Below are 71,014 nucleotides of genomic sequence, written 5' to 3' on the forward strand. Positions count from 1 at the left end.
TTCGGTGTCTTCCCGCGAGGACCTTCCTATACTTGGCACGTGCTGTGTAATTATGAAATGGATGGTTTCCCTACAAGTTGAGAAGATATAGTGAAATTTGTGTGCATGCAAAGTAATTCAACAAGAAAAATTATTCTGACAAGGTCTTCCCCTAATATGCATATTGGGGCGAAAGAGGGTGTGCTTGAAAAGTTAAATATCTTATGGATTTAATTTGTCCAGGCTTCTACAAATTTGTGTTATGCCTAAGCAGTAATCGTCTAGCAACTGTCAAGAGTACACTGAACCAGACTCCACTTCTTCAGTTGTGTCAGTACTTGAACCTTCAAATTTAGTCCAAAAAGCAGCTTGAAGTTGTTTAACTGCCCACTGAAGCATCCAGCAGTGAAGCAATTGGAAAAGTACCAACAAATGAACATGCTTAATTATGACGCATGCCTCACTTAGCATGCTTAAATGTTCATAAGCATTCCAAGATTCTTTTTTCTATCTTCTAATTAAGAAATCACAGACCGTACTAAGCAATTCAGGCACATATACCAGGGCAGAATCCAAGATTAAGGCTCGAGGAATAATGGGTCAACTGGATAGGTCCGATGACCTCTGATGTAATATGCTCATTAAATAAAACTCACCGCCATGGCCTCTTTCTGATTTCAACATATAAGGATGTTCCCCAAATCACTTGCATGTTATCATTAGTTTCATGGAAGACATATCTATTGTTTTGCAAATACTGCACAGTCACAGAATAAACAAGACACATTGAATCAGGCACATACCTCGAAACCTTTCAGTATGCTGTTGAACTCTGACAAGTGCTCTTGCATTTCTTCAGGGCTATAACCATCTTTAATTCCAATAACTTCAGCAGGAAGAAGATAGAAGTACTCACGGTACAAGCACTCCCTCCTTACATCAAAACTCCTATAGTTCAATGCACACCATGCCATGATAAAAATTAAGTATAATGGAATGAATCCTCTATTCTCTATTATTTCTGTACAATAAACGACCCATTTACCTTTGCGCAGGCAAGATACTAAATACCCTCACATTGTCCGGCAAATTTGAGTTGATGATACTGGCAAGAGCAATACCATCAGGATCATCCTCCCATGCTCTATCAGGGATTTCCATTTTAAGGGAAATCATTGTAGCCAATGAGTGTACCTGAAATTAGTCCATTCTAAGCATGCATACAAGCCTTTGTTAAAGGGCGTACCCAGTGCAGGGAGCTCCCGCTCTGTGCGGGGTCTGGGGAAGGGTGTCAGTGGCAAGCCTTACCCTCGCCTGTGCAATGCGAGGAGACCGCGACTCGAACCCGGGACCTTCCGGTCACAGGCGGTAAGACTCTACCGCTTGCACCAGGCCCGCCCTTCCATACAAGCCTTTTTTTTCTAGAAAAAAATTAAATGCATTCTTCATAAAAACCAAGCGCTTAAATGGTTAAACCTACCCCTTTATCAGTTCGGCTACTCCTTTCCCACCCAACCTTTTGCAGTTTTCCATAATTACTCTCAAGAATTCCGCCTGACTTGAAGATGGCAGATTCCAAGACTGACTCAATGGCTGCAGAATGAGCTCAGAACAATTAATCTACATCTTATACTGTCAATGCATCATTCTGAATTTCTGATAATTAACAAAAGAACCAGGAGCAACTATAGTCTATAGTGCATCTGTGATTCAGTATCCATGTTATAGAAATGGCACTTGTGTCATCAGGGCCAGCCCTGAGCGCGGGCGAGCGGAGCGGCCACCCTGGGCCCCCGATCCCATGGGGCCCCATCCCAGGTATACCGTATATTACGTGGTTACTGCAGATAAGCACAACCTGACGATCCTCATGCGAGCTAGTATTTTGCGAACTCGATTGGTTACTGCAGATAAGCGCAACCATGCGCCTTATCCCTTGTGAGTTTTTTTTTAGTTGTGATGCAAACAGACACTAGCCCTTGTGATGCAAACGATTTAGAGACAGTAATAGTACTGGTTGTCTGGTGGGCCCTGAGCAACCATGCTAACTTGCTTTCTTCATCTTCTCCTATTAAACAAGACATGAAAGTCAGAGCACTTTGCTAGCTTCCTTCACCATCTTCTTGCCTCTTCAAAGCGCACATGATTATGCATGCACACATAGTAAAGCTTACCTGCTTCTTTTATTTTTTTAAAAAAATATTTTGTACAAAATCTCATCAAACAGAGAAAAGAAAAAGTGAGCATGAGTAGATGAATTAATACAATCACGGAGAGATCTATACATAAGTTTTTTTTATAAGAGTTATTCGTGATGGTTGACTGGTTGTTGTCGAGGAACTAGAGTATATACCATCATTAATGACTTCGCATCGAGAACGTCAGAATAAAATTTTAAGGTATTTTAATATATATGAATTGTTTTTTTTTCTGAAGCGTTTATCATTAACAATGTATATACATAAGTGCTTAGTTCATGTGTATATAAGAGGCCCCTAAATTTTGGTTTCGCCCTGGGCCCCTAAAAACTCAGGGCCGGCCCTGTGTGTCATGTGTGTGACCTTTCACAATCATTCTATAGGATTACAAAACATCGCGGTGAAAGTTCGAATCATTCAACAAGTGAACAAGCATTAGAGCCCCAATGCACAGAACCACTAGCAGCAACGCAATGCAACTAGCACGAAAAGAGTCATCTAGTTCTACCAGGCAGCAACAGTGCCAAAAAAAAACTACACTGAACACGCAAGCAAAATTAAATAGCTTTAAGCAAGCCCAAACAAGTTAATAATTCAGAACTTACTCGAATCCACGCCAAGCTCTCGCTGCTTTTGAAGCCCTGCCAAGCACATAGCAATAGCATTCAGTCAAAGCTCCATGACACCCATTTCCCTGGCGGAAATTAAAAAGTCGACGAGCAAAACCTCGGTAATCGGTGCCTACGTAGCCGATGCGGAGCACCACCCTCTTCTTGCGCGCAGACTCCCACCTCATCCCGCCGCCGCCGCCATCATTGTCGGATGTGTCCGGCGGAGGCAGTGACGGCGTTGGTTTGGGGCAGGCGGATGCGGAGGAGGAATAGCAGAGGGTTGTACGCAGGATGCTAGGGCCCGCGCGCCTGGCGAGGAATGCGGAGGATATAGACCTACGGAGAAGCCACGACGCCGACGCAGCGGCGGCGGCGGCCATCGTCGAGGGAGGCGATGCGAGGAGGTGTGGCCCACGTGGAAAGTTCGTTAATTGCAGTGGCAGATAAAACTGAACATCGCGACGGGCTTTATCTTATGGGCTTTCTAGAGTTGGGCTTGTAAGACTAAGACCCACGAAATGCTCTATTTGTGAAAGTCTGATTTTTCTTCCTAAACTCTAAAACCGAGACCACCTCCTGAACTTTTAAAACCGTTCGTTTTACCTCTCTGACTAGTTATAAGCGGTTTTCAAAGATAGTTTTATCTTTTTTTTATTTGTTTCGGTTGAATCTTTAAAAAATCATAGTAAATCATAAAAAAAACATAAAATAGAAAATCCAAATTTGTTGGACTCCACATGAGTAGGTATATACAGTGAATATATAATGTGGTCTGTTTTAGTACACATTTTTTTGTTGTAGTTTTAGATCTATTCTTTTCTATAATTAATTCATAGTTGTAGTTTTTATGGTTTAATTATGGTGAAATTTTTATGGTGAGCTAATTATTGTATGCTTGAACTGTAGTAAAAATTATATGAGCCACATGCCCATAAGCATAGTTGTTAAACTCGCGATGCCATGTTGCAGTTTTGCGATTTTACGATTTTTATTTGTTTATGATCTTACGATGTTGGTTTATCGGACTGATTCTATGGTTCTACAATCCTATTACTTGTGTTTCTACTATTTGCGATCCTACCACTGGAGTTCAGATCTAATTCAGGATCACAATTTTAATAACCTGACCACTGGAGTTCGGTTACCTCGGAATGGACACTTGGAATGATTCCTAGCCGGAACAATGGTCTAATTTGCATAACATTAATCAGCGGGAATAATTCCTGATCTCCTTCCGCACTGACCGAACAGGCCCTTAACCATCAGTTAGCTCCTCTCGAAGAAAGAAATATAAAATCTTGTGTCGGAGACTGGTCGAAGTTACAAGGTGATGACACGAGAAGGAATTCTTTGGATTGCTTGTTGTAGTCGTATCATGGAGACAATAACACAATCAAGTGATAGTAAATCGATACAGGTTTGGAGTACTGAGTATGAGTATGAGTATGAGTATGAGTATGAGGGCTTTGGTTATGTATGGTGCCGACGACGGCGACGCATACCTCCCGGCTCCCGCTCCGATCCATGCAACTATGCCAGCATGTGCAACGAGATTTTTTTTTTTAATTTTAACACTTTTTTATAACTAATTTTAAATTTAACATGGTAAGTTTTTTTTAAAAAAACTAACATTTTTGGCCGCGCCTATAGCCCTGGCGTGACCAAATGCCTGTGTCGCGCCATGCATGGTGGCGCGGCAGAGGTCTGACGTGGCGACGACCGGTTTCGGTGACCGTTAACGTGGCAGCTCTTGTCGCGCCACCGATCTTGACACGGCAATGCCGCGCCCTGTAACACCCCTGGTGTTATTCTTGCCTAATTGCACTTGCATTTCATATTCATGAGCATCATTCATCAATTCATGAGCATATGTCACTTGAAACATGGGAAAACATGGCCTTGAAACAAATATAACATTTGTATTGTTTTTCATCGTTTCAGTGCATTCTGTGCTTGATTCTTGCGTGACCAATGTGTGATATGGCTAAATATATTTCTAAACACCTTAGCTATGCTTAGAAAGTCATTAGGAACAATGTTCATGTTAACCATTTTGACAAATTAAGTTTTCAAATAGTGGTTGACTTGTTTTGACTCCTGGACTCTTTGGTTTGACTGTTTAAAAAGTATAACTTAGAGTCTATGCATGTCTGAGCAACCTAAAGCAAAGTTGTAGGGAATTAAATTCTAAGCAACTTTCATTTTTGGTACATTTTCAAAAGAGGTCATTTTCTTGCTCAAAATAATGTTTGAAAGATGGCATTTTAAAATTTTCTTAAAAATCAATTGAAAAATTCCATTTCAATTTTTCTGGGCCGCCGCCTCGCTTCTGGCCTGCCAGCCGAAGCCGGCCCAGCGAGCTCCCGCGCGCCGCGCGCCTCGCCTCGCTCGGCCCAGCCCAGCACCGCGCCAGCCCGGCCTGCCTCCGCGCGCCGCGCCTTCTTCTCCCGCGCGCCGTGCCCGTCGCCGCGCCACGTCCCGACCGCGTCAGGCGACGCCCGCCGCGTGTCCGCCACGCGCCCGGCTAGCTCTGACCACGCAGCGCGCTGGCGGGCTTGAAGAGGAGCGCGCCCTGCTGCCAGCCGCACGCGCTCTGCCTTCACTCCTGCCGCGCTGCCCTTCCCTCCGCCCTCGCCGCGAGCCCCGAGCTCCGCCCTCGCCACGCCCGAGCTCCGCCGGCGTCAAACTCCCTCACCACCGCGCCTTTCTCCAATTCCTCGTGCCCCGAGCTCCGCCTCGCCTTCCTCGAAGTCGTGCTCGAACTTGCTCCGCCTTCCGAGCACAGGTCGGGCCTCCCCGCGTCTCGCCGCCGACGGCCATGGCGCCGCTGTGCACGGCCGCCGTGGAATCCGTCTTCCTTCTCCCCTCCAGCCTCGCCTAGCTACCCTACCGAGCTCGCCTTCTCCTCGCGCGTCTCCTGCGCTCGCTCGCTGGCGCTGCCGTGGCCGGAGACGGCCGCCGGCCGCTGGCCGAGCCCCGCCGTCGCGCCAGCGCGCGCTCCGGCATGGCGCCTCGCCTCGGCTGGCCAGGCCGAGCCAGGCCGGGGGCTGACGCCCTGATGGGCCGTCTCCTCTCCCCCGCGCTCGGGCCGCGCAGGCCGGTGATGGCCATGGGCCAGCTGTTCCATTCGGGCCGGCCCAGCATTCTGAAATGAATTGATTTCCATTTATTATTTGTTATTTGAAAACAGAAATGGTTTGCAAAATATTTGGATACTCAAAGTTGCTCCAAATTTGTTGAAACAAATTTTTCTAGGTTCCTTATCACCAGATCTACTTGGGAAAAATTGTGCATGTCATTTTTGAGATACTTTTCTGTAGAACTTTATTTAATCATGAATATTGCTGATAACTTGAAAAATATGTAGAAAAATATATAGGCTTCAGAAAAATATGATTCCAAGTTTGTTAATCTTCTTGTGTCATGTACTCCTTAGGAAAAATCTGTTTCATGCATGTGCTGTGGAAAACTTTGGAGGTGTAGTTCAAGTGCCTTTAAGGGCTGATTTTTGTTATTTTTGATAGAGAGCAAACTTTGTATAAAACATGCATGTGGTAATTTTTGTACAGTCATTATATGCTATGAAGAACCTAGGAAAAATATTAATTCTGTTGTTTGACACTTTTCATAGTACAAAGTAATTTCATGCTCATTTTCATGCTATAGCTTGTCATTTTTGTGTAGGATGGTTTACTTATCCAAATGCCATGAAATTTTTATGGTAGTCTGTTTAGGGTAGTAGTATGCTACTGCAATTTTCTCAGATTTTTAGGAGCATCAGAAATATAGGTTGCTATTCAAACCTATTATTAACTAGGGTTTAAGCCAGTGTCGCTTTAAGTGTGATTAAGAAAGTCGTAAAGCTTTGGTGTATCTTTGAAGCATTTCATAAGATAGGTTAACTTAACATATTAGTAGTAGAAGAGAATGCAGTAGATGACATGTGCTTGTAGTATAGTTCTTAGATGATGTTGACTACCTTGCATTTCAACATATCCATTGCATTCATCTCCTTCGATGCACCGTTTGCATAATCACTTACACGCATCGCATCATACAGGATCGCAAACCGAGAACCCAGTCGTCATACCCGAGGAGCCCGAGGAGCAGCTCGAGGTGCAGCAGCAGGAAGTGCCAGAAGCCGACGAGGAGGACGTTGAGGAACTTCCGGAGTGCCCCGATCACCGTCCGAGCTCCTTCGAGAGAGGCAAGCCCCGGAGCATTTTTCTCCCGGTTTGCAATGATTTAATTAAATGCTTTACTTTAATTGATGCATTACGTTCAGGAGTTGTTTGCAACCGTTGCTGCATTATACCTTGTTTACCTTTGTTATACTATATCCTTGTTACCCTGGTATCCGCAGTCGAGTCAATGCTTAGCTGGCTTAGACCGGTAGAAGTCGGGTGATTTCCTGTCACCTGCGAGCTATAGGTGGTTACCTGGATCTGCTTGGATGACTATGAAGTCATGGTATAACTAAGTGTTAAATGAAGTTGAGACCGGACGGAGACTTGCAGAGTTCTGGACTGTAGTGTTTCCGTCTGTGTCGATTAAGGACCGACCGTTGTTGGGCCTCGAGTCATGTTGAACGCATGCCTTACATTTAGCTGGCCGGATAAAGTATCTTCCGACCGCGAAGCTGGGAGATTTTTCGGGCCGAGTAGATTGCCCGCAACGCACTGTACCGGAGCAGGTGTGGTAGGACACGGGGGCGGGATGATAAGACCAAAGTGCAGTCGGTCGGCCCCCGGGTACATGTGGTTCCTGGCAAACTCGAGATTCCTGGAAAGTTGACTCGGTGATCAATATCTCACTTTAGCGGGTGAGTGAGGTTTGTGTAAGGAATAAATCACCAGCTGGTTAGGAATCGATTCGAATCGCCATCGCTCCTGGATAGTGAGCACTTGACTTGAGTTACTTCATCGTAGTAAATGTTATGGAACACTTGGACAGTTATAGTGAATATGACAGTATGGAAGTTGCTTAATGATCATTGGTTATCATTATCTGCTTAATCACATGTTTACTCTAGTATAGGTGCGAATCTAGTGGACAGGTTAATAATAATTAACTTGGCAATAATGCTTTTAGAAAGGTTCTTGAAATGCTAAAAATGCTTCTTTTGCAAATGAGTCAGCTACCCCACTATAAAGCCCTTCATAATCCTTGGCGTCATTTATTTTCGGTTATGTCGGGTAAGTCTGGCTGAGTACCTTCTCGTACTCAGGGTTTTATTCCCACTTGTTGCAGATGGGCAGATGTACTATGGCTACTGTATCAACTGCCTGTATCCTGCGATGGGTGATGCTTAGGACCATGGGCATGGTCATTCCTTACGTCTCATCTGATGCTTTTGTTGGAGATGATCATTCGCTGGCACTATATTTGAACTCCGTGTGAGTGTGTGTGGTTTTAAACAAATGACTTCCGCTACTTTTTATTCGAACTTGTTTTGTAATAACTATGTTTAAACTCTGATGTATCTGTTATGCAAACTTTTATGTAATATGTGATTGGTGACCGCTAAACTTATTACGATCATGGCTGGGACATGAGTTGGTTTGAAATCCTTCGTGATTTCACGGACTACCGGGTTATACGGGCTTAAGTTTGCTAAAGCGTCTGCTCTGGCGGATGGTTTTTCTTACTTAATTTCGTATAATTGGTCGGTTCCGTCACAGCTGGTATCAGAGCATGGTTTAGCGTGTTACTGTTCACAAGTGTATTTAAAACAAAAAGGCATTGGAAAACGTGATTTTAAAACTATAAAGTGTGCCAGTGATCATATTCTTTATGCCCAGTTAAGGACTTTAGGTGGCTTAATTAAGTACTGACTGGGGTTCTTGCATCATATTTCTCTTTCGTCGCTCATACGGCGTGCTATTGTATGAGTGCCACTTGTTTGAGTGGTAATGAATGGATCAATTGCCTCTACGCCTCGGTAAGTGTGAGTTGTGAGAGCATGATCGGATACACCGCCGATCTAGGGTGAATGCTTATATGGTGCTGGAGTAATTACATGTTCTACGCATATTTTACCAAGGTATCTCATGTGAGGGTCTTCCGTCTGTGGAGGCGATGCCATCATTAGGATGATGATTCGGGTAGTTACTACCGTTGTACACGCATCGGGGGATTCGTGTAGAGCGTGTAGATAAAATTTTACTGCTTTTATGCATTCATTGGGAACTGGGCTGAAATGAATCTTCTGCAGGTACATAACAACGCTATCGTGTAGAACGTATTAGCTACGTAATTGAGAGATCGTTGTTATGCCACCGAATTCGTCGTTAGAAATTATTTATTTCCTAAGTTTGTGAGAACGTACGACACGAACATACATCATGTTACTTGTGCGTCTCATTCATCTCATGCATACCTCCCCTTATAAATTGATTATCTCATTTTGATAAAAGTGTATCACCAAAAATATGTTTCCCCGAAGTAATAAGAGAACTTTTGCTACAGATGGCCCGCACGAAGCAGACCGCCCGTAAGTCCACCGGAGGAAGAGCACCTCGACGTCTGTTGGCCCTGAGGGAGCACCGCACCATGGACACCTTCTTGAGCGAGTTTGGCATGCCAACTTTGCTTTGGAGAGTGCTCCATGATGTGGGGTACCCAGAGGGTCAAGAGCCGGTGTACTCTTGGAATGAGAGCCAGTTAGCAGATGATGGACTTGCAGTGGTGGAGATCACGGTTCCTGCTCTTGGTGATGCCCCAGATTGGGATGGTTGGCATTTGGAGTTTGAGGGTCGCACTCCAGCTGAGGGTGCAGAGGGAGCAGCCTTCCGTGTCATCAGGGACATTATGAGCAGATTTCCCAGTGAGCTTGCTGCAGCTCTAGCTAGTACTTTTCCTAGGGATGATCCTCGTGATGCCATTTGGGTTCAGCCTCAAGGAAGCGCATTGGTCAGAGGTCCAGCTGAGGGACAGGCTAGCGACAACTAGGCAATGAGTGCTATGTTCGCCGCCATCAGAGCGTATGAGGGTCTCGAGAGTACCTACTGGACTTTGACTGGCTTGCGTAGTGAGGATAAGCTCAAAGGGAAGAAGCAGAAGAAGAGACAGGCACGAGCCATAGCTAGCTTGCAGGAGCAGTTGGCTGATATGAACTTACAGCAAGATCAGGCGGTTGAGAGAGGTGATAAAGCTATGCAGCGAGTGCATACGTTGACTCAAGCCAACAACAATGCAGACCGCATGATTGGACAGTTGGTCCAGGAAAGGAATGAAGCCTGGAACGCAAGAAACCTTTTGTTGCAGAGAGTCGATGAGCTAGAGGAATACAACGGCAACCTGCACGAAGAGTTTCACGCGCTTTACAATGGGGTTGGCCCATATGCTCCACCGAACGCCGCTGGCATGGACATCGACGACGACAACCAGGATGAGCCTGTAGTTTCACCTGGAGGCGATGGTGACGTCTCCGATCCCGACGATGGCCACGAGGAGTAGGCTAGTTGCCTTGCGCTAGTAACTAGGTCTTGTCGCGATGACCTTTCTTTTGTTGGCATGTAATCTATCGTATGTTGCTTCGAACGTATGAGAATTTGCATGTGTTTGGAACTTGATTTTCGAATGCGATATCTGAACGCATAAAAAGTCCAGTGTATGTATGCTGGCAATGTGATTGTATGGACGCGATGTTTGCCGTTTAAGTAATCCGATTAAGTGCTGTTGTTTTAATTGGAATTGCGATTATTGTGCCTCTGTTTTATTGTATGAATTTATTCTCTCCAGTAAATTCAGTACGGCATAATTTTTCCTTCACTCGCAATTATTACAGCTCCACTCAATCATTACTTGTTGCTGAAATATGCAGATGACAAACACTCGCCGAACCACGTATGAAGCCGCTGAGCCCGGTGCTAACGGTTCAGGGACTGGTGGTGGTGGAGGAAATCATGGCAACAACAATGAGCCTCCCCATGAACCGCATTTGCCACCTCCTCCCCCGTTCACCACCGAGATGTTTCTCGCACAGCTGCTCGGGAGTCAGCGCAATGCGGAACAATCCCAGAAGAACATGGAAGATTTTCTGCGCACCATAGCCAACAACGTGCAACGTGGTAACAATCAAGGCGGTGGCATGGGAGTAAACCAGTACAGCAGCTTCAAAGATTTCATGGACACCAGGCCACCCGTATTCAAGGAAGCAACAGAGCCACTCGATGCTGAGGAATGGATCAACACGATGGAAGATAAATTCCGTGTGTTGAGGATGACTGAGGTGCTGAAAACGGAGTATGCTACACTTCAATTGCAAGGACCGGCGGGAATGTGGTGGAAGCACCATCGCACCACCTTCCCTCCAAATGCTCAGATTTCTTGGAGAGAGTTTGCTGAGGCCTTCCGTGGAGTCTATATTCCACCCGGGCTGACTGAAATGAAGTTGGGAGAGTTTCTGGCATTGAACCAGGGTACCAAAACCGTGACGCAATACCTGCATGCCTTCAACAACTTGTGTCGCTATGCTCCCGACATGGTTGACACAGATGCCAAAAGGATAGCCAGTTTTAAGAGGGGTCTCAATCCAAAAATGATGAAGCATGTTGGTACCAACAACCGCGTCAGATTCAACGACTTCATCAGTGACTGTCTGAAGCAGGAGAAGAATAACAATGCCAGCACCGCAGCCAAGACACGCAAGAGAGCCTTCGAAGGTGGGCCGTCTCAAGCTAGAGCACCTATGGGAGGTCGTCCTCCTTATCGCCCATCGGCACCTGGTGCTAGATTCAGGCTACCTCAGCCAAGAAGCCAGAATTTCCGTGGACCTCAAAAGCCGTACAAGATGGCAGTACAGCCCAACAAAGCAGCCGCAACTGCGGTACAAGGCAGTTCCAAGGGAGCTGTGGGATCTGTCGGGACAGTGAGAGGACCCTGCTATAACTGTGATCAACCCGGTCATTTCTCGAGGTTTTGTCCATACCCGCCCAAGAAGAAGCAGCAGACTTATAATGCTAGAGTGCACAGTACAACAGTGGATGAAATTCCAGAGGGAGAGCCCGTCACTGCTGGTAAGTTTACTGTCAATGAAAACCCTGTAGTTGTTCTATTTGATTCTGGATCATCGCATTCTTTTATGAGTCAAGCATTTGCACAGAAGCATGAACAACTATGCACAGAATTGGGTTATGGTTACCGTATAAGTTCAGCAGGGGCTGATGTTTTGACCAACCGGATGGTTCGAGGGGCAACCCTTGAATTAGGTAGCAGGAAGTTCCGAGTGAACTTGATAGTTATGCCTGGGTTAGTCTTGGATGTCATTATAGGGATGAATTGGATGAAGGATTGGGGAGCAGTCATAGATACTGGAGGTCGAGTACTTACCCTTAAGGATCCCCTGGGTGAGGGTACTTTCCAAGTACCATTGCCTCGAAGAACAGACCTTATAAGTGTTACATGCGCTACGGCAGTCATTCCTATTCATCAGATTCCGGTAGTGTGTGAATTCCCGGACGTATTCCCGGATGAGCTACCTGGTCTTTCGCCAGATAGAGAGATTGAGTTTGGAATTGAGTTAGTCCCCGGAACAGCTCCAATTTCAAGGAGGCCCTATCGGATGCCTCCCGACGAGTTAGCTGAGCTAAAGAAGCAATTAGAAGATTTATCGAAAAAGGGATTTATTCGGCCAAGCAAGTCTAAATGGGGATGTCCAGCTTTGTTTGTGAAGAAAAAGAAAGAGGGCACGTTGAGAATGTGCGTAGATTATAGGCCACTCAATGCTGTGACCGTCAAGAATAAATATCCTTTGCCACATATTGATGTTCTGTTTGACCAATTATCCAAGGCTAAGGTGTTCTCAAAAATAGATTTGAGATCCGGTTATCATCAGATTAAGATTAGGCCACAGGATATACCAAAAACTGCATTTTCCACCAGATATGGGTTGTATGAGTATCTTGTCATGTCTTTTGGCTTGACAAATGCTCCCGCATATTTTATGTTCTTGATGAATACGGTTTTCATGCCAGAATTGGATAAGTTTGTGGTAGTATTCATCGATGACATTCTGGTGTACTCCGAGAATGAGAAAGATCACGAAGAGCATCTGAGAACTGTCTTGACCAGACTTAGAGATCATCAATTGTATGCTAAGTTTAGCAAATGCGAATTCTGGTTGAAGGAAGTTCCTTTCCTTGGTCACATTCTGTCAGAGAATGGAGTTTCAGTCGATCCAAGTAAGGTGCAAGAAGTTATGAATTGGAAAGCACCGACCTCAGTTCCTGAGATTAGAAGTTTCTTAGGACTAGCGGGTTATTACCGTCGCTTTATACCAGATTTCTCAAAGATCGCCAAACCGATGACGAGTCTCCTACAGAAGGATCACAAGTTTGTGTGGACAGAGGAGTGTGAAGCAGCTTTCCACACTTTGCGGAAACTGTTGACCACTGCTCCTGTTCTAGCACAACCGGATATAGAGAAACCATTTGATGTGTTTTGCGACGCATCAAAGACTGGATTGGGTTGTGTTCTTATGCAAGAAAGGAGAGTCATAGCTTATGCATCACGTCAATTGAGAAAGCACGAGGTCAACTATCCAACACATGATCTGGAACTTGCTACAGTTGTGCACGCCCTAAAAATTTGGAGACATTATCTACTTGGTAATGTGTGCAATATTTTCACGGATCACAAGAGTCTTAAGTATATCTTTACCCAACCAGAGCTAAACATGAGACAGCGTAGATGGTTGGAATTGATCAAAGATTACAACTTGAATGTGCAATATCATCCTGGTAAAGCCAATGTAGTGGCAGATGCTTTGAGCAGAAAGTCACATTACTTGAATGTGCAGCCATTACTTGAAGATGGATTCGATCTAATGCATCCTGCTGTGTTACATAGTATTCAGATTAGTTGCTCGTTGGAGAGTAAGATAATAGAAGGCCAGAAAACTGACAAGGGAATATTCCACATCAAAGAGAAAATAAAAGAAAAGCCGTCTCAACACTTTAAAGTGGATGAACAGGGCGTGTTGTGGTTTGACAACCGTCTTGTGGTTCCCAAGGATCGAGAGCTTAGGAATAAACTCATGGATGAAGCTCACCTTTCTAAGCTATCTATCCATCCAGGAAGTAGTAAGATGTATCAAGAACTAAGATCTCGCTATTGGTGGACCAAAATGAAGAAAGAAATTACAGCATATGTTGCCAGATGTGACACATGTTGTCGAGTGAAAGCCATTCACATGAAACCTGCTGGTATGTTGCAACCCTTATCAGTCCCTAGTTGGAAGTGAGACGATATCAGTATGGATTTTATCACGGGTTTGCCCACTACTCAAAAAGGACATGATTCGATTTGGGTAATTGTGGACCGTTTTACCAAGACCGCTCATTTCTTGCCTGTCAAAACAGATTATCGACCACCTCAATATGCCGAGAAGTATATCGCAGAAATTGTGAGGTTGCATGGTATACCAAAGACCATAATATCTGATAGAGGCTCACAGTTCACGGCTCATTTTTGGGAACATTTACACAAAGGCTTAGGAACTAGTTTGATTCGCAGTACCGCTTATCATCCTCAGACAGATGGTCAGACTGAACGAGTAAATGCTGTTTTGGAGGATATGTTGAGAGCCTGTGTATTGTCTTCTAAGGGATCATGGGAGTCATGGTTACCGTTAGCTGAGTTTTCTTATAATAATAGCTATCAAGAAAGCATCAAGATGGCCCCATTCGAAGCTTTATATGGTAAAAAATGTAGAACACCATTGAATTGGATCGAGCCTGGTGATAGACGGTATTATGGCATTGACTTTGTAGAAGAAGCCGAGAAGAGAGTTCATATTATTCAGCAGAATATGAAAGCTGCCCAATCCCGTCAGAAAAGCTATGCGGACAAAAGAAGGAGACCCCTTGTGTTTGAAGTTGGAGACTATGTTTATCTGAAAGTCACACCAATGAAGAAGAAAAGGTTTGGAATCCGAAGAAAGCTTGCCGCAAGATTCGTAGGACCATACAAGATCTTGGAACAAAGAGGTCCGGTAGCCTACAAGTTAGAGTTACCTGAGACAATGAGTACCGTTTTCCCAGTTTTCCATGTATCACATCTCAAGAAATGTTTACGTGTTCCGGAGGAAAGAATAGAACCTCGAGGTATCCAACTCAAATCAGATTTGGTGTATCGTGAACAACCAGTCCGAGTGTTAGACACTAAGGAACGTGCTACTCGGAATAGTGTGGTGAAAACATACAAGATACAGTGGGATCATCATGATGAGGGAGATGCAACTTGGGAAACAGGAGAGTATCTACAAAAGGCTTATGAGGATTTTTATAACAAATGGTTCGTAACCCAAATCTCGGGACGAGATTTTTATAAGGGGGGAGGGCTGTAACACCCCTGATGTTATTCTTGCCTAATTGCACTTGCATTTCATATTCATGAGCATCATTCATCAATTCATGAGCATATGTCACTTGAAACATGGGAAAACATGGCCTTGAAACAAATATAACATTTGTATTGTTTTTCATCGTTTCAGTGCATTCTGTGCTTGATTCTTGCGTGACCAATGTGTGATATGGCTAAATATATTTCTAAACACCTTAGCTATGCTTAGAAAGTCATTAGGAACAATGTTCATGTTAACCATTTTGACAAATTAAGTTTTCAAATAGTGGTTGACTTGTTTTGACTCCTGGACTCTTTGGTTTGACTGTTTAAAAAGTATAACTTAGAGTCTATGCATGTCTGAGCAACCTAAAGCAAAGTTGTAGGGAATTAAATTCTAAGCAACTTTCATTTTTGGTACATTTTCAAAAGAGGTCATTTTCTTGCTCAAAATAATGTTTGAAAGATGGCATTTTAAAATTTTCTTAAAAATCAATTGAAAAATTCCATTTCAATTTTTCTGGGCCGCCGCCTCGCTTCTGGCCTGCCAGCCGAAGCCGGCCCAGCGAGCTCCCGCGCGCCGCGCGCCTCGCCTCGCTCGGCCCAGCCCAGCACCGCGCCAGCCCGGCCTGCCTCCGCGCGCCGCGCCTTCTTCTCCCGCGCGCCGTGCCCGTCGCCGCGCCACGTCCCGACCGTGTCAGGCGACGCCCGCCGCGTGTCCGCCACGCGCCCGGCTAGCTCTGACCACGCAGCGCGCTGGCGGGCTTGAAGAGGAGCGCGCCCTGCTGCCAGCCGCACGCGCTCTGCCTTCACTCCTGCCGCGCTGCCCTTCCCTCCGCCCTCGCCGCGAGCCCCGAGCTCCGCCCTCGCCACGCCCGAGCTCCGCCGACGTCAAACTCCCTCACCACCGCGCCTTTCTCCAATTCCTCGTGCCCCGAGCTCCGCCTCGCCTTCCTCGAAGTCGTGCTCGAACTTGCTCCGCCTTCCGAGCACAGGTCGGGCCTCCCCGCGTCTCGCCGCCGACGGCCATGGCGCCGCTGTGCACGGCCGCCGTGGAATCCGTCTTCCTTCTCCCCTCCAGCCTCGCCTAGCTACCCTACCGAGCTCGCCTTCTCCTCGCGCGTCTCCTGCGCTCGCTCGCTGGCGCTGCCGTGGCCGGAGACGGCCGCCGGCCGCTGGCCGAGCCCCGCCGTCGCGCCAGCGCGCGCTCCGGCATGGCGCCTCGCCTCGGCTGGCCAGGCCGAGCCAGCCCGGGGGCTGACGCCCTGATGGGCCGTCTCCTCTCCCCCGCGCTCGGGCCGCGCAGGCCGGTGATGGCCATGGGCCAGCTGTTCCATTCGGGCCGGCCCAGCATTCTGAAATGAATTGATTTCCATTTATTATTTGTTATTTGAAAACAGAAATGGTTTGCAAAATATTTGGATACTCAAAGTTGCTCCAAATTTGTTGAAACAAATTTTTCTAGGTTCCTTATCACCAGATCTACTTGGGAAAAATTGTGCATGTCATTTTTGAGATACTTTTCTGTAGAACTTTATTTAATCATGAATATTGCTGATAACTTGAAAAATATGTAGAAAAATATATAGGCTTCAGAAAAATATGATTCCAAGTTTGTTAATCTTCTTGTGTCATGTACTCCTTAGGAAAAATCTGTTTCATGCATGTGCTGTGGAAAACTTTGGAGGTGTAGTTCAAGTGCCTTTAAGGGCTGATTTTTGTTATTTTTGATAGAGAGCAAACTTTGTATAAAACATGCATGTGGTAATTTTTGTACAGTCATTATATGCTATGAAGAACCTAGGAAAAATATTAATTCTGTTGTTTAACACTTTTCATAGTACAAAGTAATTTCATGCTCATTTTCATGCTATAGCTTGTCATTTTTGTGTAGGATGGTTTACTTATCCAAATGCCATGAAATTTTTATGGTAGTCTGTTTAGGGTAGTAGTATGCTACTGCAATTTTCTCAGATTTTTAGGAGCATCAGAAATATAGGTTGCTATTCAAACCTATTATTAACTAGGGTTTAAGCCAGTGTCGCTTTAAGTGTGATTAAGAAAGTCGTAAAGCTTTGGTGTATCTTTGAAGCATTTCATAAGATAGGTTAACTTAACATATTAGTAGTAGAAGAGAATGCAGTAGATGACATGTGCTTGTAGTATAGTTCTTAGATGATGTTGACTACCTTGCATTTCAACATATCCATTGCATTCATCTCCTTCGATGCACCGTTTGCATAATCACTTACACGCATCGCATCATACAGGATCGCAAACCGAGAACCCAGTCGTCATACCCGAGGAGCCCGAGGAGCAGCTCGAGGTGCAGCAGCAGGAAGTGCCAGAAGCCGACGAGGAGGACGTTGAGGAACTTCCGGAGTGCCCCGATCACCGTCCGAGCTCCTTCGAGAGAGGCAAGCCCCGGAGCATTTTTCTCCCGGTTTGCAATGATTTAATTAAATGCTTTACTTTAATTGATGCATTACGTTCAGGAGTTGTTTGCAACCGTTGCTGCATTATACCTTGTTTACCTTTGTTATACTATATCCTTGTTACCCTGGTATCCGCAGTCGAGTCAATGCTTAGCTGGCTTAGACCGGTAGAAGTCGGGTGATTTCCTGTCACCTGCGAGCTATAGGTGGTTACCTGGATCTGCTTGGATGACTATGAAGTCATGGTATAACTAAGTGTTAAATGAAGTTGAGACCGGACGGAGACTTGCAGAGTTCTGGACTATAGTGTTTCCGTCTGTGTCGATTAAGGACCGACCGTTGTTGGGCCTCGAGTCATGTTGAACGCATGCCTTACATTTAGCTGGCCGGATAAAGTACCTTCCGACCGCGAAGCTGGGAGATTTTTCGGGCCGAGTAGATTGCCCGCAACGCACTGTACCGGAGCAGGTGTGGTAGGACACGGGGGCGGGATGATAAGACCAAAGTGCAGTCGGTCGGCCCCCGGGTACATGTGGTTCCTGGCAAACTCGAGATTCCTGGAAAGTTGACTCGGTGATCAATATCTCACTTTAGCGGGTGAGTGAGGTTTGTGTAAGGAATAAATCACCAGCTGGTTAGGAATCGATTCGAATCGCCATCGCTCCTGGATAGTGAGCACTTGACTTGAGTTACTTCATCGTAGTAAATGTTATGGAACACTTGGACAGTTATAGTGAATATGACAGTATGGAAGTTGCTTAATGATCATTGGTTATCATTATCTGCTTAATCACACGTTTACTCTAGTATAGGTGCGAATCTAGTGGACAGGTTAATAATAATTAACTTGGCAATAATGCTTTTAGAAAGGTTCTTGAAATGCTAAAAATGCTTCTTTTGCAAATGAGTCAGCTACCCCACTATAAAGCCCTTCATAATCCTTGGCGTCATTTATTTTCGGTTATGTCGGGTAAGTCTGGCTGAGTACCTTCTCGTACTCAGGGTTTTATTCCCACTTGTTGCAGATGGGCAGATGTACTATGGCTACTGTATCAACTGCCTGTATCCTGCGATGGGTGATGCTTAGGACCATGGGCATGGTCATTCCTTACGTCTCATCTGATGCTTTTGTTGGAGATGATCATTCGCTGGCACTATATTTGAACTCCGTGTGAGTGTGTGTGGTTTTAAACAAATGACTTCCGCTACTTTTTATTCGAACTTGTTTTGTAATAACTATGTTTAAACTCTGATGTATCTGTTATGCAAACTTTTATGTAATATGTGATTGGTGACCGCTAAACTTATTACGATCATGGCTGGGACATGAGTTGGTTTGAAATCCTTCGTGATTTCACGGACTACCGGGTTATACGGGCTTAAGTTTGCTAAAGCGTCTGCTCTAGCGGATGGTTTTTCTTACTTAATTTCGTATAATTGGTCGGTTCCGTCACACGCCCTGATCCATGGCGCGGCAGAGCCGAATAAATACCGTGTGGTCGGCCGCTCGCCCGCACGCACCCTGCCCGTCCGCCTGCCGCTAGCGCCCGCACTCGCCCATCCGCCGCCAGCGCCGCCAGCCACCGCGCAGCGCTCGGCGCCAGCGCCCGCCCGGCCACGCCGTGCCCGCGCCCGGCCACTCCCGCCGCGTAGCGCCCGCGCCAGCCACGCCACGAACGCTGGCACGTCAAGGCCGCCCACTCCTAAGGTACCTCCTCTCGATTTCATATATTTTTTTTTGTTTATTATTGATTTAGGATAATTAGTGATTTAGGATAGTTAGTAATTTATGATAGTTATGGTTGATTTCATATTTTTTTTATTATTATTGATTTAGGATAGTTAGGGTTGATTTCATATTTTTTTTATTATTGATTTAGGATAATTAGTGATTTTGGATAGTTAGGGTTTTATGATTGGTATTGATTTATGATAGTTAGTGATTTAGGAGAGTTAGGTTAGTGAATTTGTTTGTGATTTATGTAGGTTTGAGGTTGTGTGTTCTAGTATAGTTAGGATTTTGGGTTTAGAGATTGTTTATGTATTTATTATTTAGTTTATAGTTAGTTATTTAGTTAGGGATTTTGGGTATAGATACTAGTTTACTCTAAACCCAAAAGAGTTTAGGTATTTTAGGGATTGATTATGTATTTATTATCTAGTATAGTTAGGATTTTGGGTTTGGGGATTTATGATAGTTAGGTTAGTGATTTGTTTGTGAACTTACTAATGTTAATTTAAATTTTGTTAATTTGAATACTCTAACGCTTTGTTTATCAATTCGTAATAGGATGGCTTCTCCCACGCAGCACCCGTTGTATCCCATTCTTGAGGTGGAGTACGACGACTAGCACCGAGCACACATCTTGAGTAACAATGACGTAGAGGTGTCCTTGCCTCCTTTGAGGCCCCGCACACACACCAAGGCGCACCAGTGGGACAAGCGTTATGCACCGTATATACGGCGTGCCGGCTTCCTCGAGCTTGTCCGTATTGTCAACCATGGTCTTCCGCCCCTTGATCCAGCACTACTTACTACAGCTGTAGATAGGTGCGAGTGCATTCTTTGTATGTAAACTTTCTTCTAACAAATTTGAGGCAACTAACAGTCGTTCTATTATTATAACAGGTGGAGGCTTGAGACCCACACGTTCCACCTACCTAGTGGCGAGATGACTTTGACGTTGCAGGACGTGAAGGCTATTTTAGGCCTTCGGTTGGGAGGACTTTTAGTGGTAGGGATAGTTGACAACGATCACTGGAGGAGCTGGTAGCTTAGTTTACTAACCAATTAAACTAGGTTACGCTCTCTTTACTATCATACATGTGTCTTGTTCGATGTACACTATATCACAACCTAACTCAATTACGAATTTTCAGGTGCATTGGTATCATTGGAAGTCTCCGGAGCTCCAAGACTATCTTAGTCCTATCACTAGGGACGAGTCAGACAAGTATCGCTGCGACGTCCCTCTTTATTTTCTTACATGTGGTCGAGATTCACTTGCCCATCCAGGTCTGTAGACAGTTTGGGAGAATGACAGGCTGCCCACCACCGCTTTACTCCACCAAACAAGAGTTGCACGGGTGCGTTTTCGATTAATAGCAATGTTACAATCCAGAGGTGTGTGGTACAACTAACATCGTTTTGTTGCAGGTATGACCGCAGGAAGAGGTACAAGACCAAGGATTGGCGCGTGACACACAGCTCGCGCATCCATTTGTGGCAGAACAGGGTACGACATCCGATCCATGCGGGTCCTCCACACGACTAGCACACCTTCGACGAGTACCTGCGGTGGCTTCACAGGTCTACGAGGACACATATCAAACCCCCATACATTGACGTGGCGATTGACGAGGACTCGGAGGAAGATGTCATCGAAGATGTGTACGACGTTACCACTAGGGAGGACACACAGCTGGAGAGAGCCCCGCTTCAAAGATAAGTGGTAATATACTTGAATGGTACAATTTATTATCCTTTTGGTATTAAGTATGTGTACTAAAACTGTCCAACCGCATTTCTGTATCCAGGCGACACAATTGTCAAGGCTGTCCAACGAAGCAGCGTTCTAGCTTCACGAGTCTAGAAGTCAGGGGCCAGACATTCTCGTGGCTTTTGTCGAGGTAATATAAACTTGTTCGTCTCGAAAATGTTTCTTTAGTGTATATACGTTTGGGTAATGCACTAACTTTAACGTCTATTTATGCAGAAGGTGAAGAAGAGCTGTAGGAAGCTAGCTCAGAAGCTGAGCTGCATGGATACTCCTTATGAGGAACCACCACTCCCGGCACGGTCGGATGGCACGTCTTCAGTCTCTTTGAGGACACCAGCCGGCTCTTCTCAGCCGATGACTTCGACGCGGTCGGGTGCCACTTTTGCGGTGCGTACACCACCACATCATAGCGCTGGGAAGGACCTTGCAACCGAGGACGACGATGACGACGACCCCCCGGGCTTCCACAGACAGCACGACCAATGGGACGATTGGCCGCAGCATGAGATCGGCATGTCTCAGCTAGGTGGTGCCCCGCTGGGTACCCAAGGAGCTTCACAAGTACTATCAAAGATAGTTTATTTAAATACGTAGGCTACATAAACTAACGATCATAAAGAATTATAAATAATCGTGCGTCATATACTTGCAAGGTACGAGCCGTACGCACCGTCGACGCGACCATACCGACGTTGGCTACACTCCCAATGTGTTGCCAATAAATTCGAAGAGACAAAAACGTCCGAGGGATTCTTACACTCCTGTGTCTTAGTTTGTTAGGTCAAACGAATATTGGCGTCCGAAACTTGCGGAGTTATTTGGTTATGTTATGTCAAACTTATGTCAAAACAATGAAAATATTATGTGACAGCTTGTCAACTTGCGCACGGACTTTATTTATCTGTTTCATATTCGTTTCTTTGCGTCGCGGCAGCACTGTCGGCGAGATTAAGTACCAACTAGTTCGGGAACCGACAGTCCCGGTGTATCTCGACGTCGGTGGCAATTTTTCATAATCGATTAGTTAAATTGGTGGTTAACCGTATTATGAAAGACGGAAAACAAATCATTGGCTTATTAAATTCTCTATTCGGCCGTAAAAAAAATTCAACAAAAGACAGAAACAAATCTACTATTGATTTTACGTCAAGCAATACTTAGAATATCTCCCACTATCGGCGCGACACGTTAGGATTAAACCGTTCAGGTACCGCCGGTCGGGCGGCGGGCGCGGCGGCCAGGCGGGCTTGCTGCTCGGGCAGGCGGGACTGGACGCGGTATTTATTCGGCTCTGCCGCGCCACGGATCAGGGCGCGGCACTGTCGCGCCAAGGTCGGTGGTGCGGCAAGAGCTGCCACGTCAACGGTCACCGAAACCGGTCGTCGCCACGTCAAACCTCTGCCGCGCCACCATGCATGGTGCGACATAGGCATTTGGCCGCGCCAGGACAATAGACGCGGCCAAAAATGTTAATTTAAAAAAAATTACAGTGTTAGATTTAAAATTAGTTATCAAAAAGTGTTAAAATTAAAAAAAATCGTGCAACGAAGGGTGCAGCCAGGTGTACAAGGTCCCTACCGCATATGGAATTTTGCTTCTTTTTAAGCTGTCCAGCTAATTGATGATCGTCGTCGTTGTTAATACAAGCCATCATCAATACGTAGTACAGGCCTGGCATGGCCTGCAGGACAGAAAGAGACAGAAAATGACGGATTTGTATTGTATCATCACATATAACGTTAGCTATAGTAAATAATTACAGTGCACTAATCCTTATATATATCAGCCTGTTCGCTTGCTCGTAAACGATCGTAAATTTCCAGCCGGGAACAGTGTTTTTCTCTCACACCAAACCAGCCAGCAGTAAATAATCCACGATACGATACGGTCTCCCGAACAGGCTGTATATCCTTGAGATAAAAACTGTACGAGAACACTGCCAGGCTAATGCTATCATGCATGCATTATGTAGAAGGAATTGGTTTGTTTTGTTGTGTGTGTTCGCACATACATATCAGGCAGGCAGGCAGGCACAGGCGAGGCAGACGTGCATGTGGTTCCTACCGATTCAGCTGGATACGTGCGTTAACCGATCAACATCATGCGATAGGACCAGCCGGCTGATCCTCCTCAGCGAACACGGTTATCAACTAGGCGCTACAGTGTTTCTCTCTCACAAAATCAGCCAGTTTCAGTCAAGTTTTAGACCAGCGAACGGGACCAGTGGTCTGAAACTTGACTGAAACTGACTGATTATGTGAGAGAGAAACACTGTAGCGGCTAGTTAATGAACAGTGTTCGCTAAGGAGGATTAGCGGCTGGTCTACCAGACCAGCGAATGGGCCCATATTCAGCTGGATACCTGCGTTAACCGATCAACATCATGCGATAGTATGGAGTTTGGCCTGTACGTGCACGTTTTCTTCAGCAAACGTTAGGCCAGTTCCAATACTAGAAACTGCATGTAGTTTCTATACCTATTAATTTTTATAGACATTACATATATAAACCATGACCCCAGCGAATAATTTCTACGAACAATTTTCTGTCCAGTCATGTACATTCTTTCTCCGTTCTCTACTAATCACATCCTTATATCTTGGTTCTCGTGTAGACATGGTTTCTAACTTAGACCCATTTTCTATGATTTATACTCTCTTTTTAATAACTACCTTACCACATCAATAAAACATTTAGGTGACAGTATAATTAATATACATAGAAACTATGATGGTTTCTACAATAGGAGCGCCCTTATCTATGCTTAGCAGTAGCAGTAACAGAGATGCATTTATTCCGGAAGATCGCTCTGTCCTTCCATAATTAGTAGGATTTAGGAAGGCCTATCGTAACAGAGATGCGTCGCCGGCAGCCTGGCACACTCCTGATATGGCTGCATTCAGACCAGCTAGCAGACACGGCACCGTGACGGGGCCACTGGGATAGTTTCTGGTACGCGCGTTTGGAGTAGCAGTGGCCAGTGCTATATATGCGTGAAGTCGTGACTGATCGATGACCTGCGCCTCGATCAGTCAAAAGATAGATAGTTAGATACTGTCACAGTACCATGGCTGCTGCTTCAGTTTCCGTTCAGGCGATCGTCCTCCTGGCCGTGGCCGCTGTGGCGTCGGCGCAGCTGTCGGCGACGTTCTACGACTCGTCGTGCCCGAGGGCGCTGGGCACCATCAGGAGCGCCGTGACGGCAGCGGTCAGCAGGGACCCCCGGATGGGGGCCTCCCTGCTCAGACTTCACTTCCACGACTGCTTCGTCCAGGCAAGTCCTCGATCGTCGTCTCTGCCGCCGCTCATGCATACCGTGGCGTAACACCAACACCTCTAGCTAGCTCACGTACGTACTCCTGCATGCATTCCGTGGCGTGACAGCAGGGATGCGATGCGTCGGTGCTGCTGGCCGACACGGCCAACTTCACAGGGGAGCAGAGCTCGTTCCCCAACCGGGGCTCGCTCAGGGGCTTCGACGTCGTCGACAGCATCAAGGCGCAGGTCGAGGCCGTCTGCCCGCGGACCGTCTCCTGCGCCGACATCCTCGCCGTCGCCGCGCGCGACTCCGTCGCAACCGTAAGATCGATCCATCAAATAATGAAGGAAATGCGCATAGATTTCGATGTTGTCGACAGACAAGACAAGCAGCACTGACCGAGACCGGATGATGTTTATATATTCTGCTTCCTTTCGCTGCTTGCAGTTAGGAGGGCCGCCGTACACGGTGCTGTTGGGGAGGAGGGACTCCACCACGGCCAGCCTCTCGCAGGCCAACAGCGACCTCCCTCCTCCGGGCTCCAGCCTCGACAGCCTCATCAGCGGCTTCGCCAGGAAGGGGCTCACCACCACGGACATGGTCGCGCTCTCAGGTTCATGCAACTCGATTGCTTGTACACACACTACTGACAATACATGATCCGCCAATGCATGACAACTCATACGTACGTGGTCGTGCAGGAGCTCACACGGTCGGGCAGGCGCAGTGCGCCAACTTCCGGAGCCGGCTCTACGGCGAGTCCAACCTCAACCAGTCCGACGCGGCGGCGCTCCGGGCCAACTGCCCGCAGTCAGGCGGCAACGGCAACCTTGCGCCCATGGATCTGGAGACGCCCAACACGTTCGACGGCGCCTTCTTCCGCGGCCTGCTCTCGCAGCGCGGGGTGCTGCACTCCGACCAGCAGCTCTTCAGCGGCGGCTCCACCGACGCGCTGGTCCAGAGCTACGCGTCCAACGCGGCGCAGTTCAGAAATGACTTCGCCGCGGCCATGGTGCGCATGGGCAGCGTCGGCGTGCTCACCGGCTCGCAGGGCCAGATCAGGCTCAGTTGCTCCAGCGTGAACTGAGAGTCCGGCCTGCCTGGACACCCTGCGCGTGCACCCGCGGTTGAGAAACCTTTGGGCCAACGGCCCAGTGTTTTGTGTGGTCGTGTCGTGCTATGGTCGAATAAGATTGTTGGGTCATTTGTGTATTTTTTTAGAGGAAAATAAATTCATAATGTGAAACTGTGAAGGCAACCAACGCACATCTCGAGTGGAAACACAAGCGGCATTAAGGCCCGGGTGCGAAAAGCAAAATAGGGCCTACATTTTGGAAATACAAATAACCGAAAGCCAAACATGTTGGCTCCAACTCAAGAACATATATCATGGTGAGGGGAACAGAGAAGTTGCAATTTATTAATTGGAAGGATGATTGTTAGAGACGTATAGCAGCATTCCTTGGAGCAGCTTAATCACTCCTCATCAGTCAGATTTTGGTGGGGATCAGACAAAAATCACTTCTCCATTTACATCAACACTAATGTTCGATCGGTAGCTTGTTACATGTGATGGCTTCAGCGATGACCACAACAAGTTCACCATCGTGGGAGTAAGTTTCATCACCAGGAGGTCTGTTTGTGGCTACTATATGCAAGGAAAAATGTGCTCATCATGGGCACTCTCTGTGGAGATATTAACTCCAAGTCGTCGACCTTATTTGTCGATGAGTGTGGAGAGAAAATCAAACATTCAACTTGGTGGATCAAGATTTTGAAGGTGCTGAATTTGCAGGTTATATTATATATACCCAACGATTCAACCGTTGATGATTTTTATTGATTCAGATGTGATTTGATCCAGTTTCAAATCGTTGGATCTTATAGCACGTCCAAGGTTTTCAGGTTGGTCGGTAGATTCAGCATGCGTTGATGTTTGATTGTGCTCTTTTCAGCTGCAGCATCGAATGTATCAATCAAAACCCCTAGAGAAGACAACAGTGGAAGATCTTAGATAGAATATTATTTATTTTTATTTTAGTATTATTTATATAATTTGGGGTTTTATTGTGCCTAGTTTTAATCATTCCTCTTCTCTTCAAAAAAGAAGATGAGATGACCACCCTGCAGCAGAAAAAAGATTAATACTCCATCTTAAAATATAAGGAACATAATTTTCAAACAAAACAAGGAGCATGGCAAAATACCGTACTACCCCTCACTAATTAGGAGGAAGTGTGGTTATTGCTTTTCTAGTTTAAAAGGAATATTTACATGTTATTATTTCCTGCCATAAATTAGAGAGAAAATGTATGGCGTGCCTAGAAGGAAAGTGGTGTTCGGTCAATAAAAGCAGAGAAGGGGGAGGACATGAGGTCCTAAAATACTTTATATTTTGGTATAAATTTTGAACACCCGATTCCTTTTATTTTAGGACCAAGGCAGCAGGAGTTACAACTAGACTAGTTAGGCTTTCTTTTGCTTGGCTTAATAGCGGTACTGATGGTTGATTGTGGGCCCCTTAACTTCTGGAGGCCTGTTCGGTCACTCAACAAACACTTGCATTTGGTATTTATTTACTCTCTCCCCTGTCACAATACTAGTAACATGGTTTTCAAATTGTAAATATTAAGGACACTATTTTTTATTCGAATACTTCCATAACTATATCTATAAAAAAATATGAAAGTGCGCTTCAGGATGAATCAACCCATTATAATTTCTCTCTCGTTTTTTTCAAATCTACATATATACTTTTAACGTATCAGTACTTCAGTAGTCTTCCGAGCTTCAAAAGTTTGACAAAAGAAAAACTTGTCATTTTGCATACTCCCTCTATTTTTATATATTTGATATAGCACCACTGATTTTGTTCATCCGTTTGACTACTGGTCTTCTATATTACTGTAAATAGAAAATATATTAGGCAAGTTTTCTTATGTTATATCTAGTAGTAGTCATTTCATTTTACGTGCTAAGTAACTAAATAAATATTGTTAGGTCAAAATTTGAGCCAAAAGTCATACAAGTTTTAAAGTGGAAGGGGTACTTGTGACCAAATGGAGCACCATAGGTAGTCCTTGTGCCAAGTGGCAGATCCAGAGCTAGCTGCTAGGAAGGAATTTCTTTTTCTTCCTCATCCAACTTCACCTCTTCTTGTTTTCCTTCTTTGTCCTCCTTGTTTCTCTTTCTCCACATCTTCCTCCAATCGAGATCTCCACCACACCTATCCCACCTTCCACCCCACCCTGACAAATCTTCGCTAGTTGACATGAAAATGCATTTGAGGATGAATCCTCTTCCTAGTGGTTGTCTCTGCCGCCATCCTGCCTCCCTATGGTAGTCGCCTTCGAGTTTCACAGACAATCCTTTCGCTTTTCCCCTTGTTGGATCTCTATATATGTCAATATCCAACCATATAGCAAGGGAGACTGGTCACAACTTAGATCTCGTGTAATTTTATGGGGGTGGGAAAGGGGGAGGGGTGTTGCTCGTGATGGCTTTTGGGCCTTTTTGCGAAAGCCCTTGACAACAATGGCACCTATGGGCATCAATCCAGAGGCATTGTCTCAATCTTTATACATTGTGTCTCTTATTAGAGCGAGGATCTCTCTCTTGGTGAAAATTTCAAGTCTTGCGATGGTGGAATGTTGTTTTTGCTTATGATTTTGAGTTGTTATTTGGGTTGTGGTTTGTTCCAATGTTGTTTTATGCTGTTTTGTTTTATCTAGAATTCCATAGACTAGGCGGCCTTTTTTTAAATTTTCTACTTCTAATAAAACTTATGGCAACGTTTTGCTGTAATTCCAAAAGAAAAAGTGAGAATATAGCCAAGAAAACCAAAGGCGCCATGGCAATAGCAACAAGAGAGACGACGCCATTAGTAGTAGGTTCACCAACTGAACGCACGAGCAGAAAACCCCTGCGGTTGTTGCAAAAGATGATTTGAGCACACCAGCATTTTACCAATAAGGTGCAGATCATCCTTCATCTGTCTTAAAAACATCTTTGCTTCCTCTCTATCGAAGTACAACAGTAATTTGAAATGCGTAGTACAACTGAAACATCAGATGAAACAATCTTACCTCACAAACTGCGAATCAAATAAACAAAAGACTGAGCTAAAATTTGGCTTCTTTGGCTTGTTCGGCTGAGCTGAAATTTGGCTTGTTTGGCTTTTTTTTCAGCCGGAGCAGTATTTTTCTCTCACAACATTCCAGCATGAACAGTGTTTCCAGCATAAACAGTAAATAATCCAGCTCAGCCGAACACTTTGGTACAGCAAAATAGGAACCAGCCCTAAAGCTCCCTTTGGCCGGTGGCAGAACAACATAAATGTAGAAAACTTATCTCAAATAACACGCTCTGTATGTTTGACACGACCACATGAACAGTCTGACCCGTCAGCTGTGAGCTGTGCACGCGCGAACCAAATCCACTCAAGAGTAGTTCACCTTCCTGCAGTTGTAACGGATCTCGCCGCTGCTGCCGGTGAGCGGGCTCAGGCTGGCCATCCTCACCATGGCCTCCGCGAAGTCCCTCCTGAACGCGTCGGCGTTGGCGGCATAGAACCTCACGGGAGCGTCCGTGACGCCGAGGCCGCCGGCGAACAGCTGCTGGTCCGAGTGGAGGACTCCCCTGCTCCGCAGCAGGGAGGCGAACTAGGCGCCGTCGAAGTGCGCGGGCGTGGGGTCGAGCGGGGCGAGGCTGTCGTCGCCGCTGCCGGTGGCCCGCGGGCACACGGCCCGGAGCGAGGCGGCGAGGGAGCCGTCCAGGGTCAGGGTGGCGGTCTCGTTGTAGAGGCGGTCCCGGAAATTGGTGCAGCGGGAGAAGCCCAGCGTGTGGCCTCCCGAGAGCACGACGAGGTCCTGGAGGGAGAGGCCGTGCGACGCGAAGGTGGAGGCGAGGCGGTCCAGGCTGAAGGTCGGCGCCGGGATGCTGTTGTTCGCCGCCGCCTGGCTCGCCGTCCGCGCGTCCCGGCGGCCCAGCGGAACGTTGTACGACGGGCGTCCCAGCTGCATGCATGATGGGAAAGACGACCACGATGCATTCGTGCATGCATGCGCGACTAACTAGTTAATTAGCTGCAGTGCGTGCTGCATGGACGGGTGGTGAAGGTTTTCGTGCGTGCGTGCAACAAGACGATGGAGGCGAATGAACGAACCGCGACGACGGAGTCACGTGCCGCGACGGCGACGATGTCGGCGCAGGAGACCACGTTGCCCCTGCAGGCGGCGTTGACGGCACCCTTGCTGCGGTTGATCACGTCATAGCCGCGGACGGAGTTGGCGTTCGGCGCGGCCATCTTCTCGCCGGTGAAGAAGGGCGTGTCATCCAGCAGGATGGACCCGTCGCACCCCTGAGGCCCTGAATCGAACCGAGCACAAAGATAAAGATCATGTCGGAGAGATGTTGAAATGCATGCATGCATCAGCGTGGTGGGACGTGATTAACTTGCTAGTAATGCATGCATGCATGCATGCAGTCGTGGAAGTGCAGCCGCAGCAGCGACGCGCCCATGCGGGGCTCCGCCGCCACAGCCTCCTCCACGAGCCTCTTGATGGTGGGGAGCGCCGCCGGGCACGCCCTGTCGTAGAAGTGCGGGTCCAGCTGCGCGCTGCTGGTCGTGGCCAAGAGAGCGAACGCCACGGTCGTCGCGACACACGCCGCCGCCACGAAACGGTGAGACATTGAAGCCACCATCGCCGGCAAGCTCAACAGCTTCTTCTGCACCACGTTAATCAGCTAACTAATTGAGCTATCAGACGACAACTAATTCACCGATCAGAGCTGGCTTTTGGCTCCAGTGGATGCGAGAAAAGCACTACTCGAAGCGATTTATATAGCCCATGGAGTTGACTCGTCGACTCGGTTCTACGCAAGCAAGCTACCTAAGCTAGCGTTTCGCGCAGAAAGCGTTAAAGAAGTGAGATAAATGATTCAGTAGATGAACTAAGGAAAGGCGTGTGGAGTTGACTACTCTATGAAATGCTCAGGATTTCCAGCTGGTAGGTAGGAAAAATGGAGACTGAATGACTGATGGATGGGCTGCGGTGCGGTGAGGCTTTTGTTGCTCAACGTTTTTTAGCTAACCACCGGTCGATCTGATGATGATGATATCCTAATGCATGACGATCGCCGGCAACTAATCGCGGGGAAGTTGCCTCGATTTGCTCAGCGGGCAAGCTTCATGAGAATATGAGATGAAGGTGATCTAATTGACCTACCTAAGACTAACTCAGCTGCATGTGTGGCCCAAGTTCATTGATCGTACTTGCTTCTCCGTTATTAAGCGTTTTTTTTATATGCACCCAGCACGAGTGCACGACAACGACAACCACAACAGCACCCGAAATTTGTACACTTGTACTACGCATACGCTGCTACTGGTACCGTTCAGCTCCTGTACTACTACTGCCAAGATAATGTTGTCTCCTTACACTTAGGAGTCCCAAGAATCGAATTCTTTTTTTCTTGATATATGCGTACGTGAACAAAGTGCGCAGGCCAAAGATTGAGTTTCTTGATTTCTTGTTTTGGAGTGTGGTTCAACCAATTCTCAATAATCCATAGAGTAGTCCCTCCTTTTAAAAAAAAATTTAATGCACTCCCTCAGTTCCGCTAAAACGTGCAACTATAAAACCCTGTTTGGTATGATTCTCCTTTACTGGTGGAGCAATTTTCTTTTGACTTGGGTTCCATGAGCAACTTCAATGGTGAAGCTGAAGTTGTTTTAGAAAAAAAAACATTTGGTAAAACAGCTTCTCACGATAGATAGGAGAGAGTGGGAGCTGACAGTATTTTCAGCTCCATCCAATGTCCATCCCTTGTGAAACTGGATTTTAAAAGGAGCTACACTTGATGTTAAAAAAAATGTTTGATAAAATAGCTTCTCATAATATATAGGAAAGAGAGAGCTTGAAGAAGCTAGTATTTTTCATCTCCACCCAACACCTATCCCTTTAAGCAGGGATGAAAATGGGATGGATACTTCCCGATATTTGTCCGTCCAAAAGGGTCAAAACACTATTTGGATAGTCCATATCTGAATCTGAACATTTAATATCTCACTGTATGCAAATCTGAATACTGAAAATTAGATTTCTGATATGTATATGAGATAGATATCAAATATTCGAATGATCCGAATCCGGTTCTAAGGTCCAATAAAAGATATGGGATATAATATAGAATATGGGACATAATGCAGGAACACTGGTATGCAAATCTGGTACGCTCCCCTATCATATCCAATTCAATGGCCTTTAGGGTCTTCTTGTCAGTGGCGTGGTCCAAAGCACCAGTTGTGCAAGGGATTAAGATGGTCGTTAGAACATGTCAATTTTTAACAGAAAAACAAGGGCAACCTCACCTGGTGGCATTAGATACACAAGGTATCCGGTCTCAGTCTTCTGGCCAACAATGGACCCTTTGCGTAGATTCTGATGCTTATTCTCATAAAAAAATGAACTCCCAAGATGGTAGACATGAGCTCAAAACGATAGAGTTACATCAAAATTGCTGATTTTACTCAAAAACAATTCGCACCCATTTATATTAATCTTCACAGCAATTTCAATACCCCAACCATAGAGAACCCCTACATGTTTCTATTAATCTTAGCTATTCAGAAATTAATTGCTGGTTTTACTCAAAAACAATTTAGATGAAAGGATTCCATGCGTTTTGTTTTGTCCCATACGGCTTATGAAAGGTGTTGATCGCGGCCTCAAAAGCTGTAACCTGGACAGTTGTGCCACCATGAGACAATCATGGTTAGCTACCATCAAACAATGACTTGGAAAATTGCAATGGACAGTCAAAAACCTTAGATGAGAAAATTGCAATGGTAAGTCAAAAACGTTGAACGAGAAGCACACTATACGTCGGTGCGAAATGTGATCGACAAGTAAATATTTATAGTTTTACCGTGCGCTGTGATCAAATGTGGCCTAACACGTGATGACACAGGATTTATACTGGTTCAAGCAATGTGTCTTGCATCCAATTTCAGTCGATCGGTGACTTTATTTCTGAGCCCAGGTGCTCAAAGTTTACTGTGGGGTTACAAACGAGTAAGGAATGAGAAGGGAGTGTGTTAGAGGTCCGGTCAGACTCTGATCCGAGTGAAAGAGAGTGACAGATGCTCAAACGTGCGCTAATTATTGGAGCGTATGCTCTGTGTGTCCAAGCTTATCCGTCGTTGAGAGCATATAGACTGTGTCCTTTTAGGAGAGAGCGCATCCCCTTTTATAGATGAATGTGATGGCCTTACAAGTCAAAGACGAAAAAGAAGAGAGTGTGTACGGGTGCTACCTAGTCTTGTCGCCCACGCCTTCAGGTACGGCATACCATCGCCCGCCATACTATTTATGCCGCCATCGCCCACCTTACTATTCATGACCTGTTGTACCTGGTAGGCTGCACAGTGTTCGCCTAGGACGGCAAACGACGGCGCCCACAATACTGTTTGTGCTTTGACACGTCTGGCAGGCTGTATAGTGTCCGTCTAACATGGTAGGGTATGGTCCTCAGTATTCTGGTTGACTTGAGCACCTTACCTTATCTACTCCGCCTGCTCCCCGGGCCCACACCGAGCAGGCGTCCTGGTCGGTCGTTCCTAGTCGGCCCCGACCGTGTCGGTCGGGAAAGAGAGGCAAGCAAAGATCCAGCATATCCTCGGTCAGAGAAACGGGGTCGGAGTCGAACTGCGGTCCCACCACGGCCAGGCCTTCCGGTTGGGGCTCCGACCAGGTCTCCTGGCCAGAGGTGCCAGTCGGGGACCGGATCGTGGTCTCGGTCTGTCATTGTGTATTTGGGTCGGCCTAGACGCACGTTGTCACTGCGTCGCCTGTTGGGCCAAGTATTACAGGGAAGGGGGTCCATTGGGGACCCTAGGTTTATGAACCCGACAGGAGCCCCTGAGCCCCTTTTGGGACTTCTGTAAAGCCATGAAGGGGCTTTTGAGGATGCCCGAGAGTACGATGCTAGAAGATCTCTCGTAAGGAGAGAATCGTACGTCTTGAACGGGCCCTTGTCCTAGATTCTGGATCAGGGGACGGAGAGAGGGAGGAGAGCATTGTAGCGGGAGAACAAAGATCTTAGCTCCCTTGTTCCGCTTCATGCTCCAAGGTGCGGAGCAACCCCGGGGCTGTTCACACACGGTTTGCGTGTTATTGTAAAAGCCTGGGGCTTGTGTTTTTAGCTTAATGAAAGCTTGTATTTGCTTTGTAATTCATGTGCCCATTGCGCCGTGGAGGCGGGCTATTTATTGGAACTTCGGTGTTTTCTCCCTTGGTTTGTTGTACCGTGTAGGGTAACCAAGTAGGATTTAGGCACCCAGTGGGTACAAAGTGACGATGATGACCTCGTGATCGGTGAAGTAGTGTAGGAGCTTCCGGGTCGCCATTAACATGGCGTATAGAAGCTTCTGGACATGGGGGTAGCGAACCTTGGCATCGGTGAGTACCTCACTGATGAAGTACACTGGTCGTTGGACCTTCAGGGGGTGTCCCAGCTCCTCCCTCTCGACGACGAGGGCGACGCTTACCACATCGTTGCTTGCCGCAATGTAGAGGAGGAGAGGTTCTCTCCGTTTGGGAGCGATGAGGATTGGGGCCGATGTCAGCGACGCTTTGAGGCTTTCCAAAGCCTGTTATGCCTTCTTTGTATAGACGAATGCGTCTATCTTCTTGATAAGTTTGTAGAGAGGCACCCTCATTCGCCTAGTCGGGAGATGAATCGGCTCAGGGTGGCCAAATAGCCGGTGAGCCTCTGCATGCCCTTAACGTTGCGTATAGGGCCCATGTTGGAGATGGTCATGATTTTTTTGGGGTTAGCTACAATGTCGCGCCTGAACACGATGTATCCGAGCAGCTTCCCCTTTGGAACCCCCAAGACACATTTTTCGGGATTTAATGTGACGCTGAACCTTTGGAGGTTCACGAGTGTGGCGGCCAAGTTTGCGATCAGGTTGCTAGCTTGAGCCGTTTTTACTACTATGCCATCTACATAGATGGCGATTGTTAGTTTTGGCCGCTCGACTTGGTCAGGTTGGTCGGGCAGGTCAATTTGGTCGGTGAAGCATTGCTGCATGCACCGTTGGTAGGTGGCGTCAGCGTTCTTCAGACCGAAAGGCATGGTTACGTAATAGTACGAACCATACGAGGTGATGAATGAGGTCGCGACCTAGTCGGACTCTTTCATCGCAATCTGGTGGTAGCCTGAGAAGGCGTCTAGAAAGAAGAGGATTTCACATCCTGAGGTGGCAAAGGAAAATGGTCCTTTGGGCACACCTTGTTGAGGCCAGTATAATCAACTCACATTCTCTATTTCCCATTCTTCTTTTTTCACAAGAACAGGGTTGGCTAACCAGTCGGAGTGGAATACCTCTTTAATGAATCTGGTTGCTAGAAGTTTGGCAATTTCTTCGTCTATGGCCCTACACCTCTCGTCATCAAAGTGACACACGCGTTGCTTGGAGGGCTTTGAGCCCGGGATGTCGCGTAGTGCATGCTCGGTGACCTCCCTCGGTATGTCCGGTATGTTAGAAGGCTTCCATGTGAAGACATCCCAATTTGCGTGTAGGAAGTCGGCGAGCTCGCTTTCCTATTTGGCCGGGAGCTTGGTCTCGATCCACACCATCTTGGTTGGGTCAGTAGGGTCGATCTCCACTGCCTTGGTTTCCTTGGTCAGATGGAAGGCACTCGAGGAGGTCGGCCCGTTGTAGTTAGGGACTGCTGGAGTCACTGAATTCCCAAGCTCTAGGAGCTCGATGGAGTTGATGATGGCAAGTGGCGAGCTCGTAATGCTCACGGTCGCATGTGTAGGTGTGTGAGAACCGTTTGGTCCCAGCATCTTTAGCTTGAGGTAGGTATAGTTGGCGATCGCCATGAACTTGGCATAGCATGGCTGCCCCAAGATGGCATGGTAGGACCCTGAAAAGTCCACCACCTCGAAGGTCAGGACCTTCGAGCGGAAGTTGGCTCGATCGCCAAACGTGATGGGCAGGTCGATATGCCTAAGTGGGTACGCCTGTAGCCCCGAGATCACACTGTGGAAGGGAGAGCTCATAGGACGGAGCTCCGACCGAGGGATGCGCATGGCATCAAGGGTGTCGACGTAGAGAATGTTGAGGCCACTTCCTCCGTCCATCAGCACCTTGGTGAGGCGCTTCTTGTGGATGATGGGGTCAACGACGAGTGGGTAGCGACCCGGTCAGGCGACGTGGGAAGTATGGTCTCTCTGATCAAAACTGGTCGGGGAGTCCGACCAACCAAGGAAAGAGCGAATGGCTGACTCGGTGGCCCATGCCTCTCGGTAGCGTACCTTGTGCTAACACTTGGAGTGGATGGCGTTGGATCCCCCAAAGATCATGAGGCATTCCTCAGGGTCAGGGAAGCTATCTCCATCATTACCCACCATGCCTCCCTTCTTGACCACGTCCTCCTTGCCTTTCCCTTCCTTTGGCTTACCGGCTTGCCGCAAGAAGCACTTAAGGAACTCGCAGTCCTTGTAGAGGTGCTTGATGGGGTAGACGTTGTTGGTGCATGTGTTTTCGATGAGCTTGTTGAAGTGGTCAGACTGGCCCTACCAGGGCTGTTTGCTCGCGTGATCGGTAGCGGCGACCAAAGTTGGGTTGGCTGAACGACGCTGATCCTTCTTGTTTTTCTTGCCCTATTGTGTGGAGGGGCTCTTGCCATAGTCCTTGTGCTTGGCCTTGCCCTTATCCCGACCGCTACTGAAGACCGCCCCGACTACCTCCTCACCAGAGGCGTGGTTCGTGGCAATGACGAGTAGTTCGCAGGTGGTACGGGGATTCACATAGCCGAGCTTGTAGACCAGGGTCTGGCAGGTTGTCCCAGAGAGGAACGCGCTGATGATGTCCGTGTCGACAACATCAAGAAGGGAGTTACACTATTTTGAGAACCTATGGATGCAATCTCATAAGGACTCATTGGGCTCTTGTTGGTAACTCTAGAGGTCCCAAGAATTCCCAAGATGGACATACGTCCCTTGGAAGTTCCCGATGAAGACCCTCTTGAGGTCCGCCCAATCGCGGATGCTGTTAGACAAAAGGAATTTGAGCCATGCCCAAACATGCTCCCCCACACAGATGGTGAGTACTGGATGATGAAGTAGTCATCATCCACTCCACCGGCTCGGTAGGCGAGCCGAAAGTCCTCGAGCCATACACCAGGGTTTGTCTCCCCAGTGTACTTGGCGATATTGGTAGGCAGTTAGAAACGCTATGGGGACAACACTTTCTAGATGCAGAGACCAAAGGCCCGTGGCCCTAGGCCATTAGGGCTGGGGCTCTAGTCATTTGGTCGACCACAACGCCTAGGGTGCGTGTCCTCGTACTCCTCGGTGGTCTAGTCGGGGACCGCGCCGCCCGCTCTTGCCGCCATTCGATGGACGTCATCCTCATGCTGAGTATGGCGCTGATTGTTGATCATGCTGCGAGCGTCACGGTTCGGCCCGATGAAAGGTCCTAATATAGCTAGAGGGGGTGAATAGCCTATTTAAAAATCTACAAACCGACTAGAGCAATTTGATTAGTATAACAAATAGCGAAATGCAAACTTGCTCTAGCTCTACAAGGGTTGCAAGCCACCTATCCAATAATTCTAGTTGTTATGATCACTAGCCACACAATTTACAAGGTCATTACTTACTAAGAGCTCTCACAATTGCTACACTAAAGAGCTCCACTAGATGAACTTAATCCACAAAGCAAGCTCTCAATTCTAGCTACAATAAAGAGCTTGTTATAGCTAGTTTGTGGAAATATAAATGAGTAAGTGAGGTGATTATACCACCGCGTAGAGGAGTGAACCAATCACAAGATGAATACTTTATCAATCACCGGAAGAATACTAAAGGGCAAGAGATAACCAATTTTCTCCCGAGGTTCATGTGCTTGCCAACACGCTATGTCTCCGTTGTGTCAACCAACACTTGGTGGTTCGGCGGCTAAGAGGTGTTGCACGAATCTCATTCACACAATTGGACATCGCAAGAACCTACCCACAAGTAAGGTAACTCAATGACATAAGCAATCCACTAGAGTTAACTTTCGGTGCTCCACCGGGGAAGGTACAAATCCCCTCACAATCATCGGAGATGGCCATGAACAATCACCAACTCGTACTAATCATCCTCCGTTGCTCCAAGCCATCTAGGTGGTGGCAACCACCAAGAGAAACAAGTGAATCCCACAGCGAAACACAAATACGTGCCTCTAGATGCAATCACTCAAGCAACGCACTTGGATTCTCTACCAATCTCACAATGATGATGGATCAATGATGGAGATGAGTGGAAGGGCTTTTGCTAAGCTCACAAGGTTGTTATGTCAATGCAAATGGCCAAGAGAATGAGCTTGAGTCGGCCATGGGGCTTAAATAGAAGCCCCCATGAAATAGAGCCGTTGTACCCCTTCACTAGGCACAACACGGGGTGACCGGATGCTCCGATCAAAATGACTGGACACTGGACCTCAGCATCTGGTCACGCAATGCGTGCCACATGTCTCCTCTCTTCAAATGTTGATCGCCCGATCTCAATGGTCAAGTGATGACCGGACGTGGCAGCTCAAAGTGACCGGACGCTGAACCCCAGCGTCCGGTCATTTCCAGTAAGCATCCAGAGATGACTTTTCACAACCAGACACGTCTGGTCATGCTCGACTGGACACACCCAGCGTCCGGTCACAAGGCAACTCCCCTATGCACTACCACGTCAGCAGGACCGGACGTAACCTTCCAGCGTCCGGTCAGAGACCGATGCCAGCGTCTTCATGCTTCACCTGACCGGACGCGCTGGTCCAACCGAGACCAGCGTCCGGTCACTTACAGTGACCTTCGTCTTTTCTGTCTAGGGCACCAGTGAAGTTCCTAACCCTTGCTCCAATGTGCCGACCATCAAGTGTGTCACCTTGTGCACATGTGTTAGCATATTTTCACAAAACATTTTCAAGGGTGTTAGCACTCCACTAGATCCTAAATGCATATGCAATGAGTTAGAGCATCTAGTGGCACTTTGATAACCGCATTTCGATACGAGTTTCACCCCTCTTAATAATACGGCTATCGATCCTAAATGTGATCACACTCGCTAAATGTCTCGATCACTTAAAATAAAATGGCTCCTACTATTTATACCTTTGCCTTGAGCCTTTTGTTTTTCTCTTTCTTCTTTTCCAAGTTCAAGCATTTAATCATCACCATCATCATGATCTTCATCATTGCTTCATTACTTGGAGTAGTGCTACCTATCTCATAATAACTTTGATATACTAGGTTAGCACTTAGGGTTTTATCAATTAACCAAAACCAAACTAGAGCTTTCACTTGAGCTGCTCGAGCATAGGTGGTCAGTGTGGAGCGGGCGCTAGGTCAGGCCACGGCTTCCTGCTCCACGCCTCGCAACTGCTATGGTGAGTGGATGGAGCGATTCGACTGGTGTGGCCCTAGTGCCCCGGTTGGGCAAGAGGCCACGAGCCGGTGTTGCGACGCAGAGCTCTCCGCCTGCTGAACGGCGATGGTCTCCACCAACGCCCGAAGGTTCTGGTGGATCGCCTGCTCCTAGGGGTCGGTAGGCTCAGGGAGGCCACGTAGAAGCATCACCGTAGCAGCGATGTTCTAGCCAGCCCGAGCAAACTGAGGGGGTCGTCCCCTCAGTCCAGTATGTTACACTGGACCTGACGGGCACGACCCCGAGCGCCGCTCACTGGGTTACATGCATGTGGCGCGGCGTGATGCGCTGGGCGCGTCGATGTAGGTGTCTTTGTCGTAACTCCTCACCGTGCTCCTATGCATGCGTCAGGGCCTGCGCACGGGGGTCTAGAGGAGTGTGAGTCTGTAGAGACTCCACTACCTTCGGTAGCTATCCCGGGGCATCCGCCATAGCGCACTCCCAGGATAGAGGGTGGCCAGGTGCCATGACGTCACCGATGCTGGAGCCATCGCTTTTGACCTCATCATTGATGAGGTCATGGAAGGAGATGGGGGCATAGCCCGCCATCCCCATGAACTCGAACATGAGAGGGGGTGACATCAACATCCTTTGGAGCCCCCGTGCACACGCGTCCATGGGGGATGCAAAACCGTAGGGGAACCGATCACGTGGCAGTCACGGTGGGGACAATGGGGTCCCTTCGGAGAGCTAGCGGAAGGTGTTAAATAGTGAGTAAAGAACAATATGTACATCGCTCACTGTGGGGTTTGAGCCCAGCATGGGCTCAAGGCAAAGCGTGGGTGTCTTGACATTGAGGTCATTGAATGGCCCGGGGATAGGTGGAGGGCGCTCCTCCTCCAGTGGGCGCCAGGACAAGCACCTCCTCGCGGAGGCAGAGTACGCCGAGCTGGTCAGCGACAAAGTCCAGACTCCCGAAGAGGAAGGTCTAGAGTGGCACGAAGACGGGAGGGACCCACATCCTAGCAAGTGGGAGTGTGGGAAACTCCAGCGAGCCGAAGCGAATCGTATTGCTTGAGCCCGCCATGGCGAAGATGGTGGAAAGTTGGGCCATCCGATGACCAAAAGCATGAACGCACGGCGTCTTCCCCACGGACGGCGCCAACTGTCGGTGCGAAATGTGGCCAACAAATAAATATTTATAGTTTTGCCATGCGCTGTGATCAGATGTGGCCTAGCACGCGATGATACGGGATTTATACTAATTCAGGCAACGTGCCCTACATCCAGTTTTAGTCGGTCAGTGACTTTATTCCTGAGTCTAGGTGCTCAAAGTTTGTTGTAGGGTTACAAACGAGCAAGGAATGAGAAGGGGGTGTTAGAGGCTCGGTCGGACTCTGATCCGAGTGGAAGAGAGTGATGGATGCTCAAACATGCGCTAAGTATTGGAGCGTATGTTCTGTGTGTCCAAGCTTACCTGTTGTTGAGAGCGTGTAGACTGTATCCTTTTAGGAGAGAGTGCATCCTCTTTTATAGATGAAAATGATGGCCTTATAAGTCAAAGATGGAAAGGGAGAGAGTGTGTACGGGTGCTACCTAGTCTTGTCACCCATGCCGTCGGGTACGGCATGCTATCACCTGCCATACTGTTTATGCTGCCATCGCCCACCTTACTGTTCATGACCTACTGTACCTGGCAGGCTGCACAGTGTTCGCCTGGGATGGCAAACGACGGCGCCCACAATACTGTTTGTGCTCTGACGCGTCTGGCAGGCTGTATAGTGTCTATCTGACATGGCCTGACGGCACCGTCCTGTAGGTGCGCAGCGTATGGCAGGGTACGGTCCTCGGTATTGCAGTTGACTTGAGCGCCTTACCTTATCTGCTCCGCCTGCTCCTCGGGCCCACACTGAGCAGGCGTCTTGGTCGGTCGTTCCCAATCGGCCCCGACCGTGTCGGTCGGGAAAGAGGGGCGAGCAAAGGTTTGGCATATCCTCGTTCGGAGGAACGGGGTCGGAGTCGGACTACGGTCCCACCACAGCCAGCCCTTCCGGTCGGGGCTCCGACTAGGTCTTTAGGGCGGAGGTGCCGGTCGGGGACCGGATCATGGTCTCGACCTGTCATTGTGTATCTGGGCCGACCCAGACGCGCGCTGTCGCTGCGCCGCCTGCTGGGCCAAGTATTGCCAGGAAGCGGGTCCACCGGGGACCCCGGGTTTTTGAACCCGACACTACATGTTGTGCTCGCCAAGCTTTTTGTAATTCCTTTTCTTTTACATTCATTCCATTTGAGATTGGAGTCCTTGAGCATTGCTTAAATTCACCAAACTAAAAGAGACGTTTGGGAAGCTACACAACACAAGAGTGTTATGGGCAGTGCTCTAGTGTTCTTAAATACAATATTATCTACGTTTTTGGAATGACAAACTGATTGCATTAAACAATTTTGGAAGACAAGAATTTGTATTGAGATGGTGTGGTGCTTAACATCTATAACTTTTAAAAGCAAATTGTAGTAATTAACAACCATATAAGATCAACAGAGCAAGTGAGCAACAACATCTTTATATGCATTCATGATTAGGCAAATGGAACTATGGGAAGCTACAAGATATATTAACAACAGCAGACAGACAGATTTGTGTATCAGGCTTATTAGACAATTAATTATATTCACACTTAAAGTTTTATTAAATTATGTGTTGTAATTGAAAGATAAAATTTTAAATATGGTTACTTGTTGTCTTGTGTTTTTGACCACTGAACATAATGATCTTTAGATATCCTTTGATCTGGATATGTAGGGATTAAAAACTTATGAGAATATATCCTTGGATTTATTAAGTTCAACAACCTATTTTCTAATCTATCTTTATCTAGTGTTAAATGCCAACATTGTTTCTCAATTGCATAACTGAATCCATTCTAAAGTCCAAACCAAAAAGAAAAACAAAAAGCCTCTAAGAAAACTAACAAGATTAGACAAGTAAGCCTATAGATGGTGGGAGTGACCATGGTAAATCACAAGCAGTTTACATACACTATTCATGAGAAGTGGGAAAATGTAAAGGAAGCGAAATATTCATGAAGATTTCTGCATCACTAGCTAGTGGTAGGTTCTGCAAAAACGTGCAATTCTAAAACCCCGTCTGGTACGGTTCTGCTTCACTGGTGGAGCAACATTCTTTTGGTTTTAACTCCACAAGCATCTCCAATAGTGAAGCTAAAGTTGTTTTGGAAAAACATTTGGTAAAAAACTTCTCATGATAGATAGGAGAGAGGGAGGTGGAAGAAGCTAGTATTTTTAGCTCCACCCAACCATCTCTTGTGTGACCGGATTTTAAGGAGCTCTACTTGGTGTTTTGGAAAGAAAAAAAGTGTTTAGTAAAAAAATCATAATAAATAGGAGAGAGGGATTTGGAACAAGTTAGTATTTTCAGGTACACCTAGCGCCCATCCCTTGTCAGATCGGGTTTCCACTTGAGAAGTCGTCTCATTTTAACATGTTTGGTACATCAATTTTTGGACTTTACAATAGATTTGGCAGCTTCATCAAAATTGTATTATTACTTCAGATTAATCCTCGGCTAGAAAAAATAAATTGTAAAAAAATCTCACAATAATCAGAAATATCTAGCCTTTAATTTGATAAACTCTAATTTTTGTTGCTAATAGTAGGCACTTTATCTAATTATTATATTCTATAAAAAGCTACGTACATCTACGATTATGAAAATACATAAAGTAACGTGGGGCTAAAATGGATCATTTTGCCTGGCTTGCCACCAAGGCTCCATAAAAAACATTGCCTGTGTTTTTTTTTAAAAAAAAAACTTTGCCTGTGGTACCTTTTCTTATTTTTAAGACAAACCTTTTTTGCGTCGGACAAGTATGGGCTTGTTAATAGTGAGAGCCCCTCTTTTTTGGGCTTCTTCTAGAGCAGCACATGGGCTAAAATCCAGAACATAGTTCATGGGCTTGTAACGTTTGGGATCCCAAAAACATGGACAGGCAGACAGCTGCAAAACTGTCTGTTTCGGATATACTATGCTCACTTGCAGAAATGGCCACACACCCAAACAGAAGGAGCTCACGCAGTCAAGATGTTTTTTTTTTCTTTAAGAAAAGCTCAAGCTATGAGGCTCGTGTTTGTAGTACTAGTAGCAACTGATTCAGTGTTAATTATAGTACCATCGATAGGGATCAGCAACCGGTTTTGTTTATATCACATTCAGATCTTGGCAACGGTCCAGAAACGAAGCAGCCCCTTGCTGTGTCGTCTTCTTTCCGGCAACGTTCACAATCAGTTCCCGTGTGCTGGCACTGGCAGGCAGAGTGTTTTATTGCTTCACCGTCCAAAGGACATCTGATCTGCACACAATAGGGGCTAGGGCAGTTGGTTTCTCGTGATCCGCGCGCGCCAACACAGACACATACGGGAACAAGACGCGTCGCCCGGCGGATGCTGCGTTCCTTTGGATGCAGACTGCAGTGCGCGGGCGCGGCGGTGTGCAACGGCAACTCATTACTCATCGCACGGTGTCCGGCTGCATCATTTTTCGGCTTTTCGTGGAACTGAGCTGAGCACCATCACCGCCCCGGCGCCCCCGCCAGCTACTCCATTTTCGACCGTTTAATGCCACGCCCGTTTCCGCTGGTGTTGCGCTTGGTGATTTTTTTTTTTTAACACCTTTTTATAAACTATTTTCAAATCTAACACCAATTTTTTTATTTTTAAATTTAACATTTTTTGCCGCGTCTATTGCCACAGCGCGGACAAACAACGCTGCCGCGCCATGCATAGCGGAGCGGCAGCGGCAGCGGCGATAACGTGGCACTTCTCCGGGCCATGGCCGCTAACGTGGCAGGAGCTGCCGCGCCGCACATCTTGGCGCGGCAGTGCCACGCCACGGCCCACGGCACGGCGAAGCCCAACACAGGACCGTGGCCCGGCCTCCCTCTCCTCACTGTCTCTCTGTCACACTCGAGTGAAACAGATCGAGGGGGAGACGCGCCCGCCGCCGCCGCCCGTGTCCACCCGCCAGCGCCGCCGAGGCCAGCGCCCGCAACAACCCCCCCCCTTGACCACCCGCCTATCTCTCTCCCTCTCTCCCCATTCCTCCCTCTCTAGGCCGCTCCAGGAGCGGTGCTCGTCGCCGGCGCAACGGCCCTTTCCCCACCGCCGACCGACCTCTCTCCCCATCGTCTTCTTCACCTGCGCCTCCCTGTCCCTTCCTTGCTCGGCCGGTGGTGTGCCGCACCCCTCCCCTTCTGTCTCCTGCTACCAGAAGAAGCCTGCCGGCGGTGGGCATTGCTGCCGCCGGCCACATCGTCGCTATTGGTGGATTTGGCTAAGCCCCAACCTTCTCCTCATTGTCAAGGGACTTCCCTTGTGTATTTATTGATTGAATCAAAATTGTTGTTACTTAGGGTTAAGATGTAAAATTAGTTTGAATGATTAGTTAGTATAGTTAGTATAGTAAGTAAAGTATAGTTAGTATAGTTAGTAAAGTTAGTTAGTATAGGTAGTATAGTAAGATAGTATAGTTAGTAAAGTTAGTTGATTTAGTTAGTACAGTTAGTGAGTCTAGTTAGTTATTTTATTTAGTATAATTAGTTATTGTAGTTAGTCTTGTATATGTGTTAATATTAGATTAGTTAGTATAGTTATAGTTAGTATAGGTATTAATATTACTATGGACAGTACGTACGACGATTTTGACGGCTTAATGAAGTTTCTTGAAATACTTTTGTTGACGGGGAGGTCAGGAGGGAAGGAGGCATCTTTGCTAGACGCGTCGGGATATAATTATCTAGGACGACTCCGTTTTCGCCAAACCTGTAACAACCCAAAAATCCACACACCAAAAATTCCAACTGAAAAATTTTTGTTTAAAAACCTATGTATTGTTAAGTGACATGTGTGGAACCCAAACCCTAGTTTTGCATTAGGTGCAACCCAACTAGGTTATATCATAAGCAGAGCATGATGCATTGTCACATGTGTATTTGAAACCCCCATGAAATAGAATCTTGCATGCATCTTAATTCAATATGTGATTTGGATTTTATTGATTTATGTGATGAGTAAATAAACCCTCATAACAATTGTTAAATTCCTTGAATTAAATCAATATCTAGATTTTGAAAAAAAATGCCTTAATAAAAAGCACAACTATTTTTGTATAACAAAAATAGTCAATAATATCCCTAATATATGGGAAAGGTAAAAACCACCATGTATGACCCTTGTAAACCACCATCAAGCTAATAAAACCTAAGACACTTTGACTAAACCTTGACTTAGTAACTAATTGCTGAAAACAGAAAATAGAAAAGCCTTCAAGAAATACTAGAAAATGGCAAAGGCCATTTCGGCCCAAACGGCCTGCCCAGCCTAGCCGAGGGCCCCTCCCTCTCACTCCCCCGCGCGCCAGCCAAAGCGGGCCGGCCCAACACCGCAGCGCAGCAGCACAGCGCAGCAGCTGTAGCCTTCCCCGCTCTAGGACAAACTGACGGGTGGGCCCTCGTCGTCAGTCACACAGCAACAGGGTCTTCTTCCTCCCCACGCCGACCTCTCCCTCGACTAGGAACCGACCAGAGCAGTAGGCGTGGGCCCGGGGTCATGCAAAGAGCATGACCCTGTCCCCTTGGTGTAGCGCTCACGCGCCCCCCACGACAACTGCCCCGCACCCGTGAGCCGTTTGATGCGCATCGCGCATCACCGCCACCCGATCAACCGCCATTGGTGAAGCCTGGAGCTTCGCCTATAAAAGGAGGAGCCCAGAACCCTAGCACCTCACCACACCTCGCCACCGCCGTGCGGTTCGCACCAACACACTAAGCCAAGGGACGAGAGGAGAAGGAGAGGCGCGGAGAAGGACGTCGCTGTCGGAGTAAGAAGGGAGGAGCCGCCGGCGCGGAAGACGGGGAGTACCTCTGTCCCGGCTCGGCTCTGCTACACCGTCGACACTGCACCACCACCATCGCCTTCGAGCTCCCTGCGGTGAGCCATCTTGCTGAGACCACCTCCCTAGCCAAATGGAACATGCACCGCCATGATCGAGACCTTGCTGAAGCTTCGAGCTCTGGCCTAGCCCAACTGGTTAGCTAGGGAGACCGCCATGGCCACGCTTGTCGAGACCTAGGACACGCCATGCACGCTGCCATTAGCTAAAAGGAGGACCCCAGCCACGACGTTGTACATCAGAGCAGGAGCGCACATGCACGGGCACGCTCACCATGGCCGAGAGCACAACCATGGTGAGACCACCGCGTCTTCTACGTCGCGGTAAAGGCGACGTTGACACCCTAACTGGCTCTGCCATGACGAGAGACACACCGCGCTCACCTTAGCCAAGGAAGAAGCCCACCGAAGCCCTGTGTTGCCGCACCGCACCTCGTCGGAGCGCCACTGCCTCTGCTTTGCCCCCACCACCATGGCTAGAGCCACTGGGAGCACTAGGAGCTCCTTCAACACGCCTACCATGGCCGTAGAAGCATCGTGGAGCTCACATGCTCCTTCAACTGGGCTCTCGCTACCACTGCAGCCCTGTCCATGCACGCCGACGAACCCACGCTGCTGTTCACCGTGGCCAAAACCCTAGGAAGCCCCAGCTGCCACCATGGCTTTTTTTAAATTTTCTACTTCTAATAAAACTTATGGCAACGTTTTGCTGTAATTCCAAAAGAAAAAGTGAGAATATAGCCAAGAAAACCAAAGGCGCCATGGCAATAGCAACAAGAGAGACGACGCCATTAGTAGTAGGTTCACCAACTGAACGCACGAGCAGAAAACCCCTGCGGTTGTTGCAAAAGATGATTTGAGCACACCAGCATTTTACCAATAAGGTGCAGATCATCCTTCATCTGTCTTAAAAACATCTTTGCTTCCTCTCTATCCAAGTACAACAGTAATTTGAAATGCGTAGTACAACTGAAACATCAGATGAAACAATCTTACCTCACAAACTGCGAATCAAATAAACAAAAGACTGAGCTAAAATTTGGCTTCTTTGGCTTGTTCGGCTGAGCTGAAATTTGGCTTGTTTGGCTTTTTTTTTCAGCCGGAGCAGTATTTTTCTCTCACAACATTCCAGCATGAACAGTGTTTCCAGCATAAACAGTAAATAATCCAGCTCAGCCGAACACTTTGGTACAGCAAAATAGGAACCAGCCCTAAAGCTCCCTTTGGCCGGTGGCAGAACAACATAAATGTAGAAAACTTATCTCAAATAACACGCTCTGTATGTTTGACACGACCACATGAACAGTCTGACCCGTCAGCTGTGAGCTGTGCACGCGCGAACCAAATCCACTCAAGAGTAGTTCACCTTCCTGCAGTTGTAACGGATCTCGCCGCTGCTGCCGGTGAGCGGGCTCAGGCTGGCCATCCTCACCATGGCCTCCGCGAAGTCCCTCCTGAACGCGTCGGCGTTGGCGGCATAGAACCTCACGGGAGCGTCCGTGACGCCGAGGCCGCCGGCGAACAGCTGCTGGTCCGAGTGGAGGACTCCCCTGCTCCGCAGCAGGGAGGCGAACTAGGCGCCGTCGAAGTGCGCGGGCGTGGGGTCGAGCGGGGCGAGGCTGTCGTCGCCGCTGCCGGTGGCCCGCGGGCACACGGCCCGGAGCGAGGCGGCGAGGGAGCCGTCCAGGGTCAGGGTGGCGGTCTCGTTGTAGAGGCGGTCCCGGAAATTGGTGCAGCGGGAGAAGCCCAGCGTGTGGCCTCCCGAGAGCACGACGAGGTCCTGGAGGGAGAGGCCGTGCGACGCGAAGGTGGAGGCGAGGCGGTCCAGGCTGAAGGTCGGCGCCGGGATGCTGTTGTTCGCCGCCGCCTGGCTCGCCGTCCGCGCGTCCCGGCGGCCCAGCGGAACGTTGTACGACGGGCGTCCCAGCTGCATGCATGATGGGAAAGACGACCACGATGCATTCGTGCATGCATGCGCGACTAACTAGTTAATTAGCTGCAGTGCGTGCTGCATGGACGGGTGGTGAAGGTTTTCGTGCGTGCGTGCAACAAGACGATGGAGGCGAATGAACGAACCGCGACGACGGAGTCACGTGCCGCGACGGCGACGATGTCGGCGCAGGAGACCACGTTGCCCCTGCAGGCGGCGTTGACGGCACCCTTGCTGCGGTTGATCACGTCATAGCCGCGGACGGAGTTGGCGTTCGGCGCGGCCATCTTCTCGCCGGTGAAGAAGGGCGTGTCATCCAGCAGGATGGACCCGTCGCACCCCTGAGGCCCTGAATCGAACCGAGCACAAAGATAAAGATCATGTCGGAGAGATGTTGAAATGCATGCATGCATCAGCGTGGTGGGACGTGATTAACTTGCTAGTAATGCATGCATGCATGCATGCAGTCGTGGAAGTGCAGCCGCAGCAGCGACGCGCCCATGCGGGGCTCCGCCGCCACAGCCTCCTCCACGAGCCTCTTGATGGTGGGGAGCGCCGCCGGGCACGCCCTGTCGTAGAAGTGCGGGTCCAGCTGCGCGCTGCTGGTCGTGGCCAAGAGAGCGAACGCCACGGTCGTCGCGACACACGCCGCCGCCACGAAACGGTGAGACATTGAAGCCACCATCGCCGGCAAGCTCAACAGCTTCTTCTGCACCACGTTAATCAGCTAACTAATTGAGCTATCAGACGACAACTAATTCACCGATCAGAGCTGGCTTTTGGCTCCAGTGGATGCGAGAAAAGCACTACTCGAAGCGATTTATATAGCCCATGGAGTTGACTCGTCGACTCGGTTCTACGCAAGCAAGCTACCTAAGCTAGCGTTTCGCGCAGAAAGCGTTAAAGAAGTGAGATAAATGATTCAGTAGATGAACTAAGGAAAGGCGTGTGGAGTTGACTACTCTATGAAATGCTCAGGATTTCCAGCTGGTAGGTAGGAAAAATGGAGACTGAATGACTGATGGATGGGCTGCGGTGCGGTGAGGCTTTTGTTGCTCAACGTTTTTTAGCTAACCACCGGTCGATCTGATGATGATGATATCCTAATGCATGACGATCGCCGGCAACTAATCGCGGGGAAGTTGCCTCGATTTGCTCAGCGGGCAAGCTTCATGAGAATATGAGATGAAGGTGATCTAATTGACCTACCTAAGACTAACTCAGCTGCATGTGTGGCCCAAGTTCATTGATCGTACTTGCTTCTCCGTTATTAAGCGTTTTTTTTATATGCACCCAGCACGAGTGCACGACAACGACAACCACAACAGCACCCGAAATTTGTACACTTGTACTACGCATACGCTGCTACTGGTACCGTTCAGCTCCTGTACTACTACTGCCAAGATAATGTTGTCTCCTTACACTTAGGAGTCCCAAGAATCGAATTCTTTTTTTCTTGATATATGCGTACGTGAACAAAGTGCGCAGGCCAAAGATTGAGTTTCTTGATTTCTTGTTTTGGAGTGTGGTTCAACCAATTCTCAATAATCCATAGAGTAGTCCCTCCTTTTAAAAAAAAATTTAATGCACTCCCTCAGTTCCGCTAAAACGTGCAACTATAAAACCCTGTTTGGTATGATTCTCCTTTACTGGTGGAGCAATTTTCTTTTGACTTGGGTTCCATGAGCAACTTCAATGGTGAAGCTGAAGTTGTTTTAGAAAAAAAAACATTTGGTAAAACAGCTTCTCACGATAGATAGGAGAGAGTGGGAGCTGACAGTATTTTCAGCTCCATCCAATGTCCATCCCTTGTGAAACTGGATTTTAAAAGGAGCTACACTTGATGTTAAAAAAAATGTTTGATAAAATAGCTTCTCATAATATATAGGAAAGAGAGAGCTTGAAGAAGCTAGTATTTTTCATCTCCACCCAACACCTATCCCTTTAAGCAGGGATGAAAATGGGATGGATACTTCCCGATATTTGTCCGTCCAAAAGGGTCAAAACACTATTTGGATAGTCCATATCTGAATCTGAACATTTAATATCTCACTGTATGCAAATCTGAATACTGAAAATTAGATTTCTGATATGTATATGAGATAGATATCAAATATTCGAATGATCCGAATCCGGTTCTAAGGTCCAATAAAAGATATGGGATATAATATAGAATATGGGACATAATGCAGGAACACTGGTATGCAAATCTGGTACGCTCCCCTATCATATCCAATTCAATGGCCTTTAGGGTCTTCTTGTCAGTGGCGTGGTCCAAAGCACCAGTTGTGCAAGGGATTAAGATGGTCGTTAGAACATGTCAATTTTTAACAGAAAAACAAGGGCAACCTCACCTGGTGGCATTAGATACACAAGGTATCCGGTCTCAGTCTTCTGGCCAACAATGGACCCTTTGCGTAGATTCTGATGCTTATTCTCATAAAAAAATGAACTCCCAAGATGGTAGACATGAGCTCAAAACGATAGAGTTACATCAAAATTGCTGATTTTACTCAAAAACAATTCGCACCCATTTATATTAATCTTCACAGCAATTTCAATACCCCAACCATAGAGAACCCCTACATGTTTCTATTAATCTTAGCTATTCAGAAATTAATTGCTGGTTTTACTCAAAAACAATTTAGATGAAAGGATTCCATGCGTTTTGTTTTGTCCCATACGGCTTATGAAAGGTGTTGATCGCGGCCTCAAAAGCTGTAACCTGGACAGTTGTGCCACCATGAGACAATCATGGTTAGCTACCATCAAACAATGACTTGGAAAATTGCAATGGACAGTCAAAAACCTTAGATGAGAAAATTGCAATGGTAAGTCAAAAACGTTGAACGAGAAGCACACTATACGTCGGTGCGAAATGTGATCGACAAGTAAATATTTATAGTTTTACCGTGCGCTGTGATCAAATGTGGCCTAACACGTGATGACACAGGATTTATACTGGTTCAAGCAATGTGTCTTGCATCCAATTTCAGTCGATCGGTGACTTTATTTCTGAGCCCAGGTGCTCAAAGTTTACTGTGGGGTTACAAACGAGTAAGGAATGAGAAGGGAGTGTGTTAGAGGTCCGGTCAGACTCTGATCCGAGTGAAAGAGAGTGACAGATGCTCAAACGTGCGCTAATTATTGGAGCGTATGCTCTGTGTGTCCAAGCTTATCCGTCGTTGAGAGCATATAGACTGTGTCCTTTTAGGAGAGAGCGCATCCCCTTTTATAGATGAATGTGATGGCCTTACAAGTCAAAGACGAAAAAGAAGAGAGTGTGTACGGGTGCTACCTAGTCTTGTCGCCCACGCCTTCAGGTACGGCATACCATCGCCCGCCATACTATTTATGCCGCCATCGCCCACCTTACTATTCATGACCTGTTGTACCTGGTAGGCTGCACAGTGTTCGCCTAGGACGGCAAACGACGGCGCCCACAATACTGTTTGTGCTTTGACACGTCTGGCAGGCTGTATAGTGTCCGTCTAACATGGTAGGGTATGGTCCTCAGTATTCTGGTTGACTTGAGCACCTTACCTTATCTACTCCGCCTGCTCCCCGGGCCCACACCGAGCAGGCGTCCTGGTCGGTCGTTCCTAGTCGGCCCCGACCGTGTCGGTCGGGAAAGAGAGGCAAGCAAAGATCCAGCATATCCTCGGTCAGAGAAACGGGGTCGGAGTCGAACTGCGGTCCCACCACGGCCAGGCCTTCCGGTTGGGGCTCCGACCAGGTCTCCTGGCCAGAGGTGCCAGTCGGGGACCGGATCGTGGTCTCGGTCTGTCATTGTGTATTTGGGTCGGCCTAGACGCACGTTGTCACTGCGTCGCCTGTTGGGCCAAGTATTACAGGGAAGGGGGTCCATTGGGGACCCTAGGTTTATGAACCCGACAGGAGCCCCTGAGCCCCTTTTGGGACTTCTGTAAAGCCATGAAGGGGCTTTTGAGGATGCCCGAGAGTACGATGCTAGAAGATCTCTCGTAAGGAGAGAATCGTACGTCTTGAACGGGCCCTTGTCCTAGATTCTGGATCAGGGGACGGAGAGAGGGAGGAGAGCATTGTAGCGGGAGAACAAAGATCTTAGCTCCCTTGTTCCGCTTCATGCTCCAAGGTGCGGAGCAACCCCGGGGCTGTTCACACACGGTTTGCGTGTTATTGTAAAAGCCTGGGGCTTGTGTTTTTAGCTTAATGAAAGCTTGTATTTGCTTTGTAATTCATGTGCCCATTGCGCCGTGGAGGCGGGCTATTTATTGGAACTTCGGTGTTTTCTCCCTTGGTTTGTTGTACCGTGTAGGGTAACCAAGTAGGATTTAGGCACCCAGTGGGTACAAAGTGACGATGATGACCTCGTGATCGGTGAAGTAGTGTAGGAGCTTTCGGGTCGCCATTAACATGGCGTATAGAAGCTTCTGGACATGGGGGTAGCGAACCTTGGCATCGGTGAGTACCTCACTGATGAAGTACACTGGTCGTTGGACCTTCAGGGGGTGTCCCAGCTCCTCCCTCTCGACGACGAGGGCGACGCTTACCACATCGTTGCTTGCCGCAATGTAGAGGAGGAGAGGTTCTCTCCGTTTGGGAGCGATGAGGATTGGGGCCGATGTCAGCGACGCTTTGAGGCTTTCCAAAGCCTGTTATGCCTTCTTTGTATAGACGAATGCGTCTATCTTCTTGATAAGTTTGTAGAGAGGCACCCTCATTCGCCTAGTCGGGAGATGAATCGGCTCAGGGTGGCCAAATAGCCGGTGAGCCTCTGCATGCCCTTAACGTTGCGTATAGGGCCCATGTTGGAGATGGTCATGATTTTTTTGGGGTTAGCTACAATGTCGCGCCTGAACACGATGTATCCGAGCAGCTTCCCCTTTGGAACCCCCAAGACACATTTTTCGGGATTTAATGTGACGCTGAACCTTTGGAGGTTCACGAGTGTGGCGGCCAAGTTTGCGATCAGGTTGCTAGCTTGAGCCGTTTTTACTACTATGCCATCTACATAGATGGCGATTGTTAGTTTTGGCCGCTCGACTTGGTCAGGTTGGTCGGGCAGGTCAATTTGGTCGGTGAAGCATTGCTGCATGCACCGTTGGTAGGTGGCGTCAGCGTTCTTCAGACCGAAAGGCATGGTTACGTAATAGTACGAACCATACGGGGTGATGAATGAGGTCGCGACCTAGTCGGACTCTTTCATCGCAATCTGGTGGTAGCCTGAGAAGGCGTCTAGAAAGAAGAGGATTTCACATCCTGAGGTGGCAAAGGAAAATGGTCCTTTGGGCACACCTTGTTGAGGCCAGTATAATCAACTCACATTCTCTATTTCCCATTCTTCTTTTTTCACAAGAACAGGGTTGGCTAACCAGTCGGAGTGGAATACCTCTTTAATGAATCTGGTTGCTAGAAGTTTGGCAATTTCTTCGTCTATGGCCCTACACCTCTCGTCATCAAAGTGACACACGCGTTGCTTGGAGGGCTTTGAGCCCGGGATGTCGCGTAGTGCATGCTCGGTGACCTCCCTCGGTATGTCCGGTATGTTAGAAGGCTTCCATGTGAAGACATCCCAATTTGCGTGTAGGAAGTCGGCGAGCTCGCTTTCCTATTTGGCCGGGAGCTTGGTCTCGATCCACACCATCTTGGTTGGGTCAGTAGGGTCGATCTCCACTGCCTTGGTTTCCTTGGTCAGATGGAAGGCACTCGAGGAGGTCGGCCCGTTGTAGTTAGGGACTGCTGGAGTCACTGAATTCCCAAGCTCTAGGAGCTCGATGGAGTTGATGATGGCAGTGGCGAGCTCGTAATGCTCACGGTCGCATGTGTAGGTGTGTGAGAACCGTTTGGTCCCAGCATCTTTAGCTTGAGGTAGGTATAGTTGGCGATCGCCATGAACTTGGCATAGCATGGCTGCCCCAAGATGGCATGGTAGGACCCTGAAAAGTCCACCACCTCGAAGGTCAGGACCTTCGAGCGGAAGTTGGCTCGATCGCCAAACGTGATGGGCAGGTCGATATGCCTAAGTGGGTACGCCTGTAGCCCCGAGATCACACTGTGGAAGGGAGAGCTCATAGGACGGAGCTCCGACCGAGGGATGCGCATGGCATCAAGGGTGTCGACGTAGAGAATGTTGAGGCCACTTCCTCCGTCCATCAGCACCTTGGTGAGGCGCTTCTTGTGGATGATGGGGTCAACGACGAGTGGGTAGCGACCCGGTCAGGCGATGTGGGAAGTATGGTCTCTCTGATCAAAACTGGTCGGGGAGTCCGACCAACCAAGGAAAGAGCGAATGGCTGACTCGGTGGCCCATGCCTCTCGGTAGCGTACCTTGTGCTAACACTTGGAGTGGATGGCGTTGGATCCCCCAAAGATCATGAGGCATTCCTCAGGGTCAGGGAAGCTATCTCCATCATTACCCACCATGCCTCCCTTCTTGACCACGTCCTCCTTGCCTTTCCCTTCCTTTGGCTTACCGGCTTGCCGCAAGAAGCACTTAAGGAACTCGCAGTCCTTGTAGAGGTGCTTGATGGGGTAGACGTTGTTGGTGCATGTGTTTTCGATGAGCTTGTTGAAGTGGTCAGACTGGCCCTACCAGGGCTGTTTGCTCGCGTGATCGGTAGCGGCGACCAAAGTTGGGTTGGCTGAACGACGCTGATCCTTCTTGTTTTTCTTGCCCTATTGTGTGGAGGGGCTCTTGCCATAGTCCTTGTGCTTGGCCTTGCCCTTATCCCGACCGCTACTGAAGACCGCCCCGACTACCTCCTCACCAGAGGCGTGGTTCGTGGCAATGACGAGTAGTTCGCAGGTGGTACGGGGATTCACATAGCCGAGCTTGTAGACCAGGGTCTGGCAGGTTGTCCCAGAGAGGAACGCGCTGATGATGTCCGTGTCGACAACATCAAGAAGGGAGTTACACTATTTTGAGAACCTATGGATGCAATCTCATAAGGACTCATTGGGCTCTTGTTGGTAACTCTAGAGGTCCCAAGAATTCCCAAGATGGACATACGTCCCTTGGAAGTTCCCGATGAAGACCCTCTTGAGGTCCGCCCAATCGCGGATGCTGTTAGACAAAAGGAATTTGAGCCATGCCCAAACATGCTCCCCCACACAGATGGTGAGTACTGGATGATGAAGTAGTCATCATCCACTCCACCGGCTCGGTAGGCGAGCCAAAAGTCCTCGAGCCATACACCAGGGTTTGTCTCCCCAGTGTACTTGGCGATATTGGTAGGCAGTTAGAAACGCTATGGGGACAACACTTTCTAGATGCAGAGACCAAAGGCCCGTGGCCCTAGGCCATTAGGGCTGGGGCTCTAGTCATTTGGTCGACCACAACGCCTAGGGTGCGTGTCCTCGTACTCCTCGGTGGTCTAGTCGGGGACCGCGCCGCCCGCTCTTGCCGCCATTCGATGGACGTCATCCTCATGCTGAGTATGGCGCTGATTGTTGATCATGCTGCGAGCGTCACGGTTCGGCCCGATGAAAGGTCCTAATATAGCTAGAGGGGGTGAATAGCCTATTTAAAAATCTACAAACCGACTAGAGCAATTTGATTAGTATAACAAATAGCGAAATGCAAACTTGCTCTAGCTCTACAAGGGTTGCAAGCCACCTATCCAATAATTCTAGTTGTTATGATCACTAGCCACACAATTTACAAGGTCATTACTTACTAAGAGCTCTCACAATTGCTACACTAAAGAGCTCCACTAGATGAACTTAATCCACAAAGCAAGCTCTCAATTCTAGCTACAATAAAGAGCTTGTTATAGCTAGTTTGTGGAAATATAAATGAGTAAGTGAGGTGATTATACCACCGCGTAGAGGAGTGAACCAATCACAAGATGAATACTTTATCAATCACCGGAAGAATACTAAAGGGCAAGAGATAACCAATTTTCTCCCGAGGTTCATGTGCTTGCCAACACGCTATGTCTCCGTTGTGTCAACCAACACTTGGTGGTTCGGCGGCTAAGAGGTGTTGCACGAATCTCATTCACACAATTGGACATCGCAAGAACCTACCCACAAGTAAGGTAACTCAATGACATAAGCAATCCACTAGAGTTAACTTTCGGTGCTCCACCGGGGAAGGTACAAATCCCCTCACAATCATCGGAGATGGCCATGAACAATCACCAACTCGTACTAATCATCCTCCGTTGCTCCAAGCCATCTAGGTGGTGGCAACCACCAAGAGAAACAAGTGAATCCCACAGCGAAACACAAATACGTGCCTCTAGATGCAATCACTCAAGCAACGCACTTGGATTCTCTACCAATCTCACAATGATGATGGATCAATGATGGAGATGAGTGGAAGGGCTTTTGCTAAGCTCACAAGGTTGTTATGTCAATGCAAATGGCCAAGAGAATGAGCTTGAGTCGGCCATGGGGCTTAAATAGAAGCCCCCATGAAATAGAGCCGTTGTACCCCTTCACTAGGCACAACACGGGGTGACCGGATGCTCCGATCAAAATGACTGGACACTGGACCTCAGCATCTGGTCACGCAATGCGTGCCACATGTCTCCTCTCTTCAAATGTTGATCGCCCGATCTCAATGGTCAAGTGATGACCGGACGTGGCAGCTCAAAGTGACCGGACGCTGAACCCCAGCGTCCGGTCATTTCCAGTAAGCATCCAAAGATGACTTTTCACAACCAGACACGTCTGGTCATGCTCGACTGGACACACCCAGCGTCCGGTCACAAGGCAACTCCCCTATGCACTACCACGTCAGCAGGACCGGACGTAACCTTCCAGCGTCCGGTCAGAGACCGATGCCAGCGTCTTCATGCTTCACCTGACCGGACGCGCTGGTCCAACCGAGACCAGCGTCCGGTCACTTACAGTGACCTTCGTCTTTTCTGTCTAGGGCACCAGTGAAGTTCCTAACCCTTGCTCCAATGTGCCGACCATCAAGTGTGTCACCTTGTGCACATGTGTTAGCATATTTTCACAAAACATTTTCAAGGGTGTTAGCACTCCACTAGATCCTAAATGCATATGCAATGAGTTAGAGCATCTAGTGGCACTTTGATAACCGCATTTCGATACGAGTTTCACCCCTCTTAATAATACGGCTATCGATCCTAAATGTGATCACACTCGCTAAATGTCTCGATCACTTAAAATAAAATGGCTCCTACTATTTATACCTTTGCCTTGAGCCTTTTGTTTTTCTCTTTCTTCTTTTCCAAGTTCAAGCATTTAATCATCACCATCATCATGATCTTCATCATTGCTTCATTACTTGGAGTAGTGCTACCTATCTCATAATAACTTTGATATACTAGGTTAGCACTTAGGGTTTTATCAATTAACCAAAACCAAACTAGAGCTTTCACTTGAGCTGCTCGAGCATAGGTGGTCAGTGTGGAGCGGGCGCTAGGTCAGGCCACGGCTTCCTGCTCCACGCCTCGCAACTGCTATGGTGAGTGGATGGAGCGATTCGACTGGTGTGGCCCTAGTGCCCCGGTTGGGCAAGAGGCCACGAGCCGGTGTTGCGACGCAGAGCTCTCCGCCTGCTGAACGGCGATGGTCTCCACCAACGCCCGAAGGTTCTGGTGGATCGCCTGCTCCTAGGGGTCGGTAGGCTCAGGGAGGCCACGTAGAAGCATCACCGTAGCAGCGATGTTCTAGCCAGCCCGAGCAAACTGAGGGGGTCGTCCCCTCAGTCCAGTATGTTACACTGGACCTGACGGGCACGACCCCGAGCGCCGCTCACTGGGTTACATGCATGTGGCGCGGCGTGATGCGCTGGGCGCGTCGATGTAGGTGTCTTTGTCGTAACTCCTCACCGTGCTCCTATGCATGCGTCAGGGCCTGCGCACGGGGGTCTAGAGGAGTGTGAGTCTGTAGAGACTCCACTACCTTCGGTAGCTATCCCGGGGCATCCGCCATAGCGCACTCCCAGGATAGAGGGTGGCCAGGTGCCATGACGTCACCGATGCTGGAGCCATCGCTTTTGACCTCATCATTGATGAGGTCATGGAAGGAGATGGGGGCATAGCCCGCCATCCCCATGAACTCGAACATGAGAGGGGGTGACATCAACATCCTTTGGAGCCCCTGTGCACACGCGTCCATGGGGGATGCAAAACCGTAGGGGAACCGATCACGTGGCAGTCACGGTGGGGACAATGGGGTCCCTTCGGAGAGCTAGCGGAAGGTGTTAAATAGTGAGTAAAGAACAATATGTACATCGCTCACTGTGGGGTTTGAGCCCAGCATGGGCTCAAGGCAAAGCGTGGGTGTCTTGACATTGAGGTCATTGAATGGCCCGGGGATAGGTGGAGGGCGCTCCTCCTCCAGTGGGCGCCAGGACAAGCACCTCCTTGCGGAGGCAGAGTACGCCGAGCTGGTCAGCGACAAAGTCCAGACTCCCGAAGAGGAAGGTCTAGAGTGGCACGAAGACGGGAGGGACCCACATCCTAGCAAGTGGGAGTGTGGGAAACTCCAGCGAGCCGAAGCGAATCGTATTGCTTGAGCCCGCCATGGCGAAGATGGTGGAAAGTTGGGCCATCCGATGACCAAAAGCATGAACGCACGGCGTCTTCCCCACGGACGGCGCCAACTGTCGGTGCGAAATGTGGCCAACAAATAAATATTTATAGTTTTGCCATGCGCTGTGATCAGATGTGGCCTAGCACGCGATGATACGGGATTTATACTAATTCAGGCAACGTGCCCTACATCCAGTTTTAGTCGGTCAGTGACTTTATTCCTGAGTCTAGGTGCTCAAAGTTTGTTGTAGGGTTACAAACGAGCAAGGAATGAGAAGGGGGTGTTAGAGGCTCGGTCGGACTCTGATCCGAGTGGAAGAGAGTGATGGATGCTCAAACATGCGCTAAGTATTGGAGCGTATGTTCTGTGTGTCCAAGCTTACCTGTTGTTGAGAGCGTGTAGACTGTATCCTTTTAGGAGAGAGTGCATCCTCTTTTATAGATGAAAATGATGGCCTTATAAGTCAAAGATGGAAAGGGAGAGAGTGTGTACGGGTGCTACCTAGTCTTGTCACCCATGCCGTCGGGTACGGCATGCTATCACCTGCCATACTGTTTATGCTGCCATCGCCCACCTTACTGTTCATGACCTACTGTACCTGGCAGGCTGCACAGTGTTCGCCTGGGATGGCAAACGACGGCGCCCACAATACTGTTTGTGCTCTGACGCGTCTGGCAGGCTGTATAGTGTCTATCTGACATGGCCTGACGGCACCGTCCTGTAGGTGCGCAGCGTATGGCAGGGTACGGTCCTCGGTATTGCAGTTGACTTGAGCGCCTTACCTTATCTGCTCCGCCTGCTCCTCGGGCCCACACTGAGCAGGCGTCTTGGTCGGTCGTTCCCAATCGGCCCCGACCGTGTCGGTCGGGAAAGAGGGGCGAGCAAAGGTTTGGCATATCCTCGTTCGGAGGAACGGGGTCGGAGTCGGACTACGGTCCCACCACAGCCAGCCCTTCCGGTCGGGGCTCCGACTAGGTCTTTAGGGCGGAGGTGCCGGTCGGGGACCGGATCATGGTCTCGACCTGTCATTGTGTATCTGGGCCGACCCAGACGCGCGCTGTCGCTGCGCCGCCTGCTGGGCCAAGTATTGCCAGGAAGCGGGTCCACCGGGGACCCCGGGTTTTTGAACCCGACACTACATGTTGTGCTCGCCAAGCTTTTTGTAATTCCTTTTCTTTTACATTCATTCCATTTGAGATTGGAGTCCTTGAGCATTGCTTAAATTCACCAAACTAAAAGAGACGTTTGGGAAGCTACACAACACAAGAGTGTTATGGGCAGTGCTCTAGTGTTCTTAAATACAATATTATCTACGTTTTTGGAATGACAAACTGATTGCATTAAACAATTTTGGAAGACAAGAATTTGTATTGAGATGGTGTGGTGCTTAACATCTATAACTTTTAAAAGCAAATTGTAGTAATTAACAACCATATAAGATCAACAGAGCAAGTGAGCAACAACATCTTTATATGCATTCATGATTAGGCAAATGGAACTATGGGAAGCTACAAGATATATTAACAACAGCAGACAGACAGATTTGTGTATCAGGCTTATTAGACAATTAATTATATTCACACTTAAAGTTTTATTAAATTATGTGTTGTAATTGAAAGATAAAATTTTAAATATGGTTACTTGTTGTCTTGTGTTTTTGACCACTGAACATAATGATCTTTAGATATCCTTTGATCTGGATATGTAGGGATTAAAAACTTATGAGAATATATCCTTGGATTTATTAAGTTCAACAACCTATTTTCTAATCTATCTTTATCTAGTGTTAAATGCCAACATTGTTTCTCAATTGCATAACTGAATCCATTCTAAAGTCCAAACCAAAAAGAAAAACAAAAAGCCTCTAAGAAAACTAACAAGATTAGACAAGTAAGCCTATAGATGGTGGGAGTGACCATGGTAAATCACAAGCAGTTTACATACACTATTCATGAGAAGTGGGAAAATGTAAAGGAAGCGAAATATTCATGAAGATTTCTGCATCACTAGCTAGTGGTAGGTTCTGCAAAAACGTGCAATTCTAAAACCCCGTCTGGTACGGTTCTGCTTCACTGGTGGAGCAACATTCTTTTGGTTTTAACTCCACAAGCATCTCCAATAGTGAAGCTAAAGTTGTTTTGGAAAAACATTTGGTAAAAAACTTCTCATGATAGATAGGAGAGAGGGAGGTGGAAGAAGCTAGTATTTTTAGCTCCACCCAACCATCTCTTGTGTGACCGGATTTTAAGGAGCTCTACTTGGTGTTTTGGAAAGAAAAAAAGTGTTTAGTAAAAAAATCATAATAAATAGGAGAGAGGGATTTGGAACAAGTTAGTATTTTCAGGTACACCTAGCGCCCATCCCTTGTCAGATCGGGTTTCCACTTGAGAAGTCGTCTCATTTTAACATGTTTGGTACATCAATTTTTGGACTTTACAATAGATTTGGCAGCTTCATCAAAATTGTATTATTACTTCAGATTAATCCTCGGCTAGAAAAAATAAATTGTAAAAAAATCTCACAATAATCAGAAATATCTAGCCTTTAATTTGATAAACTCTAATTTTTGTTGCTAATAGTAGGCACTTTATCTAATTATTATATTCTATAAAAAGCTACGTACATCTACGATTATGAAAATACATAAAGTAACGTGGGGCTAAAATGGATCATTTTGCCTGGCTTGCCACCAAGGCTCCATAAAAAACATTGCCTGTGTTTTTTTTTAAAAAAAAAACTTTGCCTGTGGTACCTTTTCTTATTTTTAAGACAAACCTTTTTTGCGTCGGACAAGTATGGGCTTGTTAATAGTGAGAGCCCCTCTTTTTTGGGCTTCTTCTAGAGCAGCACATGGGCTAAAATCCAGAACATAGTTCATGGGCTTGTAACGTTTGGGATCCCAAAAACATGGACAGGCAGACAGCTGCAAAACTGTCTGTTTCGGATATACTATGCTCACTTGCAGAAATGGCCACACACCCAAACAGAAGGAGCTCACGCAGTCAAGATGTTTTTTTTTTCTTTAAGAAAAGCTCAAGCTATGAGGCTCGTGTTTGTAGTACTAGTAGCAACTGATTCAGTGTTAATTATAGTACCATCGATAGGGATCAGCAACCGGTTTTGTTTATATCACATTCAGATCTTGGCAACGGTCCAGAAACGAAGCAGCCCCTTGCTGTGTCGTCTTCTTTCCGGCAACGTTCACAATCAGTTCCCGTGTGCTGGCACTGGCAGGCAGAGTGTTTTATTGCTTCACCGTCCAAAGGACATCTGATCTGCACACAATAGGGGCTAGGGCAGTTGGTTTCTCGTGATCCGCGCGCGCCAACACAGACACATACGGGAACAAGACGCGTCGCCCGGCGGATGCTGCGTTCCTTTGGATGCAGACTGCAGTGCGCGGGCGCGGCGGTGTGCAACGGCAACTCATTACTCATCGCACGGTGTCCGGCTGCATCATTTTTCGGCTTTTCGTGGAACTGAGCTGAGCACCATCACCGCCCCGGCGCCCCCGCCAGCTACTCCATTTTCGACCGTTTAATGCCACGCCCGTTTCCGCTGGTGTTGCGCTTGGTGATTTTTTTTTTTAACACCTTTTTATAAACTATTTTCAAATCTAACACCAATTTTTTTATTTTTAAATTTAACATTTTTTGCCGCGTCTATTGCCACAGCGCGGACAAACAACGCTGCCGCGCCATGCATAGCGGAGCGGCAGCGGCAGCGGCGATAACGTGGCACTTCTCCGGGCCATGGCCGCTAACGTGGCAGGAGCTGCCGCGCCGCACATCTTGGCGCGGCAGTGCCACGCCACGGCCCACGGCACGGCGAAGCCCAACACAGGACCGTGGCCCGGCCTCCCTCTCCTCACTGTCTCTCTGTCACACTCGAGTGAAACAGATCGAGGGGGAGACGCGCCCGCCGCCGCCGCCCGTGTCCACCCGCCAGCGCCGCCGAGGCCAGCGCCCGCAACAACCCCCCCCTTGACCACCCGCCTATCTCTCTCCCTCTCTCCCCATTCCTCCCTCTCTAGGCCGCTCCAGGAGCGGTGCTCGTCGCCGGCGCAACGGCCCTTTCCCCACCGCCGACCGACCTCTCTCCCCATCGTCTTCTTCACCTGCGCCTCCCTGTCCCTTCCTTGCTCGGCCGGTGGTGTGCCGCACCCCTCCCCTTCTGTCTCCTGCTACCAGAAGAAGCCTGCCGGCGGTGGGCATTGCTGCCGCCGGCCACATCGTCGCTATTGGTGGATTTGGCTAAGCCCCAACCTTCTCCTCATTGTCAAGGGACTTCCCTTGTGTATTTATTGATTGAATCAAAATTGTTGTTACTTAGGGTTAAGATGTAAAATTAGTTTGAATGATTAGTTAGTATAGTTAGTATAGTAAGTAAAGTATAGTTAGTATAGTTAGTAAAGTTAGTTAGTATAGGTAGTATAGTAAGATAGTATAGTTAGTAAAGTTAGTTGATTTAGTTAGTACAGTTAGTGAGTCTAGTTAGTTATTTTATTTAGTATAATTAGTTATTGTAGTTAGTCTTGTATATGTGTTAATATTAGATTAGTTAGTATAGTTATAGTTAGTATAGGTATTAATATTACTATGGACAGTACGTACGACGATTTTGACGGCTTAATGAAGTTTCTTGAAATACTTTTGTTGACGGGGAGGTCAGGAGGGAAGGAGGCATCTTTGCTAGACGCGTCGGGATATAATTATCTAGGACGACTCCGTTTTCGCCAAACCTGTAACAACCCAAAAATCCACACACCAAAAATTCCAACTGAAAAATTTTTGTTTAAAAACCTATGTATTGTTAAGTGACATGTGTGGAACCCAAACCCTAGTTTTGCATTAGGTGCAACCCAACTAGGTTATATCATAAGCAGAGCATGATGCATTGTCACATGTGTATTTGAAACCCCCATGAAATAGAATCTTGCATGCATCTTAATTCAATATGTGATTTGGATTTTATTGATTTATGTGATGAGTAAATAAACCCTCATAACAATTGTTAAATTCCTTGAATTAAATCAATATCTAGATTTTGAAAAAAAATGCCTTAATAAAAAGCACAACTATTTTTGTATAACAAAAATAGTCAATAATATCCCTAATATATGGGAAAGGTAAAAACCACCATGTATGACCCTTGTAAACCACCATCAAGCTAATAAAACCTAAGACACTTTGACTAAACCTTGACTTAGTAACTAATTGCTGAAAACAGAAAATAGAAAAGCCTTCAAGAAATACTAGAAAATGGCAAAGGCCATTTCGGCCCAAACGGCCTGCCCAGCCTAGCCGAGGGCCCCTCCCTCTCACTCCCCCGCGCGCCAGCCAAAGCGGGCCGGCCCAACACCGCAGCGCAGCAGCACAGCGCAGCAGCTGTAGCCTTCCCCGCTCTAGGACAAACTGACGGGTGGGCCCTCGTCGTCAGTCACACAGCAACAGGGTCTTCTTCCTCCCCACGCCGACCTCTCCCTCGACTAGGAACCGACCAGAGCAGTAGGCGTGGGCCCGGGGTCATGCAAAGAGCATGACCCTGTCCCCTTGGTGTAGCGCTCACGCGCCCCCCACGACAACTGCCCCGCACCCGTGAGCCGTTTGATGCGCATCGCGCATCACCGCCACCCGATCAACCGCCATTGGTGAAGCCTGGAGCTTCGCCTATAAAAGGAGGAGCCCGGAACCCTAGCACCTCACCACACCTCGCCACCGCCGTGCGGTTCGCACCAACACACTAAGCCAAGGGACGAGAGGAGAAGGAGAGGCGCGGAGAAGGACGTCGCTGTCGGAGTAAGAAGGGAGGAGCCGCCGGCGCGGAAGACGGGGAGTACCTCTGTCCCGGCTCGGCTCTGCTACACCGTCGACACTGCACCACCACCATCGCCTTCGAGCTCCCTGCGGTGAGCCATCTTGCTGAGACCACCTCCCTAGCCAAATGGAACATGCACCGCCATGATCGAGACCTTGCTGAAGCTTCGAGCTCTGGCCTAGCCCAACTGGTTAGCTAGGGAGACCGCCATGGCCACGCTTGTCGAGACCTAGGACACGCCATGCACGCTGCCATTAGCTAAAAGGAGGACCCCAGCCACGACGTTGTACATCAGAGCAGGAGCGCACATGCACGGGCACGCTCACCATGGCCGAGAGCACAACCATGGTGAGACCACCGCGTCTTCTACGTCGCGGTAAAGGCGACGTTGACACCCTAACTGGCTCTGCCATGACGAGAGACACACCGCGCTCACCTTAGCCAAGGAAGAAGCCCACCGAAGCCCTGTGTTGCCGCACCGCACCTCGTCGGAGCGCCACTGCCTCTGCTTTGCCCCCACCACCATGGCTAGAGCCACTGGGAGCACTAGGAGCTCCTTCAACACGCCTACCATGGCCGTAGAAGCATCGTGGAGCTCACATGCTCCTTCAACTGGGCTCTCGCTACCACTGCAGCCCTGTCCATGCACGCCGACGAACCCACGCTGCTGTTCACCGTGGCCAAAACCCTAGGAAGCCCCAGCTGCCACCTTGACCCCACCACTGCACTCGCCGAGGCTTGGCGACGCTTTTGCCTACCTTAATCGCGCACCAGTACCGCCCGAGAGGCTCACCGGCGAGCTCACTGCCGGCAGGAGCATCGGGGACGATGGGGAATTCTCCTCGCCTGGTTCACGTACGCGTGCACCCGGTCCTGGTGAACCAAACGGAGGAGAAGGATCGGTGGACCCAGACTACATACACCGTGTCTGCGGTCCATGAACCAACACCGCGCAGTCCACCATGCACTGGATTGGTGGACTAGAGCCCAGTAGAGGCCCAAGGTCGTGACGTGGCCGTACCAACGCGTGCCACGTGGCGGGCCAAGCCTGGCCCAAATCTAGGCCCAACCAGCCCAGTCGATGCCCGCCCTGTATTGACCATTGACCGGTCAACGTTGACCATTGACCGGGGCCACATGTCAGTGACACCGCCATGCAGGACCCACTTGTTAGAGGATGAAACAGCCGAGATGATGTCATGCTGACGTCATGATAACGTCAGCTGCTGACGTCAGCAGCTCTGGCCCCACCTGTCAGTGATTGTGATCCATTGACCATTGACTCGCCCGTTGACTTGATGTTGACTTTGACCAGACCCACATGTCAGTGACCCAAGAGCCCCTGGTCCCACCTGTCAGTAGCTGATGACGTCATGCTGACATCAGCGGGACCCCACCTGTAAGTACTAGAACCGAGACGATGACATCATGCATGCCACGTGGACCAACAGGAGCGTGGCACGTGTCAGCATGATATTAATTCAGCCTTTTTCCATTCTCAGAAATGATTTAAACTTCGAAAATTCATAACTAATTCATACGAACTCGGAAAAATATGAAACCAGGACCAAAATTCATCTAAAAATCGAGCTCTACACAATGGACCCATGTTTGTGTGCATTTGGCTCCTTTGAATTTTCATTGCTTCTTTGTGCTATTCTATAGACGTCGCTAACACGACTATAATGCGATCGTTTGCAGACTCGGAGGAGAACCAGACGGACGAGGATCGAGAGTACTGTGAGGAGTACGGAGACGACTACACTGAAGGTACCACATCCCACCCAATCTCGTAGCACCTATTACGCATGGCTAATATAGAACTGCCATTGCCTTACTTTATCGTTATTTTCACACTATGACAGGACTTGCATGGTAGTATGCTTTCTTGATGGCCTTTACCTTGACGCAACCTTACCCCTGCTCACCCTGCTGTTAGGCTAGTCACATGCTCGCTGCTATATTTCACTGCTTATTATTTCTACTACGCTTATATATACTATATTGATACGTGGTGGAAACTGGAGTTATCTGGACTTTAGGGAGAGTGCTGCATGTGTGACTTGGGTGTGTGGAGGGTGAGGGTTGTGTCGACCAAGTTGGAGTATACGACGAGCCTGGGGCAAGTCTTGCCGTGAGGTGCTACCTGGGCACCCCTGGAATGGATACCTGTGGTGGGTAAATGGTGATATGAGGTGGCTCTGGGTGTGAACCTGTGATGGGAGGAGCCCGGGGTAGAGGTGCTGTGGTGGCACGGTAAAACCCTGATAAAGACATTCTGGCTTGGTCATCTCTAAGGACTTACTAGTACTCAGACTCACCGGGAAGCCTTACGTACCACTTGTCCTATATGGTGCGAGACGGCCGGACTACTTGGTAGGATATTGCCACTACTGCTAGGTTGATAGCGGACAGTGCAAGGAGGTACGGGGCGTGGAGGATTTCCCCCACACCCTTCTGAGACTTTATGGAGACCTTGTGGACCCGACTCATGACTCACAGTTTCAGCCACCCCAGACTAGACTTGGGGTGTACCAGGGCTGAATGGTAGAGTGGCATTATCCTAGGCTAGCAAGTGGCCGGAATCAGCCCAGTTGACGACGGTCAGCGAAGAAGGCAGATCTTATGGTTATGTAAAACCTCTGCAAAGTGTATGGTTGATCGATCGATACATATGCCGACTTGTCGGCTATGGACCTTTCCTGGGTTTCGCTTAAACTAGATAGCGAGATGAGTCCTTTTCTTCTTCCCTCGTGAGAGAGTGTCGGTCGTAGCCAGGGGCTACAGGCCATGAGACAGTGCCGAGAGGGAGTTGGCCCGTCGACTGAGCGATGGTATGGTGATGATATGGAAAATGGTGGTATATCGATCCTAGGATCGAAACCTGGCTCTAGACAAAAATGGGGTGGGATGTGTGTGAGAATAGTGTTAAAAACTTGACCAACTACTATTATATACTTGATATGCTAATACATAGGAAACCCCAACCTTATAGGTTCCTTTTGATTATATCCAACTTGCATCCAATTTCCACAAAGCATTGTTCATAGGGTGGGAGTGGCCAGTACAAATCGTACTGATAAACTTTGGCACATAGGTTCTGCTGAGGAGTATAGCTTAGCTCTGAGGAGTTTGACGGTTGAGGGGTTCGTTCCTACGCTCGAGTTTTGGCGATCTTATCTCCAAGTTGTTCTGGATGAATGCTACCTTTGATTCCGCCAATGCGGCAATGTAATAATTTATGTAATTCCGCACTTTATGTACTCTGATATTATCGTTGTATGGATGTGGTATTCGACTGGAATTTGGGTAATATGATCTAGAACGGTCATAATACACTTCGACTCTGTGGATTTCCCTTCGCGGAAATCAGGTCGTTTCAAAAACTCCTTCCGATACATGTCTTGCATCTAAAAAACGGTTGTAATTTAACAAACAAAAATCAAAACATCACAAATTAATATCAATGAGAACCATTTGCATTACAACAAATAAAATATAACCTACACTTTGGTGCAAACTCTATCTTAGATGTAAACATGCAAACTATATATAAACTATACTTTTGTCACTAAAAAATAAAATTTGGTACATCAACGGTGTGTCCATATATTTATTCACATATAAAAGTTGAGATGCAAACCCAAACAAGCAAAATTCATATAAAAATTGACCTTAGAATACATGGTAATCATAATTCTAACTAACTAATTAACCTTAACATTGGCAATCCTAATCCTAATCCTTCAATCCAATATTCTAACGAACTCATATTTTTCTACATACCCTAACTACTCATTCAAATCCTTTGATCTACCGTGGAGGCCGAGGAGGAGCTTCATTACCTTGACAACGTTGAGGAGGAGCTTCGGAGAAGCTAGGGAGGGGACCGACAAGGGAGGGAAAGTCGGCGGCCGGCCGTGGGGGAGCCGAAAGGCAATGGCGCGGACGCCGCAAGCGGCCTCATCTCGAGTCGGGCAGACAGACAGAGGGAGGGAGCCAGCGCCACAACGAGTAAGTAAAGCCTCGCGCGCGCCATGATGCGCGGCGTGTCAGCCCCGTCACGTCAGCGATCACCGCGGCCGTTGACCGTCCCTGCCGCGCCGCCATGCATGGCGCGGCAGTGTGAACTTACCACGCCATGCAAACAGGCACGTCCAAAAGTGTTACTTAAAAAAAAAACAGAATTAAAAATAGTTTAAAAATGTTTAAAAAAAAATCCGCTTGATTTGCCTCGGTCTCGGTGTGGCAGAGGCAGAGGAACCGAGGAAACAGCCGCTGCGGCCTGCAGGCTGCAGCTGCAGGGAAACGGTAACATGTGGCAGCCTTGTTGTGCGTGGGCGCTCGCTGGCACGTACTGGCAGTGGCAGCAGCAACAGGCAGACCAAACAAGACTGCTTTGTTTACAGTCATCAGTCTAGGGTATGTGCCACCGTGACACAGCAACGTTGGTGGGAAGTGGAAACTTTTTCTTTTTACAAAGCTTTAAATATTAGGAGGGGCTGTCTGCAAAATACGAAAACGCAACGGCCAACGGCTCCTTGGTGGGGCGGGCGGTCAACGTCTCTCTCGCCGGGTCACTCGCTCGCTCTTGAAAACCCCCGCAGCTTTCCCGTATTCCCACATCTCTCCTCCGCCTCTAGCCAGTTCCTCTCCACTCTCCTCGCGCACCAGTCACCAGTGTGGTGCGCCACCAAGAAACTGATCCCACCGTTCCCCATGAGCTCCGAGGCCGAATGCGCAGCAACGGCCGCCGCCCCCGATGCGGCAGGCGGCGGCAAGGCGGAGATCGACACGTCCGCGCCGTTCGAGTCCGTGCGGGAGGCCGTCGACCGCTTCGGCGGCAGCGCCGCCTGGAGCTCCGACCTCGTCAGGCGCATGTTCGCGCCCTCCAAGGTGACCACCCGCCGCCTCTTTTCTTCTCCCGTTTCCTGCTCCTCCGTCGATCCCTGCCGTGCTATAGCTTGCTGCGGTTGCTGCAGCTGCATCCAACTGCTAGTTGATGATTATTATGAGCTCCGAGGTTGATGGGTCCTCCTCCTTGTCCGGATGGATTTCGGCATTTGGCTCCTGTTAGATGTCGGTACCTGGCTACTTTACTCTCCTGCAGTGATTTGGAAATATGCTGGTGCATTGGTGCTTGCATTGCTGCCCGTCAATAAGCACATATACTAATCAATTCCATCTCGGTTTTTCCTAATTGCTTGGTCCCGCGAGTGACTGTGACTGCCCCCAGCAAGCCAGCAACAGAGTGAACAGATGATGCTAATCTTGCTACTATGCATTGTACTCTGCACATTTATGACGAGAGAGTTTAGCATTGGATTCCTAATTGGGTGGTCACTGTAGTTCCACGAATAACGTCTTCGCAATCTTGGTGCAGCATTCCGTTTTTATTTCGGCAAAGCTCAAGTAGTGTCGAGTGACGTGTGTAAACTATTGTGTGGTTTTTTTTTTTTGCCTTCGACGTTTGTAGCGAGGACTAAAAAGGCATCTCCTCATTCCGGGATCTGTATCTTTTCCCCATTCTACATATACTACATATTTTATGATGTCGTTTCTTACTTTCCTTCCCACGCTTGCAACCTGCAGAAACATGAACACTCTGAACAAGCTGCAGAGGCCATCAACGCAGAGGAGCAGGCTGCACAGCTAGAAAACGAGCTGGCCGTCAAAGAGAGGGAAACTCTTGATGTGCTCAAGGAACTGGAGGCAACCAAGAAAATCATAGCACACCTGAAACTGAAGATACAGAAGGAAGCCACTGAAACATCCCCTGAAGAAGCTGCGAAGTCTGATGAAGCTGATCAGATCTCTAAGGCAGGACCTGAAGAGCAGCAGCCTGAAAACATCAACGTCGAAGTGGACATGGAAGGTGCAGAGGAAAATCATTCAGGTTCAGTTCCGGCGGAACTTGAGCAGGCAAAGGCAAGCCTGAACAGAACTACAGGTGATCTGGCTGCAGTGCGGGCTGCAGTTGAGCTACTACGAAATAGCATAGCAAAAGAGAAATTGTTGCTTGAAAGAGGCCGAGAAAAGCTCTCCTCTAACACTTCATTGGTTTCTTCTTTGGAGGATGAGCTGGATCAGGCAGCACAAAAGATGGAAACGCTGAAGGATCTGCAGAGGAGACGCAAAGACCCCTCAGACATTTTTATGGAGATTAAGAAAATGACCACTGAGGTGCAGCAGCTCAGGAGCATGGCAAATGATTCGAAATCTGAAGCAATGGTGCTGGCTGCAGAAATTGAGCAGGCAAAGGCCAGCATTAGCACAGCTGAGGTCAGGTGCATTGCAGCCAGAAAGATGGAAGATGCCGCTAGAGCAGCGGAAGCCCTTGCACTTGCTCAGATCAAAGCACTACTGAGCAGCGAAAGTTCTTTTGAAGGTGACACCGCTTCTGATGGAGTAACTCTCTCGATGGAGGAGTATTTCACACTGTGTTCCAAAGCTCTTGAAGCTGATGAAAGCTCCAGGAAGAAAGTAGAAGACGCCATGCTGCAGGTAGATGTTGCTAGCAATTCAGAGTCCGAGTCCGTTAAGAGGCTCGAGGATGCCAAAGTAGAGGTTGAGGAATGCAAGAAGGCGCTACAAGAGGCCCTAAAGAGGGTAGAGGCTGCAAACCATGGGAAACTTGCGGTGGAAGAGATTCTTCGTAGATGGAAATCTGAGAGTGGACACAAAAAGCGATCTCTTGGTGGCTCCCCAAAATTCAAAAATGCAGCTCACCGTCGCGAAGATTCGCACACCACAGATATGATTTCTGATGTTTCAGATAGATCACACAAACCAACATTATCAATTGGGCAGATACTGAGTATGAAGTTAATGGGACCTGATGGGTATGCCAAAAGTGTTTGGGATGACAAAGCAAGCGAGATACCAGATATCTCACTTGGTCAGATTCTAAACAGGAGTGGTGTTTTGTGCAGAGAAGATATGGCTACTCGCCAAAGAGTTTCAGGAAAGAGGAAGAAGTTTGCATTGACTGGGCTTTCTGTTCTCCTGGCGAAGCAATCAAAGAACAAGAAGAAGAGAGAATCCTTTTAAACTGATATAAGT

General features: G+C 48.1%; 3 protein-coding genes, 1 long non-coding RNA gene and 2 pseudogenes across 6 annotated transcripts in view; 3 read left to right on the forward strand and 3 right to left on the reverse strand.

Annotated features, from left to right (window-relative positions):
• The window catches only part of LOC136499411 (putative tRNA pseudouridine synthase), a 5,224-nt gene extending 2,014 nt beyond the window's left edge, over positions 1-3,210 (reverse strand). For both annotated transcript variants that reach the window (XR_010769982.1, XM_066495077.1), the window contains exons 1-6: positions 2,904-3,210; positions 2,783-2,818; positions 1,460-1,572; positions 1,025-1,173; positions 783-927; positions 1-70 (exon numbers count right to left, since the gene is read on the reverse strand). The exon at positions 1-70 is cut by the window's left edge and continues 347 nt beyond it. Coding sequence is in view for 1 of the 2 variants with exons in the window: in XM_066495077.1 (XP_066351174.1) it covers positions 1-70; positions 783-927; positions 1,025-1,173; positions 1,460-1,572; positions 2,783-2,818; positions 2,904-3,168 (778 nt within the window). In the remaining variant the exon portion in view is untranslated. The remainder of the gene's footprint in view (positions 71-782; positions 928-1,024; positions 1,174-1,459; positions 1,573-2,782; positions 2,819-2,903) is intronic.
• A 14,251-nt stretch (positions 3,211-17,461) lies between these two features.
• LOC136499423 (uncharacterized) lies at positions 17,462-18,871 on the forward strand. The gene is made up of 2 exons (XR_010769983.1): positions 17,462-17,550; positions 18,594-18,871. It is a non-coding gene; the product is annotated as an uncharacterized lncRNA (long non-coding RNA).
• A 5,201-nt stretch (positions 18,872-24,072) lies between these two features.
• Positions 24,073-25,604, forward strand: LOC136499430 (peroxidase 2-like). Of its 2 annotated transcripts, none has more exons than XM_066495090.1 (4): positions 24,073-24,342; positions 24,453-24,647; positions 24,775-24,940; positions 25,029-25,604. In XM_066495090.1, the coding sequence occupies exons 1-4, from the start codon at positions 24,136-24,138 to the stop codon at positions 25,412-25,414; spliced, it is 954 nt and encodes a 317-aa protein (XP_066351187.1). In that variant the 5' UTR covers positions 24,073-24,135; the 3' UTR covers positions 25,415-25,604. The 2 variants fall into 2 exon arrangements, with proteins under 2 accessions (XP_066351187.1, XP_066351191.1); XM_066495094.1 differs by having other exon boundaries at positions 24,456-24,647; positions 25,029-25,603.
• Positions 25,605-28,683: 3,079 nt separating this feature from the next.
• LOC136499447 (peroxidase P7-like) lies at positions 28,684-30,030 on the reverse strand (annotated as a pseudogene).
• A 16,949-nt stretch (positions 30,031-46,979) lies between these two features.
• LOC136499455 (peroxidase P7-like) lies at positions 46,980-48,326 on the reverse strand (annotated as a pseudogene).
• Positions 48,327-68,573: 20,247 nt separating this feature from the next.
• The window catches only part of LOC136499464 (WEB family protein At2g38370-like), a 2,646-nt gene continuing 205 nt past the window's right edge, over positions 68,574-71,014 (forward strand). The window contains exons 1-2 of the mRNA XM_066495109.1: positions 68,574-68,848; positions 69,545-71,014. The exon at positions 69,545-71,014 is cut by the window's right edge and continues 205 nt beyond it. Coding sequence (XP_066351206.1) covers positions 68,672-68,848; positions 69,545-71,002 — 1,635 coding nt within the window. The 5' untranslated portion in view covers positions 68,574-68,671 and the 3' untranslated portion in view covers positions 71,003-71,014. The remainder of the gene's footprint in view (positions 68,849-69,544) is intronic.

Source organism: Miscanthus floridulus, chromosome 1, assembly GCF_019320115.1.
Source record: "Miscanthus floridulus cultivar M001 chromosome 1, ASM1932011v1, whole genome shotgun sequence".
Lineage (NCBI taxonomy): Eukaryota > Viridiplantae > Streptophyta > Magnoliopsida > Poales > Poaceae > Miscanthus > Miscanthus floridulus.

Coding starts and splice junctions, on each gene's coding strand:
- LOC136499430 (XM_066495090.1), top strand. CDS start 24,136: ATGGCTGCTGCTTCAGTTTCCGTTCAGGCGATCGTCCTCCTGGCCGTG. Junction 24,343..24,452: donor TCCACGACTGCTTCGTCCAG/GCAAGTCCTCGA, acceptor GTGGCGTGACAG/CAGGGATGCGATGCGTCGGT. Junction 24,941..25,028: donor GGACATGGTCGCGCTCTCAG/GTTCATGCAACT, acceptor GTGGTCGTGCAG/GAGCTCACACGGTCGGGCAG.